We start from the raw sequence: 68473 nt of genomic DNA, 5'->3' as shown, positions 1-68473 counted from the left end.
TTGGTAGAGACAGGGTCTTGCTATATTGCCCAGGCTGGTCTTGAACTCCTGGGTTGAAGCCATCCTCCCATAGTGCTGGGATTATAGGTGTGAGCCACTGTACCTAGCCAGAACTAGAAATTCTTTGCTCCTTTCCTATGAAGCCAGGGAACGTGTTTTTGCTTTTTCTTTTTTCCTTTTTTTTGGGGGGAGGGGGTCAGAGTCTCACTCTGTCACCCAGGCTGGAGTGCAGTGACATGATCTTGGCTCACAGCAACCTCTGCCTCCCAGTTTCAAGTGATTCTCCTGCCTCAGCCTCCCAAGTAGCTGAGATTATAGGCATGTACCACCATGCCTGGCTAATTATTATATTACTATTTTTTGGTATTTTTAGTAGAGATGGGGTTTCATCCTGTTGACCAGGCTGGTCTTGAACTCCTGACCTCAAACGATCCGCCCACCTCGGCTTCCCAAAGTGCTGGGATTATGGGCGTGAGCGACTGTGCCCGGCCAGCACTAGACATTCTTGTCTCCTGTCCTGTAAAACCAGGAAACGTGTCTTTCATCTTTCTGGAGCAGGATTTCTTGACTTTGGCTCTATTGACATTCAGAGTTGGGTATGGGAGGCTGTGCTGTGCATTGTAAGATGTTTAGCAGCGTCTCTGGCCTCTACCCACTAGATGCCAGTAGACTCACCCCTACCCCAATTTGTGACACTGAAACTGTCTCCAGACACGGCCAGATGTCCCTTGCATGGCAAAACCCTGATTTAGATTCAGTGCCTGGCACATAGTAGTTGCTCAATAATTAGTAGTTCTTCAACCTGGATGGCAGCATGTCTAGTTCATTTTATACCCCACCAACTGGCATTCTAGGGGTGCCAAGGGGTAGCCTGGGAGGCCATTTGCCCTCAATCTCTATCACCACCCATCAGAAACATACTATATCTAGGGCTGGGCACGGTGGCTCATGCCTGTAATCCCAGCACTTTGGGAGGCTGAGGTGGATAGATCACCTGAGGTCAGGAGTTTGAGACCAGCCTGACCAACATGGAGAAACCCCATCTCTACTAAAAATACAAAATTAGCTGGGCATGGTGGTGCATGCCTGTAATCCCAGCTACTTGGGAGGCTGAGGCAGGAGAACCATTGAACCCAGCAGGCAGAGGTTGCTGTGACCAGAGATCGCGCCATTGCGCTCTAGCCTGGGCAACAAGAGGAAAACTCCATCTCAAATAAATAAAAAAAGAAACAATCTACATGAAACCTGTGCTGGAGGCTTAGAGTTTGCGGACAGCAAGGTGAATCAAGGGGGGGTCCGTCCTGAAACAAGGGGTGAAGGAAAATGCCACATGCCTCTCAGGGAGACACCCGCGGCCCCATTCCCTGCACCCCCACCGCAGCTGGGTCCTGGAAACTGACCGCCTGCTTTCTCTGAAATCAGGAGGCCGGAGGAGTCCTCCCAGAAGAAGATACTTCCGATGCTGGCTTTGGGATCTTACAAGCACAGCCACATCCCAACAAGCCTTACCTGTCCACACGTCCTGCCCACAGGCACCGAGCTTCCAAGCGTCTTTGCTTCCAAGAATATTTTTCAGTTCCCTGCTCTTCAATATAAACATGCAACAGAGGGTCACTGAATCCATGAGGACAACCTGTAAAATCAAAGTCAGAGACTGAGACCGAGAGGGAAGAGAACTCCAAAAAAACGGAGCCAGGTAGGGAGCCACAAAAGCCTTCAAGAAAATAAGCAAGCCTCAGAAATAAAATACATTGTATTCATATAAGAATAAGAAGATGCTGCGAAAAGGAACACTCAGAGAATAAGAAAAAATTAGAGGCCGGAGGCGGCGGCTCACGCTTATAATCCCAGCACTTTGGGAGGCTGCGGCGGAAGGCTCACTTGAGATCAGGAGTTCGAGACCAGCCTGGCCAACATGGCGAAACTCCATCTCTACTAAAAATACAAAAATCAGCCGAGTGTGGTGGTGCGTGCCTGTAATCCCAGCTACTGAGGAGGCCAAGGCAGGAGAATCGCTTGAACTCTGGAGATGGAGGTTGCAGTAAGCAGAGATTGAGCCACTACACTACAGCCTGGGTGACAGAGCAAGACTCATCTCAGAAACAAGACAGAACGAAAGCAGAAAGGTGACAGCAGAAGTAAAAACTCACTATCTGTATTGCAAGGGAAAGCTGAGAAAATCTCCCAGAAAGACAAACATTTAGAACATATAAGAAAAGATAAGAAAGTGAGAGGATTATCCCACAAGATACAACTCCTAACTCAAAGGAGGTGGAAAGAACAGAGAAAACAGAGGGAAGAAATGATCCAGGATAGTCTACAAAAAAATTCCCTCAGCTGGGCACAGTGGCTCACACCGTAATCCCAACACTTTGGGAAGCTGAGGCCGGATGATCACTTGAGCCTCAGCCTCCTGAGCAGCTGTGACTACAGGTGTGTGGCTCCAAGCCCAGCTCCACGGGTGACTATACAGAAGGGTAATTTTCCAGTGGGCCTAACTTAATCACAGGAAGCCCTAAAAAGTGGAATTTTCTCTGGTTGGTACCTGGAGAGGAAGTCAGAGGCTGGAAGCACAGGAAAGATCCGCTTCACGGTTGCTGCATTGAGCGTGGAAGGATATAACCCCAGCCTGAGGTGGACAGATTGCCTGAGCTCAGGAGCTCAGGAGTTCGAGACCAGCCTCGGCAACATGGTGAAACCCCGTCTCTACTATAACACAAAAAATAGCCCAGGCACAGTGGCTCATACCTGCAATCCCAGCACAGCACTTTGGGAGGCCGAGGTGGGTGGATCACTTGAGGTCAGGAGTTCGAGACCAACCTGTCCACCATGGCGAAACCTCGTCTCTACTCAAATACAAAAAAAAAACCAGCTGGGTGTGCTGGTGTGGGCCTGTAGTCCCAGATACTTGGGAGACTGAGACAGGAGAATCACTTAAACCCAGGAAGCGAAGGTTGCAGTGAGCCGATATTGAGCCATGGCACTCCAGTCTGGGCAGCAGAGCAAGACTGTGTCTCAAAAAAAAAAAAAAAAAAAAAAAATTTAGCCAAGTGTGGTGATATGCGCCTATGGTCCTAGCTCCTTGGGAGGCTGAGGTATGAGAATTGCTTGAACCCAGGAGGCAGAGCTTGCAACGAATGGAGATTGTGCCACTGTACTTCAGCCTGGGAGACAGAGTCTGTTTCTGTCTCCAAAAAGAAAAAAAAAGAAAGCTGAAGGAGCCATGTGTTAAGAAATGTCGTTGGCATCTAGAACAGACTGCAGCCCTCGGCTGACATTGGCAAGGAAACGTGGACCTCAGCCCTACAACAACACAACAATAGGGAACTCAATTTTGCCAAAATCAAGAATGAACTTGGAAGTGGATTTTCCCCCAGAGCTTCCAGTTGGGAGCTTCAACCCCACCTGAGCCCTTGATGGTGGCCCAGTGAGACCCTGAGCAGAGAACTCAATGTTGCACCAAATTTCCGACCTACAAAAACTCTGAGATAATGCATGTGTGTTGTCTGAATCCACTAAATGTCTGGTGATTTGTCATGCCACAATAGGAAACCAATATAGCAGCTTCAAACAATGAATCTTTATTGTCTCTCACAGTTTCTGTGGGTTAGGGATTTGAGAGGGACTCAGTTGGGTGGTGCTGGCTTGGAGTCTTAGTGAGGTTGCAGTCAAGATGTTGGCCAGGGCTGCTAATGTCTATCTGATGGGTTGACTGGGGTTAGGGGACCTGCTTCCACAGAGACTCAATCACACGGCTGTGGGTTGGAGGCCTCAGTTCCTCACCTTGAGGGCCTCTCCATGGGGCTGCTTGAATGTCCTCACAACATGGCAGCTGGCTTCCCTCAGAGCAAGTGAACCAAGCAGGGTAGGACAGAAGCCTCATGTCTTTTATGACCTAACCTTGGGGGTCACATAATTATTATCATTGTCATCCACCTCGATATACTTCCTAGTCAAGTGACCGTGGGACGGTTCCTTCACCTCTTTATTTCCCCATCTGTGAAATAGGGGCTCCCAACAAGGATCAGAATAGGGCTGAACTGAAATAAAAATAGCGGCCAGTCACTGTGACTCACGCCTGTAATCCCAGCAGTTTGGGAGGCCAAGGCAGGTGGATCACTTGAGGTCAGAAGTTCGAGACCAGCCTGGATAACATGGCAAAACCCCTTCTCTATTAAAAATGCAAAAATTAGCCAGGCATGGTGGCAGGCTCCTGTCATCCCAGCTACTTGGAAGGCTGAGGCAGGAGAATTGCTTGAACCTGGGAGGAGGAGGAGGCTGCAGTGAGCTGAGATTGCACCACTGCACTCCAGCCTGGGCGACAGAGTGTGACTGCATCTCAAATAAACAAATAAATAAAAATAAAAATAGTGCCCCTTGAAGGACACACATGCAGCTGTTCCCCACTTTAATACCTAAGTTTGAATCCGCCCCTGGGCTCTTAGGCCCATGCAAGAGGGGCTCAGAGCAGGGGCTCAGGGAGGGTTTGTGGGCCTGATTCAACTCTGACCTCTGAGCTATGACGAACACTGTCCTCCCCAGGGCTGGGCCTGTCACTCAGGGCTCCCTCTTGTCTCCTGCTTCCTCCTCAGAAAGGTCTTTGTGCACTTTCCTTGGTCCTGCTCCAGGCCTCCAGGGCTCTCCCGGCACCAGGTTGCCATCAGACAACACATGAGGCTCTGCAGAGATGCCAACAGGAAGGGCCCTCTGGTATCTGGCCCTGCACCAGGGCTTACCTGGCAGATCCAGGAGCAGAGACCTTAAAGGGACCAAGGCAGGTGCTGTGCAGAGTCCTGGCCCTGCAGCTTAAGGCCTGGAAGGGGCCAGCTCCAGGCCACACACATGACTCCTTCTGCCGTGCAACTGGGAGCTTGTTCCCTTCTTGAGCTCATGCATCGCAGCTGAAAAATGAGAATAACACTGGCGTTTACCCTATAAAGGCATATATTTGCTCATTCATTCAGTGAACATTTACTGAATGCTCATTGTATGGCAGGCATTCTTCCTGGCTCTGGGCTTTTGGCAGTGAATGAAACAGACTGAATCCCCTGTCCTTGAGGAACTTACGATCTAGATAACAAACCTGTTCAACAGTATGTGGGCTGGGCACGGAGGCTCATCCGAATAATCCCAGCACTTTGGGAGGCGGAGGTGGGAGGATCGCTTGAGCCCAGGAGTTTGAGACCAGCCTGGGCAACATAGCACGCCTCTGTTTGTACAAAAAATATAAAAAAAAAAATAAAACATTAGCTGGGCGTGGTGCTGTATGCCTATGGTCCCAGCTACTCTGGAGGCTGATGCAGGAGGATTGCTTGAGCTGCAGGGGCTGAGGCTGCAGTGAGCCAAGATCACACCACTACATTCCAGCCTGGGTGACAGCAAGACCCTGTCTCAAAAACAAAAACAAAAAACCAATATGTCAGAGGGAAATAAAGTAAAGCAGGCCTTGGGGGGCCGGGGGACGGTAGGAGGTGCCAGCTATGCGTTGGTATTTTATTAGGATGGCTAGGGAAGGCCTCTCCAAGAAGTCGGGAGCTGGAACAGGTGAGCAAGTTACCCATTTGGACATAGAGCGTTTCAGGCAGATGGAAGAGCAGGTGCCAAGGGCCTGAGGCAGGAATGTACCCAGCGTGTTCAAAGAAAGGCCAGCGTGGCTGCTGCAGCATGCGTGGGGGGAGGAGTCGGAGGTGAGGATGGAGAGGTGGGAGTGGAATCAGATCACGCAGAGACCGAGGGTCCTGGGAAGGAGCGAGGCTGCGATGCAGAGTGAAATGGGAGTGTCCTGAGCACAGAGGACTCAGTGAGACGGTGCGTGCAAGGCCCTCTGCCGTGTGCCTGGCACAGAGCAGGTGCTCCAAACTGCTGCCTGTTACTATTACTGTGGTTGTTTTTATTATGAAGAGACTAATGAGCACGTTGGAAACCAAGAACACCCGCAGAGATGCGAATTTTCATTGCTGGACAGAGCTTTTTCAACATTTTCAATTTGCTGTCACAAAGTATTAACCATGCAAATGTCTTCATTTTGTGGAAGAGACACTTTAGACTCAGAGAGGTTAGGAGACTTACCTGGTGTGACACAGCGGTAAAGGGTGGAGTCCAGTTCACCAGAGCCCAGGTCTGTCTCCTGAATCCAGGACGGTGGCTGCTGGTTTGGCCGTGGGGGCTGAGAGGCCTTGGTGCCGTGGGCAGGGGGGCGATTCCTATATAAAATGAAGGGCAGAAGCTTGGGGACTGCACTTGGGAGCATCCAACATCATTGGGAGAAAAGCCTGGAGTTCTCAAGCTCTGACTTGGCACAGTCAGGCGGGCAAGGCTCACAAAGACCAAAATAACCAGAGGCATCATTAAGGATGTCTTCGGGGTCAAGTCACAGCAATCCTGATGTAAACCGGCTTATAGAATCTGGAAATGAGCCAGGCGTGTGTGGCTCACACCTGTAATCCCAGCACTTTGGGAGGTTTAGGCAGGAGGATCGTTGAGGCCAGGAGTTCAAGACCGGCCTAGGCAATATAGTGAGACTTTGTCTCTATTTTTTTAAAAAGGATCTGGAAACGGGCCAGGTGTGATGGCTTACATCTATAATCCTAGGGCTTTGGGAGGCCAAACTGGGAGGATGACTTGAGGACAGGAGTTTGAGGCTGCAGTGAGCTATGATCACACCACTGCATTCCTGTTGGCGTGACAGCACAAGAGCTCGTCTCTTAAAAAAAAGAAAGAGAGAATCTGGACATTTACTATCTTGTTCAACAGGAAATCCAAGTTCATTTTCCTTCCATCTTTCAGCTGTTATCCTGATGTTGGTTTTATCTGAGGCTGGTCCTAGGATGGTCAGTGACATTTCAGGCATCACATCAGGAAGAACAGAAACCATCTCTCCCTGGGGCTTCCCTTAGGAGCAAGGAACACTTTCTTCATGTCTCATTGGCCAGAATTGAATTATGTGCCCATTGTTGAAATAGTCACTGACCAGAAACTGGAATTTATTTTATTATTTTTTTTGAGACAGGGTCTCACTCTGTCTCCTAGGCTGGAGTGCAGTGGAGTGATCATAGCTCACTGCAGCCTCAACCTCTGAGACTCAAGCAATCCTCCCACCTCAGCCTCCCAGAGAGCTGGGATACAGGCAAGCAACACCAAACCCAGTTAATTTTTTATTTTTTGTAGAGATAGGGTCTCGCCATGATGTCCAGGCTGGTCTCAAACTCCTGGGCTCAAGCCGTCCTCCTGTCTCAGCCTCCCAGTGTTGGCATTACAGGTATGAGCCACCTTGACTGGCCTGGAACTTAATTGACACAGGATGAGGGCTGGGGAGTTCATCAGAGTAATTGAAAAACCAGCCCTACCGGGCACACTGGCCTACGCCTGTATTCCCAGCACTCTGTGAGGCTGAAGTGAGCAGAACATTTGAGGTCAGAAGTTCGAGACAGCATGGCCAACATGGCAAAACCCCGCCTCTACTAAAAATACAAAAATTAGCCAGGCATGGTGGTAGACACCCATAGTCCCAGCTACCTGGAAGACTGAGGCAGGAAAATAGATTGAACCCGGGAAGTGCAGGTTGCAGTTAGTTGAGATCACAACACTGCCCTCCAGCCTGGGTGACAGAACGAGACTCAGACTCAAAAAAAAAAAAAAAAGGAAAAAAGAAAAGCCAGCCCTAGCTCTTCATCCTTCATGTATCCCTGCCCTTGTCAGTGTGACTTCATCACTTCTCCCATCAAGAAGTTGAGTCTAGGCCAGAGGCGGTGGCTCACGCCTGTAATCCCAGTACTTTGACAGGCCGAAGTGGGCGGATTGCCTAAGCTCAGGAGTTCGAGATCAGCTTGGGCAACATGGTGAAACTCCATCTCCACTAAAATACAAAACCTTAGCTGGGCGTGGCAGCATGTGCCTGGAGTCCCAGCTACTTGGGAGGCTGAGGCAGGAGAATTGCTTGATCCCGGGAGGCGGAGGCTGCAGTGAGCTGAGATCGCACTCCAGCCTGGGCGACAGAGTGAGACTCTGTCTCAAAAAAAAAAAAAAAAAAAAGTTGAGTCGGTATCGGCATTCCTAGAATCAGGCTACTTTAGCCAATAGGATGAAATGAAGTCATGGAGTGACAAAGTGATCTTGTGCCAGATCTCAGCCTAGACCTCAAGATGCCTTGTGCCTTCTTCCACTGGCTCCCTCTGGACTCTGCCAACACTGTGAGAACAAGTCCGAGCCAGCCTGTGGGATGATGAAAGCCACATAGAGCACAGAGGAATCCTTCCCTAGCCCTGCACTCGGTGCCCCAGGGCCTTAGCATGTGCTGACCGTGTCCTCCCGATTGCTCTGGCTCACCCTCCCGTGACTTAGAGACACTATTCTCTCTGGAGACTCAGCTCAGGGAACCCTCTCCCAAGAGCCTTTACAGAACCATCCCCAGCCCCAGCCTGGGTGGAGGGCCTCCTGGGCTTCCTCTAGCCCAGCTTGTGTCGCTCTGCTTTATGACTATTCTTCAGACCAGTTGCCTCATTCACAGATATGGAAACTGAGGCCCAGAGAGGGGAAGTGACTTGCCCACGGTCACCCAGCTGAGGGCCGTGTTGGCCGCTCCCCAGCAGGTTTTGGTCTTTCCTTTCCTCTGCACCTCAGCCCACGAGAGCCTGGATGCGGCGATCCCGGTGGGAGAGGGAACCTGTGCCCCCACCATGTGCCAAGTCTCAAGTCAGGATGAGACTCCTGGAGGGTCCCCTGGAAGCCTCCACTGGCACCACCCCCCTCCCCACATCCCTGCAAGGTGGGGATGGGCAGCATTCCCTCTTCAGATGAGGATGTGAGGCACAGAGCGTAATGGCAGGCCAAGGTCACGTGGTCATGAAGGGCTGGTGGGGACTATCCCAGACCTTTCTACAGCGACATTCGGCCTCCTCCACGGCCTTGGGGCAGAGCCAGGGCCAGCTGCTGTGGAGAGGAGCAGACAGAAACCCAGGGCGGGCAACGGGGAGGTCTCAGTCTGGGGGAGCAGTGGACGGCGGGGAACCACCGAGGCAGGAAGATGCAGAGCAGAAAGTGAAAGGGACCGGAGGCCGAGAATAGCTGCGGGTGACAGCGCCAGGGGACTGCGGACGCTGCCAGAAAGAGAAACCAGGCGGCCCACGGAGGGGCGGGGCACCCACTCCTCCAGGAGGCGGCCCCGGGGCCGGGGAGCATGGGAGGTTCATGGCCAGGTCCCCGCTCACCCGGACAGCCCCTGCCTGGCCTGGCAGCCAGGGTGGATGCCCAAACTGTGGGAATAGAATTGGGGTGAAGGACTGTCTTGGGGCAGAGGGGATTCCATTTCTAACTTTAGGCCGACCTCTACATCACTTGGATCAATGACCATGAGCTTGTAAGATCTGGGACCCGCCCAACTCATCAAACAGTGCAGCGGTGAGGCAGGAGCTGCGCTGTGAAGGCAAGCCTGTTGGTTACCTTCTCCTAGTGGCTGCTGCTGTCTGTCTCTGGTGGTGGTTCCCTGCTGTGGTTACACTGCAGGCTCCAGAGACAGGCGGCTGGGGTTCAATCCGGGCTCTGCCGCTTGCTAGCTGTGTGACGTTGGGCAAAGTCACTTCACTTCCCTGGGCCTCTGTGACTAATATCACTGACTTCAGGGGGGTGTCCTGAGGATTAGCTGAATGAGTATAACCAAAGCACATGGAACAGCTCAGAGAAAGTGCCCGATAAACAGCTATTATTATCCAATGTCTGCATATACTGTACACACACACACACGTGGAAAGTCCCTCCAGGATGTGCACAGGGGCTCTTTTTTTGTTCTCTTCTGTCTCTTCAGGGCCTAGAACAGTGGCGGGCACACAGCAGGCGTTCAATACATGTTTGTGGAATGGAGGGAATGGGGCAAGGAGGAAGGGAGGGGAGGCAGGTGGAAGAGGGAAGAGAGAGTCAGCGATTTCCTGGTGTGAGGCATTGATTCTGGTGCTCTGTATTTAATTCTCTTATCACATTGCCATGAACCGCTTTGGTTAATTGAAAAAAAAAAAAAAAACTTGTCTTCAGGGAGAGGTGATAACAGAGTGGGGAGGTGGCTTGCAAGCTGTGGCGGTCTTTCAGCTCAGGCTGGCCCCAAGACACCCCCACCACAGCCCACTAAGAGCCCCAGAGAACCGCCTCTCCCAGGCCAGGGCCGGGGTGGCAGCTGTGCAGCCTGCGGGCAGCTAGAGAGGTGACAGGAAGCTCAGCAGGACGGGCTGTTCTCAGCCTACCCAGAACCTTGAGGCAAGAGGACAGGCTGTTCAGGACTGAGATCTGCATGTCCCCCGCCCGCCTGCCCAGGGGAAGTGTCACCAGCATCCAGGGCGGGACCTCTGCCCGGCATGAGGATCCTGTTGCTCTTCTGAGCTCTACGAGGAACTTGGCCTGCTGACTTTCCAGGAACGCCTCCTGCAACCAGCGGGCAGAGGGTTCGCAGCCCCGGTATGGGGAGGCTGGGGGCCCAGCCCCGCTCTGCCTGGCACCCTGTGCTGAGCTGCTTTGGATGGGCTCACCTCTCTAAGCGTCAGCTTCCCCACCTGCAAAACAGAGAAAACAGGGTACCACATGGAGGCCTACTGTGAAGATTAGTCCAACTTTTTTTCGTTTTACCATTAATTATTTTTATTTTATTTACTTATTTATTTTTATTTTATTTACTTATTTTTTTGAGACATAGTCTTACTCTGTTGCCAGGCTGGAGTGCAGTGGTGCGATCTTGGCTCACTGCAACCTCCGCCCCCCGGTCCAAGCAATTCCCCTGCCTCAGCCTCCCGAGTAGCTGGGACTGCAGTGTCCCACCACCATGCCTGGCTAATATTTTGAATTTTTAGTAGGTACGGGGTTTCACCATGCTGGCCAGCATGGTCTCGATCTCCTGATCTCGTGAGCCTCCCACCTCGGCCTCCCAACGTGCTAGGATTACAGTTGTAAGCCATTGCACCCGGCCTTTATTTATTTTTTTGAGACGGGGTCTCACTCTTGTTACCCAGGCTGGGGTGCAGTGGCGCCACCTCAGCTCACTGCAACCTCCGCCTCTAGGGTTCAAACGATTCTCCTGCCTCAGCCCCCCGAGTAGCTGGGATTACAGGCATGTGCTATCACTCCCAGCTAATTTTTGTATTTTTAGTAGAGACGGGATTCCACCACGTTGGCCAGGCTGGTCTCAAACTCCTGACCTGAAGCAATTCTCCCTCTCAGCCTTAGGAAGTGCTAGTATTACAGGCATGAACCACCGTGCCTAGCTGTCACCATTTGTTTTAAAGTAATGAACGGGGCTGGGCATGGTGGCTCATGCCTGTAATCCCAGCACTTTGGGAGGTCAAGGGATGGAGACCATCCTGGCCAACATGGTGAAACCCCATCTCTACTAAAAAAAAAACACAAAAACTACCTGGGCATGGTGGTGTATACCTGTAGACCCAGCTACTCAGGAAATTGAGGCAGGAGAATCGCTTGAACCTGGGAGGCAGAGGTTGCAGTGAGCTGAGATCACNGCTGAGATCACACCACTGCACTCCAGCCTGGGCGACAGAGTGAGACTCCATCTCCAAAAAAAAAAAAAAAAGTGTATATCAAGCTGAAACATAATCACTTCCATGCACACATCTGAAATGTCTAGCCTGATCCACGGAGCCACCACCCAGGCTGTGATACAGTGCGTCTCTAGCGCCCTGGATGGGTCCCTCAGACCCTCCCCACCTCCTGGCCAGAGGCAGCCCCTGCTCTGACTTTTGTCACTACCGACGAGTTTGGCCTGTTGTATCAGACGAGTGTAAGCAGACAGTGGGGATGTTTTCTAGCTGACTTCGTTCCCTCAGCGCCACGTCTGTAAGTTTCTCCCAGGTTGCATGTGGTGGGAGTTTGTTCTTCTGCATTGCTGAGTGGTATTCCACTGCATGGCTGTTTCATACTTTATTTTTATTTATTTATTTATTTAAATTGTGATGGAGTCTCACTCTGTCACCCAGGCGGGAGTGCAGTGGCACGATCTCAACTCACTGCAACTTCTACCTCCTGGGTTCAAGTGATTCTCCTGCCTTAGTCCCCCGAGTAGCTGGGACTACAGGTGAGTGCCACTATGCCTGGCTAATTGTTGTATTTTTAGAAGAGATGGGGTTTCCCTATGTTGGCCAGGCTGGTCATGAACTCCTGACCTCAAGTGATCGCCTGTCTCAACTTCCCAAAGTGCTGGGATGACAGGCATGAGCCACTGTGCCTGGCCCCTTTTTCACACTTTATTTCTCCATGACCCTGGTGGTGGACATTGGATTTGTCTCCCCTTGGGGGCTATCCTGAGCCATGCCACATAGACCTCTCTGTGAAGGCCTGTGGTGGGCAGGTACGTTTCTCTAGGTTTTTGCCCAGGACTAGGATTGCTGGGTATAAGGTATATGTATAGTCAGCTTTTGTGGACACTGCCCATTTTTCAGAGGGGCTGAATGACTACCATTCCCCATGGTGGCACCTGAGAGTCGCTGGGCTTCCCCATCCTGAATGGCACTCTGTACGGCCAGCGCTTCTGATTTTCATCCTTCTCTTGAGGGTCATGGCCACTTCTTTAGATGAAGTAAATATAATAATGAGAGAAAACTGCAAGGGAAATAGCAAGAGTGGATAACAATAGGTAGCTAATGCCTTCTACCAGCCCATGCCATGAGCCAAGTACTCACAACCTCACAATAATCCTAGGAAGTCCAGTGATTATCCCCATTTTACTGATGTGGAAACCAAGGCACAGGCAGGGTGTGGTGGCTCACATCTATAATCCCAGCACTTTGCATTCCAGATGGCCCCAGCTCCTGGTCTCTGGTAACACGGATTCCTTTGGTTTTCCACTTAGCACTCTGGGTGGTATTGGCTTCCTGCTGATGCTCATCTTTGGTAGTCTCATCATTTATGTATCTATTTCCCTCTGTTTGAAATACCTGATGTGGTTTCTGTTTTCCTGAGTGGACCCTGATAGACATACAGCAAGGAAGGGATTTGAACTCAGATCATGTGACTCTGAGACTCAAGTGTAACCATTCGGTGACACTGTCTCTTATTTGAGCCTTCCCTTGAAATTGCCTAAAGCTCCAGATACTGCCCCATGTACATGTGTCTCTCACCTTCCTTTTGTCTAATAGAGCTGAGTTGCAATACCGCCCATCACCAGCAGGGAGAAACCCATTCGGCCACAAGTGCTCTGGCGGAATTTCATGTTTAGAAAGTTTCCTCCGAAATTTTTCCTCAGTTGGATCAGAAAGCAAAAATAAATTTAAATGTGAAAGAAAGTTATCCTCCTACTAAAGGGAATAATAGCTTCATTTGTTTGTTAACCAGCCAGGTAGTTAACTATAAGACCTTTTGGCCAGTTGAGATTCTCAATGAACAGAATTCTCGGCAATAGTGAAGAGTTTACACATTCCTCCCTGCCTACACAACATTGGCAGGAAGAACAGATGCACAATTTCCCAGCAATTTTTGCCAAAAATAGCTTCCAGAGTCCCCAGGCATGGAAATTCTGATCTAACCCAGTGTGTTCTTTGGGTCTAGAAATTTCTTATGGCTGATCCTGCAAGTTCAACACAATGAGTTGCTTCCCTCTATTAGCAGGAGGAGGCGGGTGGATCTGGAGCCAGAAAGACCCAAGTTAGCATCCAGGTCTTTCAGTCACCTCCTGTGAGGCCTTGGGCAAGTTTCTGAACTTCTCTGGGTTCTGGTCTTCTTTTCTGCAACATAGGGTTGACAATACTTGCCCTGAGAGATTCTTGGGAGAATTAAATGAGCTAAAGTATGTAAGTGCTTGCAGTACATTAAAAAAAAAACACCCATAGCCTTTATTCTATTTTTTATGGATTATTTCTGTTCCATGAAGACTAAGGCTTCAGCTGGAGAAGGGGTTACTCAAAACATTTGGAGACTAGTCGCACACATGGTACGTTTGTTGGCATGACTTGAAGGCCGGGTGTCACCATCACTGGGAACAGTGACTGATATGCTGACATATGGCCTCTTCAGATGTCTTGGGCTTCCTTCCAGCATGGCAACTTCAAGGGAGTTAGAATTCTTATGTTGCAGGTCAGGGCTCCAAGAGCAAGTCTTCCAGCAAACAAGATGGAACTGTGTAGCCTTTTATGACCAAGTCTCAGACATTGCACGGCATCACTTCTGTAATACTCTCTTGGTTGAATTCATCAAAGCTCACTCAGTTTCAAGGGGAGGAGATATAGACTCCACTTCTTCTTTTTTTTCCTTCCTTCCTTCCTTCCTTCTCTTTCCTTCCTTTTCCCTTCCCTTCCTTTCTCATTCCTTCCTTCTTCTCTTTCCTTCCTTCCCTTCCTTTCTCCTTCCTCCCTCCCTCCCTTCCCTCCTTCCCTCCCTCCCTCCTTCCTTCTTTCCTTTCCTTCTTCCTTCCCTCCTTCACTTCTTCCTTCCCTTCTTCCTTCCTTCCTTCCTCCTTCCCTCTCTCTCTTTCTTTTCCTCTCTCCTCCCTCTCTTTTGCTCTCTCAACCTCCACCTTCCAGGTTCAAGCAATTCTCCTGCCTCTGCCTCCCCAGTAGCTGGGATTATAGGCAGGTGCTTCCACACCTGGCTAATTTTGTATTTTTAGTAGAGACGGAGTTTCTCCATGTTGGTCAGGCTGAGGTCGGCTGATCCCGACCTCAGGTGATCTGCCTGCTTCAGCCTCCCGAAGTGCTGCGATTACAAACGTGAGCCACTGTGCCTGGCTGACCCCACGTCTTAATCCAAGAAGTGGCAAAAACTTTACAGCTGTGTTTTCAAAGTGCCACCCCTTTTGACTTAGCCAGTCCACCCCTGCGTATCACCCCATCAGATATGGGAAATAATGCCTCTGCAAAGATGGTCACTGCAGCCCTGATGGTGACAGGAGATGATCAGGAATAACCAAAAGGTCCATCAATAGCGGGCTGCGTAAATACATCACGATGCTCCCACACAGTGTAATACTATGCAGTTAAAAAAATAGGCTGGGTGCAGTGGCTCACGCCCAGAATCCCAATATTTTTTGGAAGGCCAAAGCAGGAGGATCACTTGGGTTTAGGAGTTAGAGACCAGCCTGGACAATATAGTGGAGCCCTGTCTCTACAAAACATTTTTTTAAATAATTGGCCAGGCATGGTGGTATGCACCTGTAGTCTCAGCTACTCAGGAGACTGAGGTGGCAGGACTGCTTGAGCCTGGGAGGTTGAGGCTGCAGCGAGCTGTGACTGTGCCACTGCACTCCAGCCTGGGTGACAGAGTGAGACCCTATCTCAAATAAATAAATGAATAAGGTTATTCTGTGTCTATTGATATAGAACCATTCTGAATACTATTGTGCAGTGAAGAAAAGCAAGGTGCAGGACACTGTGTGTGCTAGGTAGCCTCCAGATGACCCATAATAATTCTCACTTCCTGGGACCTAATGTGGTCCCCTCCCACATTAACTAAGGCTGACCTGTGAAATTAGGAGGATATGGTGGAAACACATCTTCCTTCCAAGGCTAGATCATAAATGATATTGTGGCTTCCACTCTGTTCTGTCTTGGACCACTTGCCCGACAGAAGCCAGCTGCCATGTTGTGAGGACACTCAAGCAGCCCTATCGAGACATCTATGAGGTGAGGAGCTGAGGCCTCCTGCCAAAAGCCACATAATGAGCCATCCAGAAAGTAGAGCCTCCAGCCCCAGTTGAGCCTTCGGATGACAGCAGCCTTGGCCAACTGCTTGACCGGAGCCTCATGAGACACTGAGCCAGAATCACCCAGCTGAGTTGCTCCCAAATTCCTGCCCCTCAGAAACTGTGAGATGAAAAAACGTTATTCATATTTCAAGCTGCCAAATTTTGGGCTAGCTTGCTATGCAGCAATAGCAATAGATAACTAATACAGTATGTACATGGAGTCATCCATTCTCACATTGCTATGAAAACATACCAGAGACTGGGTAATTTATAAAGAAAAGAGGTTTCATTGGCTCACAGTTCTGCAGACTGCATAGGGAGCATGGTGCTGGCCTCTGCTCGGCTTCTGGAGAGGGTTCAGGAAACTTCCAATCATGGTGGAAGGCAAAGTGGGGGCAGGCATGTCACATGGTGGTAGCAGGAGCAAAAGAGAGAGGGGGGAAGGTGCTATATACTTGTAAATGACCACATCTCATGAGAACTCACTCACTACCACAGGGATAGTACCAAGAGGGATGGTGCTAAGCCATTCATGAGAAATCCACTCACACGTCCCACCAGGCCCACCTCCAGCATCAGGGGTTACAATTCAACATGAGATTTGGGTGGGGACACAGATCCAAATCATATCAGTATAGTAGCCTAAGATTTGAGTAAATGCATTAAGTATATTCTGGAAGGAGGCCAGGTGCGGTGGCTCACACCTGTAATCACAGCACTTTGGGAGGTGGAGGTGGACAGATCACCTGAGGTCTGAGGTCAGGAGTTCGAGACCAGCCTGTCCAACATGGTGAAACCCCATCTCTACTAAAAATGCAAAATTAGCTGGGCATGGTAGTGGGTGTCTGTAATCCCAGCTTCTGGGGGGGCTGAGGCAGGAGAATTGCTTAAGCCCGAGAGATGAAGGTTGCGATGAGCCAAGATCACACCACTGCACTCCAGCCTACGCAACAAGAGTGAAACTTCATCTCAAAAAAAAAAAAAAAAAAAAAAAAAAAGGCCGGGCGCAGTGGCTCACTCCTGTAATCCCAGCACTTTGGGAGGCCGAGGCAGGCAGGTCATGAGGCTAAGAGATCAAGACCATCTTGGCCAACATGGTGAAACTCCCGTCTCTACTAAAAATACAAAAATCAGCTGGGTGTGGTGGTGTGTGCCTGTGGTCCCAGCTACTCGGGAGGCTGAGACAGAAGAACGGCTTGAACCTGGGAGGCAGAGGTTGCAGTGAGCCAAGATAATGCCATTGCACTCCAGCCTGGGTGATAAGAGCAAAACTCTGTCTCAAAAAAAATTAAAAAAAAAGAAGTACTCCTGGAAGGAAGTAGAAGAAACTGGTATCAGAAAGGGAACCGGGGTGGCTGGGGGATGACAGGGCTGGTGAGGAGAGGGAGAGAGAGAGAAAGAGAGAGAGAGAGAGAGACACCAGCCTCGTATCTTTTTTGCATTTTGAACCAATCATCTTTTTTTAAAAATACACTAAATGTCAAATCGATAAATAAAAACAAAGTGGTGTTTTTAGGCAATCCCCAGTAAGCAGCAGCTGTGACTATTCACGTCACAGATATTTCCCAAGCTGCCAGAAGCTTCCCATGTGTATGTGTGAACAGAGCTGCAAACTTCATGGGTTCCTGAAGAATAAGGGGGGCCAGGGCTGAGAGGTGCACAGAAGCCTCACCGTGTACTAGCTTTGCACAGGGGGTGGGCAACTTAGCCTCTTTGAGCTTCCATTTTCTTAACTGAAAAATAGGGATCATGGGTACAGTCACATGGGCCAGGCATGAGGTAAACCCTTAACAGATTTGACTGTTATTACAGTATTTTTTTTTTTTTTGAGATAGAGTCTCCCTCATCTGAAGAGCAGTGGCACAATCCTAGCTCAGTGCTGCCTCAAACTCCTGCAATCCTCCTGCCTCACCCTCCCAAGTAGCTGCAAGCACGCCACCATGCTTGGCTAATTTTTAATTTTTTTGTAGAGACAGAGTCTCACTATGATGCCCAGGCTGGTCTCGAACTCCTGGCCTCAAGTGATCCTCCCACTTTGACCTCCCAAAGTACTGGGATTACAGATGTGAGCCACTGCACCGGCCAGATTTGGTTGTTTTTATTAATAAGGGCCAAAGATCCTGTCTTGGGCAAGGAGAAAGGAGGAACACACTGAGCCCGTTGTCACCACTGTGCAGGTGGTCTGGGTAGGTGGCCCGTGTGGGAGCAAAGCTTCCCAGGGTAGAAGCTGGGCAAGGGGTTATGAAGTAGAGCAGCTTCCCAGGATAGAAGCGAGGGGTTATGAAGGCACCAAAGACAGCAAAGGAGACTCCACCTTCCACACAGCACACCACCCCTCATCCCTCCCCATGCACAAAGGTGGCAGGCAGCCCTGACTGCAGGGATGCCCACGCCTGCACCTCTTCCCCTACCCCCTTGGCCTGATGGGCAAGTGCAGAGCAGGAGGCAGAGCCCACTGCAGAAGGAAGAGGCGAACCCCCTCCCAGGGCCCTGGGTGTGTGCTGGGTGCCACTCAGCCCTGCGTTCCAGCCACCTCCCCGCAGGACCCACGGTAGGACAGGGCAGAACAGAGACCCACCCACCATGAGGCAGTCCCTAGAGAAGTGGGAAGGTCAAGGGGTGCAGGAAGAACTGGGGGTCCCTGAGGTCAGGGGCTGCCTTGGGTGCTTGGCTCTCTCCTCTTGCTATGCCAGGAAGGGCGCTTGGGTGACAGGCACCCACACGCCTCCAGATTACTCTACAGGTGCCAGGGCATGGCAGCTGGGTGGGCCCAGGGAATTCCCACAGGGCAAACCTGGGCATCAGCATGGTAGGGCAGAAGGGGTGTCAGGAAGCCGGGCAGTGGCTCCGTGTCCCTGCATGACCTCGGCAAGTCACTTCTCCCGCTGTGCCTGGATCTCCCAAGCTGTCAGGTGAGGCATGGCCACTGGGCCTGAGGGCTTTACGGGCTGCCTGGGAGCAGGACAGAGATGAGAGGATGGGTTGTCAAGCCTGCCTGACTCTGAGGATGACCGGATACGGTGCCCCTTTGGGGCAAGTCCCTGGGGAGGCACCTCCGGCCTGGCCAGGGATGTGGAGGTGCTCTGCTCATGACTCACCCTTTCTGGGACTGGCATTGTCCCCTGGGAGGCACTTGCCAGGAAGGCCTTGACCTGGCCCCTTCTGCCTTATGCAGATGTCTCAGCCTTAGCTGCAGCCGGCCCAGGCCAGGGAAATGTTGGCTGCCTCCGTCCCACGGCAGGGAGGGGGATGGCGTGGAGATGCTGAGCGCCTTTCCTCTGGATGGTGAACATATCTGTACTCAGCTTGGTCACTGCGCCGGTGATTTCTGGCAACACATAACCAATATAACAACTTGTCCTCAAGGAAACAGCACCCTGACGCCCTCCCTCGTCCCGAGTCAGGGATCCCTGTCCGGTGCATCCTGTCTCGGGATCGGCCGCTCTTGCACAAGCCAAAAAACCTTGTGTAAACACTCTTTCCCTCAGCCCCCAAACCTGGTCACCATCCTTAGTGTGGGTTCCCTAGAAGCTGACCCTAAACAGGGGTTCGGTGACCATGACCTGGTGCTAGGTCACCCCTTAGGGGTCCTGATCAGGGGCAAAAAACTGGAATTTTATGCCCGTTGCATGTGATTGGTTAAGGGAGTACTCACTTCTGCCCTCTGGGCAGTACACAAATTCCTGGGAGCTTCTGCTTCTCCAGGGGCTGCAGGCAAAGCTGGTTCCAGCAGCAACAGATGGTACCTGGCCAGGAAATGTTGGTACCTGCTACTGGCAGGGAAAGTTCCCTGCAAGGAGGGGTAAAGGGATAGGGGCTGGGGAGGAATGTGGGGTGGACGCTGCAGTGTCTGTGACCACAGCCAAATGCTCTCCGTTTGACCTCTATTTCTGGAAAACGTTTGCTTCTCTTCCTTCCCACAGCAGCCCTTATCTGTTACCAGGACACCCAGGCGCCCCTAGCTAAACTCCCTGCAGCTCCACTAACTACTGCCCACCCCGAAGCAGAGGGGACTTTTTTTTTTGAGATGGAGTCTCGCTCTTGTTGCCCAGGCTGGAGTGCAGTGGCACGATCTCAGCTCACTGCAACATCCGCCTCCCGGGTGCAAGCGGTTCTCCTGCCTCAGCCTCCCGAGTAGCTGGGACTACAGGCGAGAGCCACCATACCTGGCTAGATTTTGTATTTTTAGTAGAGACGGGGTTTCACCATGTTGGCCAGGATGGTCTTGATCTTTTGACCTCGTGAACTGCCCACCTTAGTCTCCCAAAGTGCTGGGATGACAGGCGTGAGCCACCGTGCCCGGCCCAGAGGGGACTTTCTAAATGCCTATCTGAGCCAATTTTCTAGATCGTGCTGATTTTCTAAATGCCAATCTAGCCACCTAACCCCCTGCCCTTGGGTGGGTTCCCCCAGCCCTCAGAGGTCCCAGACTCAGCTGCCCCCAGGTGCAGAAAGTTGCCATGAATGAATGAACACAGGGTGGCCGCTGCAAGCCACAGCCCTCCCCAGATACCTGTTTGATGGAGACAGCAGTTGAGAAATGCGCCTCACCTATGAGAAGATGACTTCGTAAGTGTGATGATCGAATGGTGGAGGAGGGGGGTGGAGGAGTGTGAGGGGCCTGGACCCTGGCTGACAGCAAGCCGGGTGTGCTGGGGGCAGAACAGTGTGACTCATGCCAGAGGAGATCAGGAGATAGCCTCTGGTACGGGCAGAGCCGGGATCACTGAGGAGGGGCCAGGACACCAGGTGGGAGGCTTCGGCCATGGACGGTCCAGGCGGGAGATGAGGCGGTGCGGACCTGGGTGGCGGCCTCAGGGAGGAGGGATGAACAGACTCAGGACATGGTGAGGGCCTTGCTGAAGGGTCCAGTGTGGAGCCGGGAACGACTGTGGCTACATGGCAGTGGGCTCGAAGGCTGGAGGCTCAGAGAGGGGACCACCTACTCCCGAGTGCACCTCACTGCCACTTCCAGGAGCCCTCAGGGCACCGGGGCAGACTGTCCTACAGAGTCCTAGGGCCCCCTGGGGAGGGAAGAAAGGGCACCCGGGATCCCGTCCTGTCTGTGAGGATGGATCGGCCCCACACAAGCTCTGGGGTGCAGGGGGAGGGAGGACAAAGAGGAAAAGAACCCAGACAGCACCGCGCAATCCAAGAAAGGGCTGGATGTGGTGGCTCCCGCCTGTAATCCCAACAGTTTGGGAGGCTGAGGCGGGAGGATCACTTGAAGCCAGGAGTTCAAGACCAGCCTGGGCGACATAGTGAGACCCCCCATCTCTACAAAGAGTTAAAAAAAATTTTTTTAAATAGAAAACCTCCAGGCCGAGCGTGGTGGCTCATGCCTATAGTTCCAGCACTTTGGGAGGCTGAGGTGGGGGGATCACGAGGTCAGAATTTTGAGACCAGCCTGGTCAATACGGTGAAACACCACCTCTACTCAAAATATAAAATTAGCTAGGCATGGTGGCCGGCACCTGGAGTCCCAGCTATTGGCGAGCCTGAGGCAGGAGAATTGCTTGAGCCCGACAGGCAGAGGTTGCAGTAAGTCGAGATCGTGCCACTGCACTCCAACCTGGGCAACAGAGTAAGACTCTGTCCCAAAAGAAAAGAAAAGCTCCAAAAAGGGGTTGAATCCCTAACACATCCCCCAGGCTGTACACCCAGGTGCTGGTGCTGGGTTTGCTCGCCCACATGCAAGGGGGTGTGAGGGGGGCTGGAGCCCATTATCACAGGCAGAGGACTCAGAGGCTTGGACAGGGAGAGGCTCTGCCCCAGGCCACCCAGCTAGAGGGAGAGGGTGTCATCCCCAGTGCAGCCATGACAACCCCATCCCTGCTTCCTCTTGAAGCCATTCAGAGGCCGCCTGCCCCTACCACCAGCCCCCTGACTTTCTGCCTTCAGCAAGCCCTGGCCAGAGTTATGACTTGCCTGGGTCTTTCCCTGTCCTGGCCTTGCAGGGTTTCGTTCTGATTCTCAAAATAACATGGTCTCCTCTGTTGCTAAACTGTCTTCCCAGAGGATGCTGGGTTCCCAGCAGGGCTGTTATAGGCAGCGGGGGAGGAAGGAATACACGGCAGATGTCCCAAAAAGCTGCTCACCATTTTCTAGGCTCTCTGCTGAAGGTCGTGTGTGTTCTCCATTTTATTTATTTATTTATTTTGAAACGGAGTCTCTGTTGCCCAGGCTGGAGTGCAATGGCACGATCTTGGCTCACTGCAACCTCTGCCTCCTGGTTCAAGAGATTCTCCTGCCTCAGCCTCCTGAGTATCTGGGATTACAGGTGCCCACCACCACGCCTGGCTAATTTGTGTATTTTTAGTAGAGACAGGGTTTCACCATATTGGCCAGGCTGGTCTTGAACTCTCGACCTCAAGTGATCCACCCACCTCGGTCTCCCAAAATGCTGGGATTACAGGGGTGAGCCACCATGCTCAGCCTCCTTTATTTTTTGAGATTAGTCTTGCTCTGTTGCCCAGCCTGGAATGCAGTGGTGATCTCGGCTCACTGCAACCTATGTCTCCTGGGCTCAAGCAATCCTCTTGCCTCAGCCTGAGTAGCTGGCATTGCAGGCGTGTGCCACCACATTTGGCTAGTTTTTGTATTTTTAGTAGAGACAGAGGTTCACCATGTTGGCCAGGCTGGCTCAAACTCCTGACCTCAGGTGATCTGCCCACCTCAGCCTCCCAAATTGCTGGGATTATAGGTGTGAGCCGCTGCTCCCAGCCTGTTTTCCATTCCTGAATCACATCTGCAAGTCTGTGTCAGCTTAGCTGGGAAGCACCACCACAAAGCCGGCCCTGGTGTGGAAACCCTCAGAACGAATTGGTGCAAAGGGTGAAGCAAGTGACATGTCCAGGCAGCCGTGAAATTCCAACCCCAATTGTTTTTTTTAAGAGACAGGATCTCACCCTGTTGCCCAGGCTAGAGCACAGAAGCACAGTCCTGGCTCACTGCAGCCAGGACTGATGGGCTCCACCTGCCTCAGCCTCCTGAGTAGCTGGGACTACAGGTGTGTGTGCCACCACACCCAGCTAACTTTTTAGTTTTTGTAGAGACAGGGTCTTGTTATGTTACCCAGGCTGGTATTAAACTCCTGGCTAAAGCAAGCCCTCCACCTCAGCATCCTGAAATACTGCGGTTACAGGCATGAGCCACCATGCCTGGCTCAACCCCACTTTCTCATGATCACCTAAGGCTTCAGTGGCTCCCCAGGGCTAGTGACACCCAACCGCAGCTCTGCCCTTGCTCACTGCTGCTGCTCGATCTTCTTTCTAGCTGGGGCCATCGCAGCAGTCTCTTGCGTGGTCGCCTGCTCTTCCAGTCTTGCCCTATCTGGTCCAGCTTTTCCCCCTAGCAGCAGACTGAGCTGCTGGAACCCAAATCTGCCCACCTCCCGCCTCCACTTAGAGTATGTCACTGGGTCCCACTGCCCACAGGCTGGCATCCAAGTTTGCTCTCCACCTGGCATTCAGGATTGGCTGCCTTGGATCTGCCCCTCTGCTGGTACTTCCCCCGACCCAACTCCACACTCCGATGGCTCTGACCCAGAGGTTCATTCCCAGCTCTCCCTGTCGTGTCCTTGAAGTCTGACCTTGACCCTGGGCAGCTGTTTCCCATGCCCCGAGTGCACCTGCTGTCCTTCCCATTAACACCAGCTCCTCCTTCAAGGTTGATCCCAGTGGTTGTCCCCAAGAGGATCCTTCGAGATTCCTAGTGACAAACAATAAAATCCAACTGTGGCTCACTGAAGCAGAAGAAGATGTATATAAACAGATATTGGGGTATACAAGACTCCCAGGAAGGCAGGAGGATCCCATGGAAAAGGGGACTTCACCTCCCTTCCTACCACAGAGCCAGCCTGGTGAAGTCCTCCTTCTTCACAGCCACCAGGAAACCCATGTGGCCCAGGCCCTTCCAGAAAGAGTCCTGGACAGGACAAGCCTCCAACTCAAACTCCAGAGCAGGTGCCTGATTGGCAGAGCCCAGTCACACGCCATGCCCTAGCTGCAAGGGAGGCAGGGAAAGTAGGTGTGGACTACTTGGGCTCCTCCCATGGAAGGCAGGCTCTGCTTGCCCACTGCCTCATGCGGGAGGAGTTTCCTGAGGGGCGGGGGTTCAGAGAGTGGGGGCTCATAGACTCAGGCTCTGTGCCTCCCCACGCCCCAGCATTCGCTATCTCGAGGGAGACACAATTGAATATCTGGTTACTCGGTCCTTGACAGAGGCCTCTGTAGCACTCCATGTCCATAGGTTCAATGTCCTGTGTGTGTCTTCTGCCCATGGGCATTTCCACATCTCTGCCTCCTTCTCTATGCAAGCTTCCCTGATGAGCTTCTCATCCAGTGGGGGAGACAGGCACTAAAAGGATGAGGACAGCCCAGTGTGGTACATGCTGTGATGGGCACATGCCGGGAGCTGAGAGGAGGCACCTGGTTCAGGTGCCTGGGGGCATCTGGGAAGGCTTCCTGGAGGAGGCACTGCTGACTGTTGGAGGATAAACAGGAGTTATAGAAGCAAAGGTGTTAGGCTGGGGTGCAGTGGCTCACACCTGTAATCCTAGAACTGTGGGAGGCCAAGGCAGGTGGATCCCCTGAGGTCAAGAATTTGAGACCAACCTGGCCAACATGACAAGACTCCATCTCTACTAAAAATACAAAAAGTAGTCAGGCATGGTGGCATGCAACTGGAATCCCAGTTACTCAGGAGGCTGAGGCAGGAGAAATGCTTGAACCCGGAGGCAGAGTCTGCAGTGAGCCGAGATTGTGCCATTGCGCTCCAGCCCGGATGACAGAGAGAGACTGTCTCAGAAAAAAAGAAAAAAGAGAAAGAAAAGGAAGGAAGGAAGGAAGGAGCGAGGGAGGGAGAGAAGGAAACGGAAAAGGAAAGGAGGAAAGAGAGGGAGGGAGAGAAAAAGAAAACGAAAGAAAGAAAGAAAGAGCGAGAAAGACAGAGGGAGGGAGGGAGGAAGGAAGGAGAGAAAGAAAGGGAGGGGAAGGATGGAAAGAAAAGAAGGAAAGGAGGGAGGGAGGGAAAGAAAGAAAGAAAAAGAAAAGGAAAAGAAAAGAAAGAAAAGAGAAGAGAAGAAAGGAAGGAAGAAAGAAAGGTGTTGGAGACATCACCCCAGGCTGAGGCAACAGCTTTGTGAAGCCACAGAGGTGCAAGGGGGAATTCCGAGGAGTTCTGGCATCACCTGGGTAGCGCCAGGAGATGCTGGTCCTACAGGGTGAGGCAGAGTTGTCAAGAGATGAGACCACTCAGGTTAGAAGGTGCCCAATTACTGCTGGCTTATGGGGTCTAGCTTTGAGCGAGGGCTGGGTGCCAGAGCAGGGGAGGGGCATGGTCAGATGTGAGCTGAGAACGACCCCTCTGAGAGCCTAACCTGGGGACCTGCCAGGGGTGTGGCAAGAGTCCTGGCCAGGCAGGCTCAAGCTGGGACCTTGGGCTGCTGAGGCGTGGGGACCATGAGAGGGACTCGGAAGACTCAGCAGGCTTTTGGTGGCAAGCAGAAGTTTGCCACTGCCGCTGGGGCATGTCTGGGCGAGGTAGAGAGACATGGGCAAGTCCCTGGCGCAGCCTAGGGTCCTCAGTTTCCTTATGAGTAAATAGAAGGATATGTGATCTCCAGGCTAGGGGCTAAGAGCCAGTCAGCCCACCCACTTCCTGCTCCTGTCTGTCCCACTCCCACGATGTACCAGGAGCTGGGGATGCAGTAACACGAAGTGGAAGCCACAGCCTGGCTCTCACCGGCAGTGGGTCCAGGAGTGGGCACGCAGTGATGACCCAATGCTGGGCTGAAGAGGATTTTCCCAACACGCAGGAGAGATTTGCCAGGAAAGAAAGGGATCTTAGACATTGACGACCGCCTTCCCGTGACAGCCCCGCTGGGGCCAGGTTTCTTGGGACAATCAATGCCATCATTCTGGGAAGCCCGCCCCAGGAGAGGCCCTGATTTCCCCCCATTTGCATAGCCACAGAAACAGGAAACAGGACTCATGTTGCCTCATCAGCGCGGGCTGGGCCAGGTCAGGCCAGCTCAGGGCTCAGCTTGGATGTCCCAGCCTGGGCTCCCCCTAGACAGCGGACAGAGAAGCACCATCTGGGCGCTCCATCCAGTGGGAGCCAGACAGGTGGCCTGAGAGCTCCAAGGCTGTCCCCAGTTCCACCTGGATGTCTGACATGGAGGCTCCAGGCAGCCCAGCTGCACCCCCCAGGGAGGAAGGGGGCCATCAACAGTGACACCTGGGTGCTCTACCAGGGTCAAAGTGCGCCGTGTTACTGCCAAGCTATCCTCGTTCCCAGAAGTGACGGGTCGAACTTCCTCCTGCAAGGAGTGTGCCTGTCTGCTACCTGGCCCCCCCACCTCCTCTCCCACTTTCCCCCAGCTCCCTTCCGGGAAGCAGGGCTTTAAGCAGGAAGAGTGTTTCTCAGATGCTATCCACTGAGTGTTGGGTGTGACCAAGGCTCCACGTGCTCAGCTGAGCCCAGAAACCGGAAGTTTGGGGTGCAGAGAGGGGGCAACCCTGGGTTTGGCCTCATCAGAGCCAGGTGCCCCTGGAGCCCTGGACCTCTCGGGCCTCAATTCTCCCACATCTGTCACGGGGGTACTTGTGCCTACCTCTCAGCGTTGACAGAAGCAGACACTAAGAGCGAAGGTGCCACAGCAGTGCTGGTGACTGCGATTCCAGAGCTCACATCTGCCTTAGTTGCAGTGCTCCAGCCGCTCTGGGGCAGCTACTGAAAGAGAAGCCAGATTTTAACGTTATATGAAGAGGCAGCGTGGTGGAGCATTAGCCCCATCCAAGACACCGTGTGAACACAGCTGGACCTGGGTTCGGATCTTGACTGTGCCACTTGCTGGCCATATGACCCAGGGTGAGCTCCTCAGCTTCGTGGGAGATCAGTTTCTGCATCTGTGGAATGGGAATGAAAAGTGGTACCCACCCCTTAGGGCTACAGCGAAGAGTCAATGAGACACCACATAAGAGGGACCCGCTAAGAGGGAGGATGCGGATGAGGGGCCATGAGCCCGCCAAGAGGATGTAAAGCTCAACCCTGTAGTGGCTCCCGTGGGAAAGGCGGGGGTTACAGAAATGAGTCCCTGTGGCTGTGTTAAATCAATCCCTCAGAGGCAGTGAGGAGGCAGGAGGCACTCAATGCTAGACTAGGGATCCAGAGAAAGGCTGAGGAAGGCCCATGCCTGGCCAGGGACATCTGAGGAGGCTTCCTGGAGGAGGGGATGTCCGAGCTGGTGGCAAGGACGGAGAGGTTTGGCCACCAAGGTGAAAGGGCCGCAAGCCAGGAGAGTAGCCAGTGGAGGCACAGGCAGGGTGATCGGCGTTTCTCCACGGGCGTGGGAAGGACAAGCCACACCCTTGACGGATCAGCCACTGCCTCCCCACAGACCGCGGACACCACCTCTCAGAGCCCTGAGCTCCAGTCATGGACACAGCCATTCTCTCACCCACTCCAGGTCTTCAGACTCCCAGCAACCAGGATGCCCCCTTTCCCGGCATCACAGATGAGGCAGGACAGTGGTGGCACAGACCTGGTGGCACAAACCCCGTCCTTCTCCGTGGGCCCCTCCGCTTCCTCCTCAGCGTCATCGCTGCCAGCACTGCAATTGCTAACTTTTCTCGTCATTTTTCTATGCAAATTTTCAGTGAACAAAAATGGGGTTATTGCTTCCAAACTCTTAGAACTTGCCTTATCCTCTAAAGATACACGTGTCACGGGCATCTTCCCAGGGAAGCAATACTCCAAATCACCATTTTATTTTGAGATGGAGTCTTGTTCTGTCCCCCAGCCTGGAGTGCAGTGGTGGTGAGCTCCTAGCTCACTTCAACCTCTGCCTCCAGGGTTTAAGCGATCCTCCTGCCTCAGCCTCCTGAGTAGCTGGGATTACAGGCACATGCCACCATGCCAGGCCAATTTTTGTGTGTTTAGTAGAGAAAGGGTTTTACCATGTTGGCCAGGCTGGTCTCGAACTCCTGACCTCAGATAATCCGCCTGCCTTGGCCTCCCAAAGTGCTGGAATTACAGATGTGAGCCACCACACCTGGCATCCAAATCACCATTTGAATGGCTGGAGAATGGGCTGCCCCATGGAATTGATGGACTGTAATGAATTTAACCAAGTCTGCAATCTCAGCAACCATTTCTTCAGGAGGGTGAGATGAGTGTAGCCAACAGTACAAGGGTTCAGAGTCCTTTGGTTTTGATTCTGACTCCACCTTTTTGTGTTTAAAGAGATGGGGTCTCACTATGTTGCCCAGGCTGATCTTGAACTCCTGGGCTCAACTGATCCTCCTGCCTTGGCCTCTGGAGTAGGTGACTCTGCTTCTTAGAGCTGTGTGACTCTGGACAAGTTACTCAACCTCTCTGTTTTTTCTTGGTTTCCTGAAAGACCAGAAACACAGACGCCCCTGCTGATGCCTAGTCATGAGACTCCCTGGAGATCTTGTGTGTATGGTGCTTACTTACGCGCAGCGCCCTGCAGACAGACAGGAGGTACCAGTTGGACGGGGTAAGGGGTATTGTTGCTGTTTGCTGTTATCTGGGCCAGGTGCTGATTTCACTGTCTGGAGAGTGAAGGGCTCCTGCCAAGTGGCATAAACGTTCAGAGTGACCATGAGGGTTCAGCGAGACTTTGGTGCCTCCTACCCTCCCTGTCCACTTCCAGGGAAAGCATCTGAGTCCCTTGCAGGGGGCCAGTCTCCAAATTCTGAGAATCATCTGGGGCTGGTTGACCTCACTGGGTGTCACAGGAGTCTAGAAAGACATTCTAGAAAGACACCCTCTGGGGAGAAACTCCCATACTGATGTCTCCCCGAAATGCCAGCATCACCCACCCCCTTCCTCTGGGTTCAACATTGTCCCCTCCCTGGGTTCCCCTTTGGATTTTAAATGAATGCCCCAGAGTGGCTCTGCAGAACAGCCTCAATGACGGCCACCACCAGAGACAGGGAGTTCCTGGATGGATGGACAGATGGATGCAGCCCCAACCCCCCGCTCCCCCTGGGCCCCAGCCAGAGGGCAAGAAAGCCCCTACTCAGCCTCCAACTGCTCAAAATCCCCCAAGCCAAATTCCCCCAGCCTGGGGATCGCCAGGAGGCAGCCCTGAGTCCCCAGCGTTGGCCCTGTTTGCCCCATCGCCTTCCCCCTGGGGGGGCAGGTGCAGCCTAGCTCTGCTCTAGTGTTCCCTGTGCACCGCTGTTCCCAGGCCAGGAGCCTCCCTTGGCCCCAAGCCCGGCACCCCAAGGCTCTCCCAGGCTCAGGCAGCAGCGCCCCGGCTCTCCTCTCCAGGCTGCTCAGCCTCTCTGAGCTGTGATTTTCTGCAAAATGGGACTATTCGATTGAACTACACATGAGATTGCCATTTTTGCAGGGCAAGATCAGGAAGGCAATTGGCAATTTCCTGTGGTTTCAGCCGACAGCTGCCTCCACTAGGGAGCTGAGGACTAAACGAAGAAATGAATGAGCAACCCTGGGCACAGAATCTGGCCCAACACACTTCATTGCCATTCCTATTATTTATTGTGGTGGATGGGGCTACCCTCACCCCACTTGAAGGATTACCAAGCCCTGCCACCTGGGCAAGGCTCCCTCTGAGGTGGGGAAGGTGCCAGGGGACCCTCCCCAAGTCCTGCCCACAGCCCCCAACTCACCAGGCTGGACACTCCTTGCTGAGTCTTTTAAGTCTCATTTCCCCCAAAAAGCCCTGAATCACCATCTGCCCGGCTGGGGGAGGAACTGGGAGCTGCATGCTGGCCTGCAGGAAGATGACTCAGGGGAATCCTTCGAGGCCCTTGGTGCGATGTGGGGGGAGTGATTAAGAGGGTGTCACAGGTGTGCGCCATGTGCCCGTCACCTGACCTGTGACCTTTTTCTGAGCTGGAGCTGCTGGAAACTGACTCAGGATGGACCTCTCCTGTCCTCCCTCCCCTCCCCAGGGCCAAGCTCCCTCTCTCTGGTGCTGGGAGGCAGGCCCTGAGCATTTCATTCATTGATTCATTTGTCCACTCATCATATCAGATGGATCATTCCTGACTCATCCATGGGTCCAGCCCTTCATTCATTAGTAATAAACTCCACGGCTATTCTCCCAGCCTGTCCTCCGGGGCAGCTGCCCTGTCACGTGTGTTTTCTCATTCAGTCCTCTCAGTGCCCAGGAGGAAGAGCTATATTATTACCCCCATTATACAGAGAGGAAAACTGAGGCACGGGAAAACAAAGCAACACCCTGTGGAGTCTGGATTCAAATCCAGGTCTGTCGCTGTCTTTAGAAAAGTCACTCTCACCTAGAACTATGCCTCCCCTTCGGTGTTCCTGCAGCCACGTGGCCAAGTGAAAGTTACCCAGGCCAGCCTCACCCCAGGACCTATGAGGGCAGGGACCTCAGCTCGCCACCTGGGGCCAGCACAGACTTCCTCATCTTGGCCCTGGGACAGTGTGGTGTCTCTTTAGGCTATGTAATAGCCCCCAGACCTGAGTTCCATCCTCTGTGGAAAGCCAAGCCTCCCCCCATGAGATCTCAGAGAATTTCCAGGAACTACATCCTCACAGCCTCAGGCTCCCGAATGCATAGAACTGGACCGGTTCTCTGACAGTTCTACCTCTGCACATGGGCTCTCTCTGTTCCTCAATCTCGAGGACCCCAGCAGAAATGTCAGCTCTTCTCTGCATCCCTCAAAACAAAACTCATGCTCCCATGAAGCATTTGTGAGAAGCAGTGGTGACTGAGGATCTGAAGGTGTGGACAGGGAGGGGGTTTTGCAGCTGCGGAGCCTCGATTTCCTATTGACATCAGATCTGTAAGTCGCTCCTGCACAGAGCACCCCGACGGACCTGCTGCACCTGCCACCCTGTCTGTGGGTTCTCCCGCATGGTGGATTTTTCTGGTGGTTTCTAAGCTTTATTGTGAGCTCATCTTCAGCAGGGAGATTTGCAGCTTGTGCCTGTGCACGCTCAGGCTCCCACACGCCTCAGGATGAGACGTTTCCCAACAAGGATGCGTTGAGTGTTTTGGGGAATACTCCAGGGATTTCACCAGCTGGGGACCTGTGTTCACAATGAATTCCTGGCATGAGATTCTAGCAGCCCAGAGTAGAATCAACTCAGATCTCAGTATCCCCTGCCCCGCCCCACCCCACACGCCCAGGCTTAGACTTTCAATTTTTGGACTTCCTGCTATCCAGTCTTCGGCTGTTCCTATCCGTCCATGGGGGCTGGAGGCAGTCCCTCAGGGCCCGGCCTTCACATGGGGTTTCTGTTTCTGCTCCCATGAAAGTCACGAGCAGGTATCAAGTCCAATCTGAGTTCCTCTCCCCTCCCCCACCTCCCTTCTACCTTCAGTTCCATTTTTATTATTGACCCCTGAGTTTGCTTTTTTTCTTCTGAGCTTTTTACTTTATTTCTGAGACAGAGTCTTGCTCTGTCACCTAGGCTGGAGTGCAGTGGCACGATCCCAGCTCACTGCAACCTCCATCTTCTAGGCTCAAGGGATTCTCATGCTTCAGTCTTCCTAGTAGCTGGGATTACAGATGTGCACCACTGTGCCCGGCTAATTTTTTGTGTTTTTAGTAGAGATGGGGTTTTGCCAGGTTGGCCAGGCTGGTTTTGAACTCCTGACTGCAGGTGATCCGCCTGCCTCAGCATCCCAAAGTGTTGGGATTACAGGCATGAGCCACTGTGCCTGGCCTCTTTTGAGCTTTCTAAAAACATGTACAATTACTCTTTTTTTTTTTTTTTAGAGACAGGGTCTTGCTCTGTTGTCCAGGCTGAAGTGCAATGGGACAATCAGAGCTCACTGCAGCCTCAACCTCCCAGGCTCAAGTGATCCTCCTGCTTCAGCCTCCTGAGTAGCTGGGACTACAGGTGTGTGCCACCTTGTCTGGCTAATTTTTTCTTTTTTTTTAGAGAGATGGGGTCTCGCTGTGTTGCCCAGGCTGGTCTTGAACTCCTAGTCTCAAGCCATCCTCCCAACTTGGTCTTCCAAAGTGCTGGAATTTACCGGCAGGAGGCATCAGATCCAGTGGGGGCTTATCAATATATATTTTTAAATCAGTTTCACTGACGCTGTATTAGCTAGCTCCCTGAAAAAGCTCCCCAAACCTTCCCACTGCCCTCAGGATAAAACCGTGGCTCCCTGGAGCCCCGGAGGCCGCACACGTGACTTCATTTAATTTGCACAATGCCAGGAAGGAAGTGTTACTACGTCTGAGGTGTGGATGAGGACACTGAGGCATGGAGAAGGTGGTGGTGTCAGGAGGGGCGGAGGAGCCCTGTCTGACGCAGGGTTGTGGGGGAAGGAAATCTCAGAACCCAGGCCTCTTGCTCAGTCCACCTCTCTGGGTGGGTGCCAGTCCCCGGGCTGCCTGCTGCAGCAGAGGGGATCGGGACACACAGGAGCCACTGCCTGAGGCTGCCTGACCACTCCCTCCCTTCCCCAGAAGTAGACACGTGGCAGGACCCACCCGGCCACCGGCACCTGTGCCTGGCGAGTCAATACTGGGTGTGGCCCTTCCTTCTAGGAATGAGCTCCCCAGAGGTTTCCTTCACGGAAGTGAGCAAGGTCTACTTGTCACAGTCTGCTCCCGGGCCAAAGGGCTCCACGCCTGGTCTCAGCCTGCCTAAGCCCACTCAGGACCCTGTCGTGGAGCTCCTCTGTATCCCCGGGCTGTGTGGGCATGCAGGTTTTGCCAGTGAGGATGGAGGGTCAGTGACTGACAGCCTGAGCTCTGAGGTCAGAGGGACTGAGTCCTGGGCATCTCTGGGAGCTCGGGCAGTTTGCTTTCTCTCTGGCTCTCGGTCTCACCATCTGTACGATGGATCCAATGATAGCACCCACTTCATGGGGCACAGTGGGAGAGACAGAACCTGCAGGAAGAGCACTTGGGCCCTCTCCTCTCCTTTTTCCTTTCCCTTTCTCCTTCCCTTCCTTTCCCTCCCTTTCCCTCCCCTCCCCTTTCCTTCCCTACCTTCCTTTCCTCCCTTCCTCCTTTCCTTCCTTTTTTAAAAAAGACAGGGTCTTGCTCTGTTGCCCAGGCTGGAGTGCAGTAGCACGATCACAGCTCACTGCAGCCTCTAACTCCTGGGCTTAAGCAATCCTCCCAGCTCAGCCTGCTCAGTAGCTGACAACAGGCATACGCCACCCAGACTCGCGAATTTTTGTACTTTTTGTGGAGATGGGGTTTTGCCCAGGCTGGTCTCAAACTCCTGGGCTCAAGGGATCTGCCTGCCTCTGCACATTCTTATGCTAAGCTGCCTGGGTCTTGGCTTACTCCTCTGTGAAGTGGGGGAACAGCAGAGCCTGCTCCTAGGGTTGGAGGGCTGAAGGGGCTGATGGGTGGGAAATGCGTGGCCCAGGGCCCCCTGGCGTGGGGCTGTGCTGGGCAGCTTCATCTTCATTTCTCTTCTCTTCTGACGCCCATTCCTGCTGATGGCCGGGACCCTGCTCTTGTTACTTACAGGTCTCTTGTGCTTTCACGTAGTCTCCTTCTGGGTTCATGCTTTTGAATCAGGACTCCTGTTTTCAGTTTCTCCCCACTCCATCCCTTTCCCTAGGGGTGGTGTCTTAATGGGAGAGAGGCCTTCTGAGCCTCTGGTTGGCTCTGGGGCTCTGCCTGGCCTTGGGTGTCCTGGAGGGGAATCTGCCCAGCTGTGGCTAATCCCACTGCAGCATTCATTCTGGGCAGCATGGTTCTAGGATCAGGGGACTTCTGAAGTGTGGGAGACATTGCTAGACCCCCCAAGATGTTCTGTCCTCCTGGTCATGTACCCCCTTGCAGGTCAGTGGGGTCCTGGGCCTTGCTTTGCGGAGTGAAAGGTGAGCAGAAGCATCTCGTGTCCTCCTGGGTGTCACTTCAGAGCTGGCGGCCCCTCCAGGCTCCTTTCACTGCAGGAAGCCCTGAAGCCTCTCGTGTTGAGGCGGCAGCATCGTAAGAGCGTGGGGCCTCCACTGGCCTGGGAACCTGAGTGACTATGAGGAGCAGGGTCCCTGCCACCCCACGTGGGGCATGTGGTGGGTCCAGAACCACAGCCTGGCTATGCTGAGCCACTGTGAGTTGATGCTTGACACTGCTGGACAACCTAAGCCGCCCTAACCAGGACACACACGCCCAGGCCTCTCGCTGGATCTGGGATTCTCAGGACCTGGGTGCAGGGGGACTCTGGCCTTTTCTGCATGCCTCTCACAGGCCGTGGGTATTGGGTGGGCACAGTCTCAGGCCCACTCTCAGTCTGTGTGTCCATGGGTCGCCCCCAGTCCCAGCAAGAAGCAGGTCACAGGCTCCTCTGATTTCCACTGCACAACCCCCCGTCCCCTGCGGGCTCTCTCAGCCCACACAACCAGGGCCCAGCCAGGCAGATCACCTGAGGTCAGGAATTTGAGACCAGCGTGGCCAACAGGACAAAACCCTGTCTCTACTAAAAATACAAAAATTAGCCAGGCATGGTGGTGGGCATCTGTAGTCCCAGCTACTTGGGAGGCTAAGGCAGGAGGATCTCTTGAACCCAGAGGTGGAGGCTGCAGTGAGCCAAGATCACACCACTGCACTCCAGCCTGGGTGACAGAGGTAGACTCCATCTCAAAAAAAANCCATCTCTACCAAAAAAAAAAAAAACCACTTAGCCAGGTGTGGTGGTACATCCCTGCAGTCCCAGCTACTCAAGAGGCTGAGGTGGGAGGTTCACCTGAGCCCAGGAGGTCAAGGCTGCAGTGAGCTATGATTGTGCCACTGCACTCCAGCCTGTTTGAAAGAAAGAAAGAAAAAAAAATCCAGAACCCGCAGTAGCTCTGGGCCACGTTCCTACGTGAGCAGACAGTAGAGCTGAGGTGCAGCCTTTGAATCTCTGCACTCCGAGTGATCGCGGGCCTTGCTCATGTGACTGGCATGGCCACACAGAGACCTGAGTTTGTGATCCTTTAAGCAACCCAGACCCCCAGTGACAGAGGGTCCGTGCCCACCAGAGGACCTCACCTCTTTGGGGACCCAAGGAATCCTGGAGCTGCAATAAACTGCACCGCAGGAAGGAGCAGTGCCCACCTCTGCCCAGGAGGCAGTTCTGCCCCTCTGCTTCCCTATGTGTGGGGCTGACAAGGGAGTCTTGGGTCATCCAAAATGCCTCGGAGGCTATCTGGGCACCTGTCTAACTACTTTCGGAATAACTGAAATGTTTCAAGTTCCATGGAAAGTGGCATGCCTGGAATGCAGGCAGTCCACCTCAGGGGACCTGGCCAACTTCTAACTACAGAGGGTCACCTCCCAAACGAGACAAAATAAACGCAGATCTCCAGGAGGCAAGGTTACTCAAATACCCCTTTGTTTGACCTTTACTCTTAGAAGATTTAATGCCATACCAAATCTCAAACACTGAACACCTAACGTCTATGTTCAAAAACTCAGTAACCACAAAATAAATGAAGCTAAAAAGAAAATCATCCAAATTAAAGGGACCACCTTTAAAACCATCCATTTTCCACCTGGAGGGCTGAATTCCCAGGGAAATCACACGTGGTCCTGTCTCATATCTTTTCTGCTCATCTCTGCAGCGATGCTATAGGTTTATGAGTCTGCTTTGGTTTCAAAGAGTTCATTAAACTCAAATGTGAATAACGCAATAAATATTTTCCAGGTGAACAAGACATGCGAGGGCTTGATCTAGCAAATGAGCACGTCCAAACTGCCTGTTTTCTTTAAAGACATTTTTAACTGGAGGCCGGCCAACCAAGTAGAATGTAAAGGACTCACTTTTTGGGAAGCCAAGTACTCCATGCCTCTGGCCAGCTGGTAGGTGCACGATACCAAGTCCTTGAAGGTCATCTGCTCCTCAGGAACACGGTTAATGTCATAGGAGTACTCCATCCCGGGTGGCCTCCGGGCTCGGAGGTATTCTCGGAGGTTGCCTTTAGAGGCATACTCAACTATGACATAGAGAGGTCCTGTTGAGAAGAAGAGAAGCTCCCTGAAGAGAGAATCCAGGGTCTGCCCCCCACCTTGGGCAATTCAGCAAAAAATCTTTAGTTATTACATGCCAATGCTTTTGGTGGTGGTGGTGGTGGTTTTAAGTTTAACATATAGAGGCCAGGCACAGTGGCTCACTTATGTAATCCCAGCACTTGGGGAGGCCGAGGCAGGCAGATCACCTGAGGCCAGGAGTTCAAGACCATCCTGGTCAACATGGTGAAACCTCGTCTCTACTAAAAATACAAAAATTAGCTGGGCACAGTGGCACATGCCTGTAGTCCCAGATACTCGAGAGGCTGAGGTGGGAGAATCGCTTGAACCCAAGAGGTGGAAGCTGAAGTGAGCCAAGATCACACCACTGCACTCCAGCCTGGGTGACAGAGCAAGACTCTGTCTCAAAAAAAAAAAAAAAGAAAAAAAGAAAAAATGATCCGCAAGTCTGATCTCCTTTCTGGACTCAGAGTTCCTCCAGGATTATCCCACTTACCAGCTGTGTTACCTTGGGCAAGTTAACAAGCCTCTCTGTGCCTCGTTGTCTTCATCTGGAAAAACATCATATTGTTAGGTGAATTCAATACATTAATATACATAAGGCACTTAGTAGAGCAGTGCCTTTTACTTGTATTGTTTATCTACTGCCACATAACAAGTTACCCCCAAAATTCAACAGCTTAAAATTAATAAATATTCATAATTTTGTACCGTTTCTGAGGGTCGGAAGTCAGGGTGTGGTTTTTCTAGCAGGTTCTGGCTCAGGGTCTCCCATGGGGCTGCAGTAAGGATACAGGCTGGGGCTGGAGGCTCTGCTTCTGAGATGGCTCACTCACCTGGCTGTTGGCTGCAGGCATCAGCTCCTTGTCACGTGGCTCTTCCCACAGGGCTTCTTGAGTGCCCTCATGACATGACAGCTGACTTCCCCCGGGGAAAGTGACCTGAGAGAGAGCAAGGAGGAGGCTGCAGTGCCTTTCGTATCCTAATCTTGGGTGTTACACATCATTGCTTCCACATCTGTTCGTTGGAAGTGGGTGCCGTCAACACACAGTGGAAGGACAGTTAGCCTCTGTCTCTTGAAGGCAGGGGTGTCAAAGAATTTGTGGACATATTTTAAAACCACCACGTTGGCCTGGTGCGGTAGCTCACGCCTATAATCCCAGCACTTTGGGAGGTGGAGGTGGGAGGATTGCTTGAGCTGAGGAGTCCAAGACCAGCCTGGGCAACATAGCGAGATCTCTTCTCTACTTAAAATTTAAAAAAAAATTTGCCAGGTGTGGTGGTGCATGCCTGTAGTCCTAGCTACTCAGGAGGTTAAGGTGGGAGGCTCTCTGGAGCCCAGGAGGTCAAGGCTGCAGACAGCCATGATCGTGCCCCGGCACTCCAGCCTGGGTGACAGAGTGGGATCCTGTCTCAAAATAAAAATAAAAGTAAAACTGCCAAGCTGATGAATCTGCATGGGTGGTTGTTGATCACTGCCAATCCTCTTGCTCCTTCCAAGGGGCTTGCATACAGTAAGTGCATAATGAATGCTTATTGAAAGTATGAGTGGGCTAGGCACAGTGGCTCATGTCTGTAATCCCAACACTTTGGGGGGCTGAGGTGGGCGGATCACTTGAGGTCACGAATTCGAGACCAGCATGGGCAACATGGTGAAACTCTGTCTCTACTAAAAATACAAAAATTAGCCAGGCATTGTGGTGCACGCTTGTAATCCCAGTTACTCAGGAGGCTGAGGCAAGAGAATTGCTTAAACTTAGGAGGTGGAGCCTGCAGTGAGCCGAGATCGTGCCACTGCACTCCAGTCTGGGTGACAAGAGCAAGACTCAGTCCCAAAAAAGAAAAAAAAAAGAAAAAGAATGAGCACATGAATGGATGTGTGAGTGAAAACATGAGCTAGAAGAGGAAGGAAAGGAGGCAGAAGAGAGGGGATGGTGTGAGGTGAAGGAGGGGCCGCGGGTTGTGCCCTCTGTGTTTGAGGCTCCAGGTCTTCTCCCTCCCTTGACCTGGGGTTTACCTACTCATCATCCTCTCCCAATCTGACCCCCAGGCTCCTGACCCTCTGAGCCTCTACCCTCCACCTGCCCCCTTTTGCTTGCTTTGGCACGAGACAGCCCTCATTTTTGCTGTGGTTTCTGTGCCTCACGGTTCTAACACGGCTGCCTCAGTTCCATACATCACATCCTCAAGAGAATAGATCCTGAAGGCGGCAAAGATCTTCCTCTTCCAGGATCTTTACTTTGTCAGGGGGATTATCTTTCAGGAAGCTCTCCTCTCTCCAACCAAAATTCCCCTACTCCTTATACCTCATTGGGTAAAAGAAGATGACATGCCCACCCCTCAGACCAATCACTGGAAGGAAAAGAGGATGACGATGATTTCTCCCCTGGTCCCAGGCTCAGTACCTGGTGCAAAGAATGGGGCTCTGCAGACAGAGACATGCATGTGGCTGCTGGGCAGGCACCAAGGGTGACTGCTCCCAAAAGACATGAACAAAGGGCTCCAGGGGGCAGAGCTGAGGAGCTCCCAACAACCCACAGAAGCTAAGACCTGCTTCCCCAAGGAGCTGATGCTTGAGCAGGGCTTTGAAGGATGCCTGAGTACACCAGGCTCAAGAAATCGCCTGCAAAGGCTCTGAAGCACAAAATAGCAAATGTCAAGGCAATGATGGGTGTTTGGAGGCTAAGATAGTTGAAAAGCAAATGAACAGTCCAGCAGTTATACTGCCAGGCTGAGGGGCTCAGGTCTAACTCATAGGCCACCCTTCTTCCAATTCAAGTCTTTAAAGTACCACTTTTTGTGGTTTAACCACGGCTGAGCACCATTATTTAACAATTTATTTAAAACCCAACACTTTTAAAAGCTAATTTCAACTTAAAAGGACATCCCACAATACTCTACAAGCAAAACACCAGTCCAGCTGGCCACAAATAACAGGTAACTAAATAAATGCGGTGAAAATAAACAAGGCTGGGTGCGGTGACTCACATCTACAATCCCAGCACTTTGGGAGGCCAAGGTGGGAGGATCGCTTGAGGCCAGGAGTTTGAGACCAGCCTAGGCACTGTGGTGAGACACTATCTGTACAAAAGTACAAAAATTAACTAGATGTGATGGCCTGCAACTCTAGTCCCAGCTACTTAGGAGGCTGAGGTGGGAGAATCCCTTGAGGCTGGGAGGCAGAAGTTACATGAGCTAAGATCATACGACTATGCACTCCAGCCTTGGTGACAGAGTGAGACTCCATCTCCAAAAAGAAGAAGAGGAAGAAGGAAGGGAGGAGGAGGAGGAGGAAGAATAAGGGGGAGGCAAAGAAGGAAAAGATGATGAGGAGGGAGAGGAGGAGGATATGGAGGAGGGAAAGATGGTCATGATGATAATGACTGATGAAGATGAAGAGAAAGAAGAGGAAGAGGATGAAGAGGAGAAGAGAGGAAGAGGAGAAAGAAGAAGAGAAAAGTGAAGATGATGAAGATGGGCCAGGCACCATGGTTCACGCCTGTAATCCCAGCACTTTGGGAGGCTAAGACAGGCAGATCACTTGAGGTCAGGAGTTAGAGACCAGCCTGGCCAACATGGTGAACCCGTCTCTACTAAAAATACAAAAAAATTAGCCGAGAGTGGTGGTACTTGCCTGTAATCCCAGCTACTCGGGAGGCTGAGGCAGGAGGATCGCTTGATGCTGGGAGGTGGACATTGCAGTGGGCTGAGATTATGCCACTATACCCAAGCCTAGCTGACAGAACAAGACTCCATCTGAAAAAAAAAAAAAAAAGATGAAGATGATAGATGGTACCAGGGAAGACAAAATGATGATGGTGATTTATGTTTGTGGAATAACAAAGGGAAGGGGAGCATAAGCTCCACTTTCGGAAAGCATTTCTCACAATCATCTTCTCACAGCTGAAAAGCAGGAGAGGTGGCTCTGTGAGTAGCCACTGAGCCTGGAGTGTTCTAGGTAGGTGGCTGGACCCTGTGGTGGGGCTGCTTATGGGGCTGCCTGTCCAGAGACTGCAGCTCTCTAAGGACAGTGGTAGCTTCTGCAGCCCCCTGCCCAGCCCGGGACAATCCTGCCCAGAGGCTAATGGGGCTGGAAGGCACCTCCCAATAGCCACTCCCTGAAGCCAGAGACAAGGGTAACTGGTTTATTCATCAATCTTGTGGCATGTGAAGGAGAAAAGGGTCACTGTACGTGTGCCTGCTAGGGGCCAGTCACTCTCAACCCCTTTCAGTGAAACTGGTGTGCAGGCTTTGCACATATGCAAGCCTGGAAGAAGGTGTCTGAACTTCCATTTGGCAGGAGGGAAAACTGAAGTTCAGAGATGTCAAGTCACTTGCTCTTGGTCACATAGAAAGTTGGTTGTAGAGTCAGGAGTTAAAACCATGTTCGTCTGTCCCCAGGGTCTCTGTGTACATGTGTGTACATATATGGGTACACACGTGCATTGCACACATGTATATGTGTACGTGTGTGTGTGTGTGTGTACATATGTCTTGATTCCCTCCCCTGTGAGATAACAGGCTGGATTTTTGGCAGCCACCTCCTAGATGACATCCCGGCCTCCACCCTCACCCTGCCCTAGGGTATCCTCCAAGCAGAGGTCTGAGTGGTCCTGTTAAAACCACAGAGGTCGTGCCACAGTCCTCTTCTCCCAGTCCTCCAGGGCTCCCCACTTTTCTCAGAGGAGAGGCTAAGGTACCCTCAGTGGCCTCCCCAATCTTCCCCATTATTGCTGTGATACCTGTACCCTCAGTCTCCCTAGCTCCTCTCCAGCCACACCAGCCCCTCCAGGGTGCTCCAGGGCCTTTGCACTGGTCGTTCCCTCTGCCTGGGGTGCTGTCACCCAAGACATTCATGAGGCTCTCTCACTCACCTCCTTCAATCTCTGCTCAAAGTCTTTTCTCAGGACAACCTTCCCAGACCTTCTGGTTTAAAATGGCAGCTCCTTTCTTCCCCTCACTGGCCTCCTGATCCCGCTTCCTTGGTTGTATTTTTGTAGAATTTACCTATTTTTAATTTTCTTTGTTGCCTGTCTCCACTGCTGAGAGGTCCCCCCGTCCCTTGTCCGAGTCATTCACTGCTACCTCCCCAGTGATCTGCACAGTGGTGGTACACGGTAGGTGCCCAGTCAAGGTGTTTTGTTTTGTTATGTTTTTTGTTTTGTTTTGACAAAGTGTCACTCTAACGCCCAGGCTGGAATGCAGCTGCACAATCTCAGCTCACTGCAACCTCCGCCTCCCGGGTTCAGATCATTCTCATGCCTCAGCCACCTGAGTAGCTGGGACTACACATGTGCGCCACCACACTCAGCTAATTTTTGTATTTTTAGTAGAGATGGGGTTTTGACATGTTAGTCAAGCTAGTCTCAAACTCTTGGGCTCAAGTGACCCTCCCCCCTCAGCCTCCCAAAAGTGCTGGGATTACAGGCATGAGCCACTGCGTCCAGCCAAGTTTTGCTGAATAAATGTTCAAGTCCTGGGGGAAGCCAAGCCTTCCCTCCCAACCCATTGAAGTCTCCTGGGGAGAAGCCCCAGAGTGGGGCTTTCTAGTCCCCACCTCTTGTGACAGATGCCAACAAGGCCCAGGCAGATGGTGTGCTGTGCCAATGGATTTTGGCAGCGGTTGCCCTGAAAGGGCTGTTCCTGCTCGGGCAGATTGGCAGGAAAAGCCCCAAGTCAATAAGTGTGGGAGATAAGCGGGTTCGAGAGAAGACTCTGAGGCTGGGCGGGCTCCAAGCAGTTCCTGCGAATCTGCAGGGCGAGCCAAGGGTGGCGGTGGGATACATGCCTTGCCCTGGCACCTGGAACTGGCACGAGGCCCACTCTGGCCCTGGTCATGTGTGGGGTGGAGGCTTCTTCTGTCCTTCGCTGCCCTGTCTCTGCTCTCTGAGAGGCAAAGGATGCCAGATCCAGGGCATTGGACCAGGCTTGTGGACTCCTGCCCAAGGCACTGCCAACTTTGGATTTTAGGGCCCAAGTCCCAGGCTCTGTTGCTTCTGAGCCAGGCGGGCCTGGTTCAAGGGTTTGTCATCAGTCAAATGGGGACAATAATAGTACCAGTGTGGCAAGGTTATAGGGAGGATAAACTTAGATTAGGCATAGAAATCGCATAGCTAAGCCTGGCATGGAGGAGATTTTGTTGCTATTTTAGCTGCAGCAGCACTGCCTCATAGCTGTGTGATCCAGGATCAGTTGCTCAGCCTCCCTGGTCGGGTCTCAGTTGCTGTTCTATAAAAGAGCATGACACCGACCTCCTAGGTTGCTAGAAGCCTTCCCAGCATCTACAAGAGATACAAAATATGTGGGCTGATTGGGGCTGGGAAGCTGGGTGAGTGGGGGCCTCACCTGGCTCAGAGAAGACTTCAGCCTCGGAACATCAGACCTGTAGCTGGGATGGACTAGGGACAAGTGGAGGGAGTGGGCCTCTGGCTGTGGAAATGTCGAGGATGGAGAGGGGACATCCAAGGAGGCTTCTCAGAGGAGGTGAACTCTGAGCTGGGTTATAAATCAGGAAACATTTAAAATGGACAACATCTGGTAGTGGGGAGGAGTCTTAAGATGGTTGACCTTTCTAGGATCTGGTAATTCCCATGCTCAGAACCTCTTCTGGGGAGGTAACATAAAATGTGGACAGATCAAGAGGGTGCTGGGTAGCTAGGCACAGCGATATATGCCCTGCAGCAAAACTTGCTACACACTTTAGAAATGGAGTTTCCATGGCCAGGCACAGTGACTCACACCTGTAATCTCAGGAGTTTGGGAGGCTGAGGTGGGCAGATTGCTTGGGCCCAGGAATTTGAGGCCAATCTGGGCAACATGGTGAAACCCTATCTCTACTAAAAATATAAAAATTAACCGGGTGTGGTGGTGCACGCCTGTAATCTCATCTACTCAGGAGGCTGAGGCAGGAGAATTGCTTCAACCAGGGAGGCAGAGGTTGCGGTGAGCCGAGATGGCGCCACTATACTCCAGCCTGGGCAACAGCGTGAGACTCTGACTCAAAAAAAAAAAAAACTCAAACCAAAAAAAAGGGGTTTCCAGGATCATAGAGAATTGATGAGCCATATCACGTCACGCTGGGTCAAAAGCACGACATGAAATGACACGCACTTCGTTATTTCAGTTGCTAAACTGCATAGAAAAAAGACTAGAAGGAAATCTGCCAGGGTGTCCACAGGGGTCGGCCTTTAATGGTGAGATTATGGGAAATATTATTTTTTCTAGACTTTGCCAAATCGCCTCCCCAGAGCTGTGCAGTCCTTCTGACAACCAGTGTCAGCAACACAACAAAAGAGAAAAATGAAACCCGGCAAAGGAAGAGGTGACAGCAGCTCGGGCGGACACCGCGCACAGGAATGGTTCATCTGGACACTTGTTAAGCCGCCAGCCTCACCAGTCACAAAGAGCCGTCTTTTACCTGCCCTCTCCCATGCAGCCAGTCCAACCAAACCTGTCGATTTTACCTGCTAAACATGTCGCAGGTCGCCCACTTCAGCTGTGACCCGTCCCCACTGCCATGGGCTCCTCCTGACCACTCCTCACTTACAGCTCCAGACATCATCTTGCTGGCCATGCCATTTCTTTGCCTAAAACACTTCAGTGCCCCCTAAAGTGCTGGGATTACAGGTGTGAGCCACTGCACCCAGCCATTCTATCTGGCTGCTTTACCATCTTCCGTCCTGCCACACCCAGCCTGGCCCTGGAGCTAGATGCAGAGTGGAGCCACAGAACCAACATGGAGATTGAATGAACAAGTGGGGTGGTTCCTACCCTCCCCTGGGTGTGCCCATGGGGAGAGGGAACCCAGGGAGTGACCTATTTTCCAGATAAGGAAAAGGAGAAGCTAGTTTCTGTGTCCTGTATGCATATGCCACAGCTGGGAAGTCACAGTCTGCCTGTCTGTTGTTAGATCCTCTCCTTTGTGAGGGCAGTGGCTGTGTTCAGGTCACATCTGTGTCCCCAGGATGCAGCCCAGGCAGGCACATGGGTGGAAATGGAATGAGAGAGATAGGAGGCCCTGGGTCTCGGCCCATAGGGCAACAACTTGGATATTTTAGCTGCCTTCTTGGGGAAGGGGCTTGTGGGTAGCAGTGGGGAGTGCTCAGGAGGGTGGCCTCAGTCTTCTCAGAGGGGCTGGGCTAATGAAATTCTGAGCTCCTTGTACCTGACTCAGGGGTGGGAAAGGGCTGCTGGAAGTGAAGGGGCCAGAGTAAGGAGAAAATACTGTATAAACCACCAACCCCCAGGCCCCGGTGTTGGGGGAGCTGAAGGGGTGGGGAGCCCACACCTGCCCAAAGACTGCTCAGTACTTCTATGCAGGTGGACACAGGCCCAAGATCCTCAGATCTGATTTTTAAAGAGAAGCCAGGAATCCAGATATTTGTTCTAGATCCCCCACATTTGAAATCTCGGCTCAGTATATTTTTAAAAAGCCTTTGGCCAGATGCGGTGGCTCATGCCTGCAATCCCAGCACTTGGGAAGCCGAGGTGGGTCGATCACAAGATCAGGAGTTTGAGATCAGTCTGGCCAACATAATGAAACCCTGTCTGTACTAAAAATATAAAAAATTAGCCGGGTTTGGTGGTGTGCACCTGTAACCCTACCTACTTGGGAGGCCGAGGCAGGAGAATTTCAAGAACCCAGGAGGGGGAGGTTGCAGTGAGCTGAGATGGTGCCATTGCACTCCAGCTAGGGTGACAGTGTGAGACTCTATCTCAAAATAAAATAAAATAAAATAAAATAAAATAAAATAAAATAAATAAAAGCCCTTTGATGGGCTGGGTGCAGTAACTCATGCCTGTAATCCCAGCGCTTTGGGAGGCCGAGGCGGGTGGATCACCGGAGGTCTGGAGTTTGAAACCAGCTGACCAACATGGTGAAACCCCATCTCTACTAAAAATACAAAAAACTACCCAGGTATGGTGGCACATGCCTGTGACCCCAGCTACTTGGGAGGCTGAGGTAGGAGAATCACCTGAACCCAGTAGGCAGAGGTTGCAGTGAGCCGAGATCGCGCCATTGCACTCCAGCCTAAGCGATAAAGCAAGACAACACCTCAAAAAAAAAAAAAAAATCTTTGATGTCCAAACAGAACACATGGGGGTGTGGTGCACTGGGCCCAGGGGCTGCCCATTTGTAACCTCTGGTTTGAGGGGTGTGGCTGCTGTGTTTGGGGCCTGGTAACACCTCCCTGCATCCACTCCAGGTCCCTACGCCCCCACCAGTGTCTGAGCCCACAAGGCTGTGGAGTCTCCAATTCTCTGTGCAAAGGAGGAGCTCACTCAGGAGCTGCCTTGGCTTCAGGAGGGGCAGCTGGGAGGAAGCAGGACGTCCATGCCCTGGGACAGTCCTCAGCCAACAGGGCATGAGAGCTGGGGGATAAAAGCCCAGCCTTCTGTCCCTCCAGGACCAGTTCCAGGGCTCATCCTACGCAGCTCTGCAGAGGGGCTCCAGAGAGGCTGAGCAGCAAGCACCCCCGGCAGTGTCTGGCGGTGACGAGCCCAGCTGAGCCCTGTCTACTGGCTTCCTGCCCTTCTCTCCCGGCTCCCACTCCAGCTTCCCAGGGCCATCGCCCGAATAAACCAGTGGCACTGTGACCTCCTTTCAGGCCTCTGCCATCAGGGGCTCCCAAACCAAACAAAAACCATGAGATTTTGCTGATGGCAAAGAAGCAAAAATCCTTTGAGATGTGACAAACGCCAGCAAAGAAATAGGTGGCAGCTGCTGATGGAGGAAAGCAGGGGCCTGACGTCAGAATAGCCCCTGGAAGGTAACATTGATTCTGTGGACAGAGGATAAGGATAGAGGATGGGTGCAGGTGCAGGGTGGGGGAGGGGTTGGAGGGAAGAAAGGCACGTGCTAAGGTCCTGGGAGGGAAATGAGGTGAGGGGTCTTCCAGGACAGGGCGGAGGGCTTGTGTGCTACGGCAAGTGGTGAGGCGTGGCCAGGGTGGGCTGCAGAGGTGGGTGGGGCTGGCTTCTTATATTGGGTGCTGTATCAGTCAGGATTCTTCAGAGAAACAGAACCAACAGGAGACACAGACAGGTAGGTAGGTAGGTATAGATATACAGGTTCGCCGGCTGGGCATGGTGGTTCATGCCTGTAAGTCAAGCACTTTGGGAGCCTGAGGCAGGACGATCGCTTGAGGCCAGGAGTTCAAGATCAGCCTGGGCAACAGAGTGAGACAAAAAATAAGAAATTACCAAGTGTGCTGGAGCACGCCTGCAGTCCCAGCTACTCGGGAGGCTGAGGCGGTAGGATCGCTTGAGTCTGGGAGTTCGAGGCTGCAGTGAGCTCTGCTGGCCACACTGCACTCCAGTCTGGGTGACAGAGTGAGACCCTGTGAAATAAAAAATGAGATTTACAGATGCCCCTCAATTTATAATGAGGCTACATTCCAACTAATCCATCCTAAGTTGAAAACAACTTTAATACCTTGATAAACCTGTCATAAAGTTAAAAAACCTTCAGTTGAACCCTTATAACTTGGGGACCATCTGTATTATGGGAATTGGCTCATGCCATTATGGGGGCTAGGGAGTCCCAGAATCTGCCGTCTGCAAGCTGGGAAGCCCAGGAAAGCCGGTGGTGTCGTTCTAGTCCCAGCGGAAGGCCTGAGAGCCAGGGCCACTGATATGCAAGGGCAGAAGTTGGATGTCTCGAATCAAGCAGAAGGCAAGTTTGCCGTTCTTCCTCCTTGTTTTATTCCGGCCCTCAATAGATTGGACGGCGGCCAACCACAGTGGTAAGGGCGAGCTTCTTCACTCACTCTACTGATTCAAATGCCACACTCTGTGGCTCTTTTTTTTTTATCTTTGAGATAGGGTCTCACTCTGCTTTCCACCCAGGCTGGAGTGCAGCAGCCAGTCTCGGCTCACTGCAGACCTCTGCATCCTGGGTTCAAGCTATTCTTGTGCCTCAGTCTCCCAAGTAACTGGGACTACAGGCACCCACCACCACACCCAGCTAATTTCTGTATTTTCAATAGAGTCAGTGTTTCAACATATTGGCCAGGCTGGTCTCGAACTCTTGACCTCAAGTGATCACCTGCCTCAGCCTCCCAAAGTGCTGGGATTACAGGTGTGAGCCATTATACTCTGCCTCAAATTCTACTGTCTTGCAGAAACACCCTCCCAGTCACACCTGGAAATCATGTCATGCCCACTATCTGGGCACTCCTTAGCCCAGTCAGGCCAACAGATAAACTGAACCATCACGGCTGTCCTGAGGATTAGCCGGGGACCGTAAAAAATTCCAGGGCTCAGCTGGACCCCATAGGTGCTGGCTCTGTGTACCTGAGGGGGCCTGGGCCACAGGTAGTTTTTGAAGCCCCTCTGTCTTTCTGGCTGGGCTGTGGGTAAGACCCCCTGTCTGAAATTGCATGCACCAGGCTACGTGCCAAGTGCTTGGTTTACCTGCCCTCACTTCATCTACACAAGCAAGAACCCCGTCAGGAAGGTTCCCATTTTACAGATGAGGAAACTGAGCCTCATATGGTTTCACCATGTACTCAAGGTCACAGGAATGGGGAGTGTTGGTGCAGAGATTTGAATCTCGGAAGAAGTTCCGAAGCCTGGATTGTTACCTACTCCACCTTGCATGAGGTCTTGCTGGTCACTGAGATACCAGCAGTAGCTTAGTCTCAGCTCAGATACCTGTGGAGGGTTGGGGGACACAGAATTTCTGATGGTGGCAGAGGAAAGTCCTCAAACACTCCTGCCCTTGTCAATCTGGCCCTAGAAAAATTCTCCAGAAGATCTTTGGCTGGCCCTGGTAAGGTCACAAAGGCATCAGAGAGAGCACACATAGGGAGAGGTTGAAGGTTAGGGCCATGGGCATGGAGAAATGAATGGAATTCAGGCTTTAGGAAATCTGGGACTGTATCCCAGAATGACCCCATCCATCTATCACTCTATCACTCCATCTATCCATCCATCCATCCATCCATCCATCCATCCATCATGCATGCACAGAGAGCCCACTGGCCTGAGTCTGCACCCAGCCCCCAGAGGACAGGTAAAAATTAGACACAGTCATTGCCTGTGGGTGAGTCTACCGGAGAAGGAGAACTGAAAAACTAATTGCAAGGCTCTGCGCTGTGGCTCACACCTGTCATCTTGGTGCTTTGGGAGGCTGAGGTGGGAGGACTGCTTGAGTCTAGGATTTTGACATCAGCCTGTGCAAATGAGGAGACCTTGTCTCTACAAAAAAATTAATAAATTAACTGGGAGTGGTGGCATGTGCCTGTGGTCCCAGCTACCCCGGGAGGCTGACGCAGGAGGATTGTTTGAGTCTAGGAGGTTGAGGCTGCAGTAAACTATGATTGCATCACTGCTCTCTAGCCTGGGTGACAGAGCATGACCTGTCTCCAAAAAAAAGAATTCCACAGTTCACAACACACCGTGACCTGTGATGTGTGTGTGTCACAGCGGCATCTCTGATCTGGGATAACATTTAGGGGCACAAGGACTCAGACTTAAATACCCTAGTTCCTAAGTGAGGTGGTTCTTTTCTTCTGTCACCCTTTTTTTTTTTTGAGACAGGGTCTCACTCTGCGGTCCAGGCTGGAGTGTAATGGCATGATCTCAGCTCACTGCAACCTCTGCCTCCTGGGTGCCAGCAATTCTCCTGCCTAAGCCTCCCGAGTAGCTTGGACCACAGGTGCCTGCCAACACACCTGGTTAACTTTTGCATTTTTAGTAGAGATGGGATTGTACCACGTTGGCCAGGCTGGTCTTGAACCCCTGACCTCAAATGATCTGCCCACCTCAACTTCCCAAAATGCTGGGATTACAGGCATGAGCCACCTCGCCCAGCCTGTCAGCTCTTCTGATCCTATCACTGAGAAAATCTTGGCTAGGTGGCAACAGGCCTCCTTATTAACAGGGAGTGGGCAAGTCTGGGTCTGGAGCCTGTGGCAGGTGCTAGGACCTGGCTAAAATTTAGTGATACGGATTTGCTTCTACTGCATGTTTTTATGTTCTCTTGAATTTCTGGCAAGGGCAATGGGTTGAATGGTGACCCCTCTAAAAAGATGTCCCTGTCCTAAACCTGGTCCCTGTGAATGTGACCTTCTTTAGAAACAGGGTCTCTGCAGAGGAAATGAAGGCTCTTGAGATACGATCACCATTGATCAGGGTGGGCCCTAAATACTGCTGTCCTTACAAGAGAAAAGAGAGGGGGATTTGACACAGACATGGGGAAGAAAGTGCTGTGGGGACAGAGGAAGGGACTGGAGTGACTCACTCATGGGATGAGGAACACCAAGCGCCACTGCACTACAACCTGGTGCCTGGCGACAGAGCAAGACTCTGTCTCAAAAAAAAAAAAAAAAAAAAAGCAAGGAAGCGACAGTGGAGGTGACAGGCAGACATGTGTTCAAGGGGTACCTGCTGCCCTCCGGAAGTCAGACTGAGCCAGGCAGTGTCATGGCCGCAGGGGCAGGCAGAGCAGGCTAGGCCCCAGCACAGGGGCATGGCCTGGAAGCCCAGGTGGCTGGTCTCTAAGTGGGGTGGGTAGACCCAGGGCTAGAGCAGGGCCAGGAGCTCTGGGGCCTGTAGAAGGCAGGGGAGCTTCACGCTGCCCATCGGCAGCCTTGAGTGAATTGCCAGGAAGCCCCTTCTGCGCCCAGCCCCATGAGTGATTATTCAGAAGCAACTTTCCTTTGGAGAACAGCACTTTAGACGTTAAGGGTTTTTTCCCACTGCCATGAAGTGGCACAGAGCAGCAGGACAGGAGGGGAAGGGGGTTTCCAGCAGCTGGCTGGCCAGCAGTCGGTCTTCCCCTAGAGGTCACCTGCAGGCAGGACGCTGCCACCTGCCCTCGCTGGCCCCTCCCTCTGGCTGGAGTCAGGACGTTCTGGGCCTGGTGGGCATATCCACTGGACCCTGCCAGGCCTCGAGTCATGGCTACCGAGGGGAGGGGAAAACAGACAGCAGCCGGTCACACAGGTCACTTTCAACCGCAGCGCAGGGGACACAGACATGCTCTGGGGACACCAGAGACTTGGCCCTGGCCTCTCATCCAGCCCCAGGCAACCCCTGGGTTTGAATATGGGCTGGGAATGCAAGGAGGGAGGAGCTTTCACCCATCAGGTCTCCGACACGTAAATGCCCAGGTGCCCATGAGGCCTGAGACCGGGTGAGACTGGGGCATGGGAGGGCAGCACCTTCCTCCTTCTCTTGGCAGAGCCGCAACCCTTGGGATGCGGTGGGGGGAGGGGTTCCATGTTCATTCTTTCCCTACTCGGTTTTGCTCTCAAGACCCAGAAGTTCCCGGTCATTTCTGGGTACGGTTTATGCCGGATCGTCCGACTTTGAGAACCTGTGATCCCGTTTCCAGGGATTTCTGGGTTTCACGCAGGTGCATGTCGGAGTTTCCGAGTCACGCCCGGCCCAGCACTTCACCTGCCTCTGTCCTCGGTGGGGCGTCTTCCTGCTTCCCTCGGCCCGGCCTGGCAACAATGTGGCTGCTCGCTACGCTTGTCCTGCGAGGGAGGGCTTGGCTGTCCCACTCCACAGATGCAGAGCCTGAGGCTTGGATGGACAGCCACCTACCCAACAGGGAAGAGATGCAGAATGTGGACCACATCCGGCAGGGGTGGGGAGGGGACACTCCTGATGGGGTCGACTGCCCCTGAGCAGTTATTCTCAGTTCTCCAGTTAGTATGAGCCTCGAGCCCTGACAACCTGTTAGGAACCTGGGGATGGGAGGGAATCTAGCTTCAGGAGGAAGGAGAGGGAGGGGCTCCAGCCACCACACCCCCGGCAAGCAGCTGTGCCTGGATGAGGGGTCACCGGCTGGGAACCTTTCCCTATGTCAGGCCACTGCCTCCTGCCACAGCCCCCAGGAGCAGCACACTACATTCTTGGTAACTTTGTTTCTTTTATTGCCAAGTTTGAATTTACAAAGAAGTTCCAGTTTTAATTTCCACCCCTGTGTTCAGTACCCACGAAACATGAGTCACGCTGGCGAAAGCAGGTACTTCCCTAGAGCCGTCCCGAGGTTCAGAGGCATCGAGGTTTTCCAACCATCGCTCCTCACTGGGACAAAAATTATTTACATATTTTGAGCTCCAGGAAACGTAAGGAATTCGTACAGTGTATGCCCAATGTCAAGATGACTACATTAAATGTTTCAGATTTACTTTGTCCAGACAAGAAGATCAAAATCAGTTTACCCCATGCCTTTTTTAAAAAACTGGGCATCTCAGAGGCCTTAGAGGAATCTAGCACGCATCTGGCAGGGCTGCGTTTCTTGACCTGCTCTTTGGGTTGCTTGTGAACTCACGTGTCTGAGTGGTGGGAGGCTGCTGAGGCTCTGGGAGAAGAACCAGGCTGGGAAGGTAGCTGCTCATGGGGGCCCCTCCTCCCAACTCCATGCCACAGCGGAGGCTGGCCCTTCCTGCCTGGGGGAGTGCCTGAGCTGGCCTCATCTGACCTGCTGGGACAGGCATTTCCAATGTCCAGAAAGGGACGAGCACATCTCCACAGCAACTTTCAAAGCCAAGGTTTGGGAGTTCCTGGAGCCAGCCGTGCTCCCTGACTTGGCAAACGTAGCTGGATGGTGCATGGGGGAAGGGTGGACCAGGGCCTGATGGGTCTGTCGGGGCTGACCTCAGACATCTGAGGCTATGACCTGAGTGTCAGAAGCCCCAGCTCCCGCTGTGGGCCCTCCCAGACTCTTGGCTCTTCCCCTGGCTGCCGGGTGCCAGGGATCCAGCATGTCCTGTCTGGACTGGCCTGTCTGGGAGCGCCCCGGCGATTACGTTTGCAGGAAGCTCCTGAAGACACAGCTGTGTCCACTGCCACTGAGACCTGCGTGAGGTGGGCAAAACGGCTGGTGGGCTCCAGTGGGCTCCCAGACCTCCTACATAAGCAAAGCTTCTGGGAGCCCTGGTTATCGGAAACCCCCACCCCACAGACCTGGAGGTCTCCCCCAGAGGCAAGTCATCAGCTACAGCTGAAAGAGGCCCGGAGAGTGACCCTTTGAGCCCTCACAGGGGACTGTCCTGTCCTTGGCCAGGGATGCAGGGTAGAAGCCCTGTCCCAAGCAGTGTCTTACTCTCCCCTGGTCCTCCTGGGCATGCTGTCCGGCCCTGGCCAAGACCTCTCCCCTCCGGTACTCAGTGGTCACCAGCTGACGGCAGGCTGGTGGCCCACCGATGTGGCGTGGAGTGAGGTGCAGGCTGTTCCTTCTGGTCACGCCTTGGGTGGGGCAGCCACTTGCCTTCTCTAGTTTCTCCTGCCCCAAAGACGGAGTCATTTCAAAACCAGAAGTGTGCGTCTAGGGGGCTGGCCAACTCCAGCCAGGGCCAACCCGATCCTCCCCACCCCTCTTGCTCTTACAAAAATCAAGTAACAGACAGGCAGCCTGCAGGGCATGGGGTGCCCCGTCTCCTGATACTGTGGTCCTTCTCCCCATGATGGTCTTCCCCTGTCCTGGTCTGTCTTCCTTCTCTTTGCAGGACTCTGCAGATGGCCATGGTGGTCGCGGCTTGTCTTTCCTTGAGGTTTCTGCCCAGGGGCCCTTTCTTAGTGATGTCTTTTCTCTACTGAAGCAAAGGTCCTTGTGCCTGCAGCCGTGAAAGCTGGGTGGACACAGCTACCCGGAGGGCTTCTGATGACTGAGACCTGTCCCCATGGGTGCCACTCCCCCTCCTCAGCAGGACTGTGTTTCCTTCAGGAGGTTGAAAACTGCCCTTGGCAGGCCTTGCTAGGACAGCTGGCTTGGCCGAGGACAGGGACTGTGTTCCTCTAAAAGGCAGGTGGCAAGATCTCAGTGCGTCTCCCGAGGCTACGCCACGGCCAGGCTCCGGCAGACATCTAACATTCCTGCGTATGGCACATCTGCAGGTCTGGAGGAAAGCCGTGGAAGGTCTCATCCGTGATCAGAGAGGTGAGGGGCTGCTGGCCTTGAAAGATCTGGGGAGGGTGAACTGCGGCCCGGGCTGTGAGTGCTGTGTCGTGCTCCCAAGCTGGCTGAGTAGAAAGGAACATCTTGCGTGCTGGGTCTGATGCATCCAGGTCCTTGCCTGCGTACACCCAGCCACAATTGGGGAGGAAACCATGGGGTCTTAATTTTCAGACCAGGAGGAGTAGCAGAGAGGGAGAGTGACAGACTCAGAGCTCTGGGGACACCATGCCCTTGCAGTTGGGGTGGGAACTGGCTCTGGGCCATCTCTCGGCGCACATGGGCAGACGCAATTTGAGTGGCAGGTGATGCTGAGGGCGGCTTCTTTTGATTTTCATCATTGCCACAGGGTCCGGAGTCCTCACGGTCCCAAGCGGTCCTTTCTTAGAGGTGGCAACACTGAAGAAGATGCTGGAAGCCGTCTCTGTTTGGTTTTGGTGAAGAGAAATGAGGAAGCATCCTGAGTGGGGAGCTGGCTACATTCTCCCCTTTCCTGGAGAAATCTTTCCACAATGGGAGGCCTCTTGGCTGCTATGGCAGAAAAGCTCTCAGCCCTCTCAGCTCTGTGTGTACCTGAGAATATGTGTATCTCCCTTGTTTTTGTTTAAAAAATAATCTAAACATTCCAGGAAGGTACTTTATCATTCCACAGGCTTGCAGAGTTAGTGAATAACAAAGAAATAAGAATCACTTAAATAAATGGAAAAAGCCACACTAAGAACTTTAAAACAAAACATCGGGAAAGGTCCAGTGTAAATGATAATGAAATCTTCACTGTATTCTTACACTTTTAACAGGACATCAAATCTTACTGTTGATGTTTTTGGACTTTTTTTTTTTAAATAGAAGTTTTAAAAATAAACGTTCACCTGCTGCCAAAAGCGGAAATAAATATCCAAAGGAGAAGTTTATCTAAGTCTGCTTTGCCACAAATTTCTACCTACAGTGACTTGGTCCAGTTCTTCTGCGCACACTGGGGCTGGTGACACAGAAGCCACGTGGAGGAAGGAAGAGGGGCCGGTGGCTCCTGCCACCTGGGGCTCAGAGACACGGAGCCCAGGCAGCTCCCTGAGGTGGCCGGTGCAGTCATCTCCATTCGTCGGGATGTCTCCACGGGTCCCAGCCTGCACGTGAAGAGACACAAAGTGAAAAAGAAATGGAAGGGCAACATGGCCTTCTTCCCATTCAAGGGAGTGCAGGGATAGGTGGCTGAGACAGCTGCTGGGGGCTGCAGAGAACTGTGGGTGCTTCCAGTGTGTCTCGCCAGTCAGCGGCACTGGGGGTCCCTACCAGCGGGGCCACACAAAGGGAGGCCCTGGTGCTGACTCAGTCCTCGGTGGGGCCCACAGGCTCGGCACATGCAGCCTCTTCGCCCAGGGGGTCCGTGCAGGTGGCAGCCGGTGTAGGCAGCGGGGAAATGCCGGTGAGGCTGCGGAGGCTGTGGGGGTCGACGGGGGGGACGAGGGTCAGAGACTCGACGCTCAGCGTGTCGGCCGCGTCCTCGCAGAGCAGGGAGATGGTGGGCTGCTGGGCAGGGACGAGGCTGGGGGACAGGCTGGCTGTCTCCACGGCTGCGCTCCTGGCCACGTTCTTGCTGGGCCTGGAGTCTACTTCTGTTTCGCTGGCGATCACCAACTGATCAGGAAGGTGAGGTTGAGGCAGTTCTGGAGTCGTGGGGGCATCTGGATCGGGGGAGAAAAACCGAAAACACACTGAGCTCTTGAGACACCCCTCATGCTGTGCCCTCTGCTCCTGTCCTGAACTGTGGCCCTGGAGAGCTGGGTGGGAGGTGGCTGGCTGGCGTGAGGGCTCAGCATGGCTCCTCCCACTCCTTCTGGGGACAGAGAACCTGTGAAACCCAGTCTGACCTAGGCCTGGGGTGCGACAGGGCCCACGGTTATCCTGACTTGTGATATGAGGGGAAAATTCAGGGCCTATGCAAAATCAGCACGTGGATCAAAAAACAGTTCCCAGGTGCAGGGACGGGGCTGACAGGCTTTATGTGCGGGCAAATCTCAGACCTGTCTGATAAGAAATACTTGTTTAGAAAATAAATGCGCTTGGGTGTGCTTGTATCGTCAGGCCATGTCCAGAGCATACATTTGATGGCATTTACCCAAGAGGGAACCCACTGCAATATTGGAAAAAAAAAAAAAAAAAAAGGAAATTCTGTAGAACTTTTCAGTTTGCAAAACCAAAACAAAACCTTGGCCTGTCTTCTCCTCCTCCTCCTCAAAGTGCTGAGCTAGCACCCAAAAAGGGGCTGCTGTGGTTACTCAGGCCATTACTGTCCCAAGCTTCCTGAAGGGGGCCACTGAGAAACCACACCAGGACGAAGGCAGTTATTCTTGCAGCAGCAATTTTTTTTCTCGGTGCTTTTTTTTTTTTTTTGAGGAAGAGTCTCACTCTGTTACCCAGGCTGGAGTGCAGTGGCATGATCTTGGCTCACTGCAACCTCCACCTCCCGGGGTCAAGTGATTCTCATACCTCAGCCCCCAGGGTCAAGTGATTCTCATGCCTCAGCCTCCGAGTAGCTGGGATTATAGGCGCATGCCACCATACCCGGCTAATTTTTGTATTTTTAGTAGAGACGGAGATTTGCAATATTGGCCAGGCTGGTCTCAAACTCCCGACCTCAAGAGAGTCGCCCACCTCGGCCTCCCAAAGTGCTGGGATTACAGGCGTGAGCCACTGGGCCCGGCCCTTGGTGCTTTTCAAAATCCTACAGACACATGCTGGCTCATTTGCCTTCCAGTGATGAGTCTGCCTGGACAGAAACACCAGATACAGCTGAAATTCACTGTGGAAAACACCTTCCAGCACTTCAGATGGCAGGTGTTTAAAAACACTGAGAGGAAGACAGTGGGCATCCCGCTTGGAGAGCAAATTCTCATTTGCACAGAGCTGGGGGTCACCGGCCATGGCAAGAGGTGCCGCCCACGCTCTATGGAGCTAAGAGTCTGACAGCACCCTGGGGCTTGGGAAGGATGGTAGACTTTTTTTTTTTTGTTGTTCAATGTGATTTCAGTTTAGTTTTTAATTTTCTCTTTTAAGTCAGGCCAAAATAAAACAGAACAGCAAACGGAACATAAAGCAAAAGAATGGAAAAACGAACGAAATAAAAGCAGGCAGTCTGTAGAAAGCGAAGGGGAGGAAGAGAGCCCCCATCATGGAGCGACAGCACAAGAGACAGACTGGATCTGAAAGCCACACCAGCATTTCTTCCCACAAGACTCTGGGCAAGATGAACTCTAAAAGGTCCCAATTCATCTCATTTCTTTTGTTTTTTTCAGACAGGGTCTCACTCTGTCACCCAGACTGGAGTGTAGTGGCATGATCATAGCTCACTGCAGGCTCAACCTGCTGGGCTCAAGTGATCCTCTTGCCTCAGCCTCCTGAGTAGCTGGGACTACAGGCCTGTACCACCACACCTGGCTAATTTTTAAATTTTTTTGTAGAGGGAGGGTCTCATTATGTTGCCCAGGCTGATATGGAACTCCTGGGCATAAGCAATCCTTCTGCCTTGGCCTCTCAAAGTGCTGGGTTGTGCACAGGTGTGAGCCACCTTGCCCAGCCCAATTAATGTATTTCTAAGACCTTTTTAAAAAAGAGAGAAGATTCAGAGGAAACACTGCAGGAGGCTTTGGGTCTGCCCTCACTCTGGGAGGGTGGCAATGGGGATCAGTAAGCACTAGTGGAAAAAGTGATTTGAGGTGTGATCTAAGCCCAGAAATGCTGAGTAAACTACGTGTGAATTCTGGTTTCTTTGAATTTCAACTAATTTGCTCCACTCAGTAAGGATGCCTCGTGCTGCTGGGCTGGTTTCAGCTGAGGCGTGTGCCCTGACCTAGCACGATCTGCCTGCTGTTTCTTAGAACCTGTGGTTCTCTGAGCAGGGCTTACCTGCTCTGGTGGCCTCTGCCCTTGCTTCAAATGGGCATGAGCGGATCTATGACGAACTCTCACACATGTGGATCCACACATAAGTTTCACTGCTGAGGAGGCGGTTTAGAAATGACTAATTCCGCAAATGGCACTGCCCTACCATCTGGAGACAGGGTGGCCAAGTGTTTCCCTCGTGTTGTCTTAACATTTCTATCAAGTGTTTTCCCTCTTTGCTCAAGTGTGCATTTGCATGCAGATATTCAAAAAAGCTGGCAAACTTCTTTCCCTGCTCCTTAATGGGGTATTTGGTGATTAGAATAATCAGGAATGTGGAAACATTGCAGGCAAATATATCAAAAAGAGCAAACCAACTAACAATAGCATGTGCACAGAGCTGATTTCTTCTTCAGGAAAAAGACCAACAATTTTTATTAAAGGGGTTGGTTTTTCCCCTAAAAGTAACCTCTTTTTAATTGGAAAAAAAGAACCTCTTCTTACCAATCACCTACGACATGGCCTTGTTGTTTAACTAAGAAGTGCTTCCTGAACTTGATCTACAAATGTATCCAACCAAGGGAGGTGAAAAAGGAGAACTCTGCCAGGTTTTCACCGAGGGGAATATTCCCAAGTGAGAACGTGTTTTTTTCTGGTCAAGTGTTGAGCTGCAGAAGTGACTGGTGAAGCCTTGCTTTGTGCCTGCTGGTGTTTTTGGACTACAGAGCCACACGCTGAGGCCAGGCCCAGGAAATGAGGGGTTTGGAGAAAAGTCTGACTTCCTGGCCACGGCTGAGGAGGCAGAGCCGAGGGGGGAATGGGATGTTCAGGAAGGCCACATTTCCACGAGCAGTGGACAGACTTCCCAGGGCCGTGGCCTGTGAGAATGCCAAGGCAGCAGGTCTCCCATGTGCTTAGCCGGCACCTGAGAAGCTCATCTGCAGGTCTGGGGCGGGGCCTCAATACATCCTGGTCAAGCAAATGGTGATTTCCAGCAAAGGGCTGGGAAAGGTGGGGCTGAGTGTTGTGAGGAAGAAAAGGTTGGTACTTGTAGAACAAGCGGAGAGCAAAGCTCACAGAGAATAAGCTTTCAACACAAAAGAAGGCAGAAGGTTCCCAGCGAACAAGTGCATCAGAAGCCAGAGAAGCGTCACGGCAGGGAGGAAGCAGAGGGGGCCCAAAAGCGAGCCAGGCTGCTGGGTGGTGGCCCACGGACAAGCCTCACCGCTATGTGGGCGCTACTCAGAAAGGGAGATGGTGGGGTGACATCCATCTGTGCATCTATGAGGGAAATGGCTCTTGGCCTCTGGCCGGAATGAGACTGAATTTGTCACTGATCTTTGAGCAAGGCCAGGGGGAGAAAGGAAAAGAAAAAAGAAACAAGGAGACTTCTTGGTTGCGTTTTACAAATTCTCACTTCGCCAGCCAACTGCCGCCCAACCCTCGTGGCCTAAACTGGGGGGACCCCTGGGGGATTTGGCGGGAGCATCTGCTTCTGACCCGGCCGAGTCTGATGCTGGTGCACACTTCATAGGGAAGGGCAGCGTTTCGAGGCTGCACACGCCTGGCTCAGAAGGACCGCCATGAAGGTCAAGGGCAGGGGATCTGGTCTTCAGATGAGGTGAGGCCAGAAAGGGAGCAGGGAGAGCCACCTTTGGGGGAAACTGAGGAAGTGCCGCCTTGGCAAATGGCTCTGTGCTCAGACCCAGCTTGGCCCACCTTGCCAGCACGGACCCTGCCGACTGTGGAAACGCAGCGTGGCGAGTGGACGTCGCGGCCCGAGCGGCTCACAGGGGAGACCTGCCTGAATTGACTGTGCGTGAGGTGCCGTGGCAGCCGCCGTTCGGAGCACTAAACCCAGTGGCCGCCATGACTGTCGGCCTCCGACAGGCTGAACACTCGCCGGCGTCCTTTCCTGCCACTCCTGACTAGAGGGAAAACACAGCGACAGATCATAGAAAGCCTTTTACAATGGACGGCAGAGGCAACACGGAGAGAGGGGACACAGAGCAGTAGCGGACGCTGAGCACTGATGAGGGGCGAGGGTCGTGGCCACCAGTGCGTGGGGCACTGGCCCTCCATGCAGAGAAGACACCCCCTATGCCACCCCCAGGATGAGGCAGGGTCAGGATCGCTCAGAACCAAACTGTTCACTCGTGCGGCTGAATCGGGGTAGGGACAGAGAGGTGGGGTCCTGTTAGAAAGGAAAGATGGGTTCATCCACATCTGGTCTTGGTCGGAAGCCATGGGGAAGGAAGAACAGAATCACCTGTCAGTTTTAGACGTGGCCCAGGAGTTAGGACACGAAAACCCTGCATCCCCAGGACAGCGTGAGGAGGGCAGGGTGTGTGGCTGGAGAACTGGCATCCAACCAGCTAAGTGCATCAAGCAGATTTCTGACCCCATGCGCGGAGGTTCCTGGTGTCACACGCTGACGCCAACAGCACAGCACTGGGTCCTGGGAAAGTTCAGATTCTCGAGGCATTCCACGAGCCTCTCCCTCAGCCACCTCCCTGGGCAGCAACTTGGTGACCCATGCCTTTGAAAACCAAGACTGAACCACAGCAGGAAAGCTGAGACCAGTCGCCAGGTGGTCCAGCAGTGCTTCTAATTGGCTGAAACAAAAAACGTCAGGAGCATCTCACTGCGAAGGGAGGAACCACACTCTCAGAGATGAAGACAGGTGAGCGCACAGCTTGAAAGTGACATCATAGAGCACTACACTGTGAAGGTCCTTAGATGCCACTGGACTACACACTGAAAAACGGTGAAAATGGTAAAGTTTGTTAGGCATATGTTACCACAATAAAAAAGGATGATGCCACAGAGAAAACAGGAGAAAAAGGAATACTTCTTACTTGGGGTTTCTGTCCTTAAAACTCCAGTGACACAGTAGTTACCAAGGTCAGTGGCATGCGAGTGGGTTTTGGGCCATCTGACTCTCAGTTGGCGCAAAGGGAGGTGTGTTGGGGTGAACGGGGCTCATTCGGACCAGGCACAGGGGTGAGTCCGGATGGGAGGGAAGGTGGGGAGGCTTTGTGCACTGGGGCGCCGACGGCAGCCAGACCATCTTTCTTTCTATGAAACCCCAGGGGACAATCAGGAGGCCATAGCTCATAACCCAATGTGGTTTTGTTTGTTTTGAGACAGAGTCTCACTCTGTTGCCGAGGTTGGAGTGCAGCGGTGCGATCTCGGCTCACTGCAACCTTGGCTTTGTGGGTTCATGCCTCAGCCTCCTGAGTAGCTGGGATCACAGGTGCCTGCCACCCTCCCTTCAATCTGGAGCCAGCACTGAAACAGCCACTCCAGGGCACCCATGGCTCTGCCTCTGGTATGCGAAGGAGGCTCAGAAGCAGGTGTTACATGCAGAAGGAACCAGAGAGCCAGCAACCCCTCAGGGCTGTCCCCTGTCCCCTTTCCCTTTCTGGATGAGAGGCCCTTGCCTGTGCTGGTACTGAAGCTACTGCTAAGCCACAGGCTGTGGCCGTGACGAGCTTGGGTGGGGACTTCCTCAAAGGTGCCCTCCCCCTGCCCATGGCCTGTCTGCATTTGGGAAGACAGAATGTACAGGCAGACCCCAGGGAGATGGGCAAAAGGAATCCACTGGTCTCCAGGAGATTGTGGTTTTGGGCCCTGGTGGACTCACGTGACACCCAAAGGACCAGGGCCTAGCCAACCCCTTGCCCCCGAGCTGTCAACTCCAGCAATGCTACCTCTGGGAGCCTCCTGCAGCTGTTCTGCATCGGCCGTCGGGGCCTGTTGCACCTTTCCTTTGTCACTGTTTGTAACTATATATCTGTCTGGGTGGCTACCTGACGGGCCTCAGCCACCCCACCTGCCTGCAAGATCACAGTTTTTGCCACACTGCATCCTGAATGCTGCGCATAACAGGGACTTATCCTAATCATCCTCATCCTGCTTGCTTAGAAAAAGATACTTCAGGGGGACAGGGACTGGGGTGCCCAAACCCAGGAAAGACAAGATCCAGGGAGATGAGCCACTAAGAGAATGGAAGGCCACGTGTGGGCTGGGTGGGCAGAAAGACCTCTTAGATCAGGTCTCAAGTCCACAAAACCAAGAGGACAGTGTAAGCCTAACCCTGGGAGCCAGCCTGAAGTCCCCGTGGGAAGCTGAGCACGTGTATTTGGGATAAACGGGGTGTTTTCAAACCTAGGCAGGAAGCCTAAGGTCCTCTGAGCTGGACACAGGGTAGAGGCAGAAAACCCAATTTAGCATTAGCCGGTTTGACTGCCTCATGTGGGATGAACCCACGTGGGCCCACTGGGGTCCATTTTGCTGCTGATATGAGGAAAGCACCGGGCCTTCCTCCCACAGGGGTGCACACCACCCAGCCTTCTGCTGGCTGGGGCCGCACATGTTACCAGGCCTTCATGAGTAGGGCCGTGACTTTTCATGTGGGCCCTAGAGCAGCCATGAACGTTGGAAGGAGGAATGCACTTTGTGGGCTGCCTCCAACCAGGATCCAGACTGGGGCCCGGGTCTCTGGGACACCTTGGAGGTGCCTGAGACAGTCTTGGGAACTGCATTGGCTATTCTGCTAGCTGTTTCAGAAGGTGGAACGTGGGCTTTAGGGTTGCCAAGGCTAGGCTTCAGATCTTGGCTCCTCTGCTGGCTAGCTGCATCCTCTGGGCCAAGTTGCACCGCCTTTCTGGGCCCCTGTGTTTTCTACTGTAGAGTGTGAGGTGGAGTGTGGCAGGATTTGACAAGGGGACATCTATGAAGTGCTTACAAGCATGGTGTATGGCACAGGTGGGCGCAACTTCAGGAGGAGTGTCTACTGGGACGCCACACAGCAGGTGCACAGAGAGGGCCCTGTGGTGGCTACAGCAGGAGCCCATGTGCCTGGGCCACAACTGTCAAAATAGCGCAGAGAGCACTCCCAGCTTTTAACACCCTTGAACAATTCAAGTGTTCAAAACCACATGCCAGAGCCATGGAAAACTGGGTTTGTCTCATCACCTGGGAGATGGCATGTCTCATGCAATTTCCCAGCCAAGCCCCTGGACATGCAAAGTGTGCTTTCAACGGCAAAGGCGGGCCAGGCATGATGGTCGTGCCTGTAATCCCAGCACTCTGGGAGGCTGAGACGGGCAGATCACTTGGGGTCAGGAGTTCGAGACCAGCCTGGCCAACATGGTGAAACCCCATCTCTACTAAAAATACAAAAATTAGCTGGGCCTGGTGGTACACACATGTAATCCCAGCTACTTGGAAGCCTGGGCAACAGAGCAAGACTCTGTCTCAAAACAAACAAACAAAAAAACCAAAAAACAAATCAACGGCAACAAAGCCACTGGGGTTTGCTAGTTCTGACTTCCGAGGGTCTGGCAGTTGCTCTCTACAAGGCGGAGCTTCCTGGACTCTGGAAGGCTTCAGAATCACAGGGACAGGAATGCTTCTGACTTAGCACTGTGCCCTCAAAAACCACTCTGCGGACAAGCTGCCCCTTGGGGGTGCTGCAGCTGTCTTCTGCTGTCCAGGCTGAAGGCAGTGGGCAATTAGGATGAATGGGCTTGGAGGAGAGGCCCTAGCTCACCCTGCCGCCGGGCTGGCCCTCCAAGGATGTCATCTCTTGTGAATGAGGGCCAGGCCCCCAGCTGGCGAAAAGTTGGGTGAGAGAGCCGCACAGGGCTATCTTCCCTCATCAAAAGCTTGAATGCTGGGCCATACTCTGAGTAGATGTCGAATCAGGCAACTGGCAGAAAGGCTCCCATCCCAACAGAACTGTCTCCCTTCTCCTGTTCTTGGCTTTCTCTCCTGCGTGGCTTGGTGGAATAGCAGGCAGATGTTGTAGCCATCTGGTTAGATCCACCGCTACAGGGAACATGGGAAGCCCATATGCTTCGTTTTGGGTGGACTGGGAGGGAGACTGCACGCTGGCCTGGAAGTCTGGCCTCAAGGCAGGGAGGAGCTTGTGGGCTCTGATGCACTCTCCTGCCAGGGATCAATACCTGCATCCCGAGGCATTGGTAAGAGTAAAGCCCAGGCTGCCCGCCGGGCCAGGCCCTTCAACAAGAGGTGAGTTATCTCAGTGTCTGCAGAGCTGGACAGGCAGGCTGGGCCTCAGGCTTTTACTGTCAAGCTACATAAAGAATGGGGATCTACACACTTGTCTCCGCAGGCCTGCTGTGGACGCACCAAATGGGAGCAGACACCTCGGAGGTCCTGACTCTCACTTAGCAAATGGAACTGCCTGGCCACCTGACAACCAGGCTAACAGCCACTGGATTTCTGAGATAAGAAGACACAGTACTGGCACCATGCAGGGGATGGTGGGGGTAGGGACAAAGGAGCTGGGGGAGGCCCAGAGAAAAGACTAGCACACGCCACAGACACCAGCCTCTGGAAAAGTGCAGAGCTGACACCTCAGGGGTCACGTTCACGTGGGCATCCATATACAGAGGCCCATTTTTGATAGTGTGGGTCTTTGCTGGTTTTAGCTTTAGGCAAAGAGGTGTATGCCTCTTTGTTCACTTAGCTGTTGGCTGTGCGTCCTTAAAAATGACAGAAAGGTGACTACAGCTACACGGGAAAGGGAGCTGTCATCCCCAGTGCAATGGTGAATATATGTGCTGGGGTGTCCATGCAGACAGAGAAGCGTGCACGCACAGGCAGGAGGTGGATGTGCACACAGGCACATGAACACACAACCTTGCATGCCTGTCTCTGAGCAAGCATGAGACGGGGATCAAGAGGGCTACTGAGGGTGCACCTTGGCTCCTGGAAGAGACTTTGCTGGAATTTCCCAGCTACGAGCCTGGCAACAGCAGTGGCATCTGCTTAAATGTGTAGCCAACCTTAAATTGGGCTTAGAAATAGCTCAGAAGGGGTGGTCATGTCCTGGAGCAGGTGCCGAGTGGAAGAGGGACTCAGTGAGGTGGCTGTGGGGTGACCTTCCTGCCTGGGCCTCGTAAAGTCAAGAGGAAATGGAAGCAACACTGTGTGTGTATGGGATGGACACAGGCGGGATGAGGTGCTCTGAGCCAGAGATATGAACTGGAAATGCAAAACGTGGAAGTGCCTGAGAGCGAGGTGTAGGTGCCCGGGGAGACCTTGGCTCCTGGTGCTGAAAGGATGGGGACCAAGGGCCCTCGACCTCCCTGGTTCTGCAGTGGCCTGCGTCCTGTCATGATGCATCATCTATAAATTAATGAAAGTCGGGCCAGGTGCCCCTGAAATATGATGAGTGAGGGCTCTGGAGGGGACCTTGCAGGAACAGTGAAGGACACTGAGGGTCCCCAATCAGGAGTGCAGGCAGTTGGCATAATCCCCTAGACCCATGGCAGGGGGATGCTGCCGGGGCATGAAGCATCTTGCTGGCTTAAGGCCATGGATGCCCCTCCCTGCTCCTCTGGCTACAATGTGGGGCCATGTCGTTCCAGAGGCCTGGTGTCTGTACTCCCCACAACCTGCGCAGGGAAGAGCTCACGGCAGCGGAGAATGAGGAGCAGGGGCATGTCCCATTCTAGGCTGACTCCAGGGGCTCTCATTCACTCCTGGATTCCCTCTGTGCCATGTCTGAAGTGGAGTAAGTTGAAGGATGGCAAGATATGACTTTATCACATCCTACCAAAGTCTCCAACGGGTGGCAAAGTGCATGCCTCCTCAGACAACTGGACTGCACTACATTTAAGGACAAAACTCGTATGTTATAGAGGCAAAAAAAAATTCGCAGGAACACGATTCTTTTCCCAGACTGCAAACAATCACCTCGGGAAACCTAAGACTGTGGAGGTGATGATGGGGTTGGTTTAGGTGTGGCCCACCTGCTGCCCATCCGCTCTGCAGTCAGTCGTGGCCTCGGTGGGGACCGGCCTGAAAAAGGAGCAATTCTTCCCCATCTGGGAGTTGACCCAGCTCGGGAGGGAACATCACGTTAAGACACCTCTAGAGGCTGCAGGTGTACATCACCTGAGCGGCAGCATCCTTCAGTGACCAGGAGGACCTGGAGGTCAGGGGTTTTGGTAATGGCAAGGGATCACAGGGTTCCCCAAATGCCCCCCCATCACAGAATCACGTGGCCAATACCTGCGGGGCTCTGAGCTGTGGAGGGGGTGGAGGACGAGCTGGTGCCTCCCGAGTCGCAGTGGCTGGTGCTCCCACTGCCGCTGGGGCTCCCGCTGGCGGAGGGTGGCGACCTCGAGGACAGGGATGGGGAGCTGTGCTGGTTTATGCACTGGGCCACGGCGAAGCCTGCAAGACAAGGTACCAGGTGACTAAATGGAAGCAAAGAGCAGGCCCGGGGACCTCAATGTCACGCTTCCGCTGAGCAACCCAACCCCAGTCCCTTGCTCTGTTTGCTGGAACAGGCTGACCTCGCTGGCCGTGGGTCTGACCCGGCCACATTTGGAAGGTATTTAAGGAAAAGAGTATAACCAGCCACAGAGCTGAGAGTGGGGCCGTGAGTCGTCAATCCAAGTGTCTGATGCTGGCTCGGCAGCTCGCCAGCTGTGTCCTTCAAGAGGGACATGCAGCCTCTCGTGGCAAATTCACCCAGGAATGCTACATGCCCTCATGGTAGAGTCTCGTGGTCTCTGCTGATGGTGCCCAAGGAAGGGCACCTGACTCACGCCCTGAAGTCACGTCCGGGCAGGAGGGGAGTGCCCTGGACCTTCTTTACAGAGAATCTGCTCTGCCCTTGAGGCTCTAGGAGAGCCAGGTTCAGGAACAACGAAAGCTCTGGTGAAGAGCTAGTGATGACGGTCTTAAATGGTCCTCAGCAACTCTGGGACCTGGAGGTGGGGTCTGCTGCACCTTTCTGCGGTAAACCGACACAGTGGGGATGGACAAGCCCCTCATCTTGGAGATACTCAGACCTGGGCGCAACCCTGCTTCCTGCAAGGACGCACCAGACACATGGATAGCTATCGTGTTTCTCCTGAGTCTCTAACAGCTACATCCAGGAGGTACACTACCTGCTCTGATGACCCCACTGTTGTGGGGATAAAATGAGGTAACTTTTGTCAAGCCCCAGCAGAGGGTGTGGCACATGGTGAGAGCTCAGTACACCTGTTTGTTCTTTATGTTTTTCTGGGATAGGGTTTCTCTCTGTTGCCCGGCCTGGAGTGCAGTGGTGTGACCTCAGCTCGCCACAGCCTTGAGCTCCCAGGCTCAAGTGATCTTCCTGCCTCAGCCTCCTGTGTTAGCTGGGACTACAGGCATGTGCCACCATGCCCAGCTAATTTTTTTTTTTGTAGAGATGGAGGGTCCCACTATATTGCCCAGGGTGGTCTTGAACTCCTGGACTCAAGCGATCCTCCTGCCTTGGCCTCCCAAAGTTCTGGGATTACAGGTGTGAGCCACCACATCTGGCCTGACGTGTTCTTTATGATAAGTCAAAATCCCTTTTATCCGGCCCAGGGGCCCCTCTTCTGGTGGACATGTGGTTTTCTGCAGGCCATGACTTCAGTCCCTAAGAGCTGGGCAGGACCCATGGTGATGGTGTTTGGTAGTACAGAAGCAGCCGCAAATTGGGGTGGAGATATGGTGGGGGGGTGAGTCCTTCCAGCTGAGAGAGGGAATCTCAACCCTCTTGGTCATTCCCCCAGGCCTTGCCACTCCTCAAGTGAATGCATTCACTACAGCCAGCCCGGGACCTCATTCATATCACCTGCCCTGCTTGAACCTCACATGGTCCAGCTCTCCACTGACACTACTTCCAGAAGGCCCTTCAGGCTCTGACCTCACCTTTCTTGAAACTCAGAAAGGCAGCAGGGTGTTAGCAGGGTTGGCGTCCTGCAGCCTGCTGCCTGTTTGATAAGTAAAGTTTCACTGGAACAAGCCACGGTCCTTTGTTTACACAGACCCTGGCTGCTTTCTCGATCAGAGTTGAGCAGTTGCCATAGCGACCACATGGCCTGCAAAGACTAAAAGGTTTTTTTAGAAGGCCACTCTCAGTGGCTCATGCCTGTAATCCCAGCATTTTGGGAGGCCGAGGCGGATGATTCATGAGGTCGGGAGTTCAAGACCAGCCTGGCCAACATGGTAAAACTCCATCTCTACTAAAAAAAAAAAAAAAAAAAAAAAAATTAGCTGGGTATAGTAGCAGGTACCTGTAATCCCTAGCTATTTGGGAGGTTAAGGCAGGAGAATCATTTGAACCTGGGAGGTGGAGGTTGCAGTGAGCCAAGATCATGCCATTGCACTCCAGCCCAGGGAACACAGGGAACAGAGTGAGACTCTTTCTCAAAATAAATATATAAATAAAGTAAAAAAAAAAAAAAAAAAAAATTTTTTTTTTTTTTTTTTTGGCCAGGTTACCTGTTACCTGGCTCTGGACAGAAGCAGTGTGCCCATCTGGTGCAGGGGATGAAGCCCAGGCTCTGGTACCAGGGGTTAGCCCTCCTCTGCTCACTTACCAGCTGTGGGGCCATGGGCATGTCCCTGATTCCCTCAGCCTGCTTCCTTTCACCTATGGATGGGACCTGTGGCTCTGTCTCTCCGGCTTAGGGCTTAGCAGGACTCTTCTCCTGGCCACCAAGGAGAGGATATTTGTACTCAGGTTAACGTGAAGCCGTTTTTGTCTAAAGATCAGCTCCTTAAAAGGTAGGGGCCCTATTTATACCACGAGTTGGGTTTTGGGGATGATGTAACAAGCATCGACCATAATGGCAAGTGTGTGGGGCCTGCTGGGAGCAGGGTTAGTCACCGAGCGAGGTGGCCATCCTGAGCACCAGCTCCTCTTGTATGGAGGGTATTTCTTGTCCACACCTATGGCAGAGATCTGCTTGCGGAGAGAAAGGCAGGATGGATGTAGCTGGAGTTCTCAGGAAGAGGTACAACGTGATATATTGTGTGTGTGTCAGGCGCCGGCTCAGACGACCTATGGCAAACATCCGGCAAATCCAAACACCGGGCAGGAGCATTCCTTGGGGACACTCAGCCACAGCCTCACAGAACCAGTTTTATAGCTGTTCACTTCTTAATCACTTAGAGCGGTAAACCCCCCAGTTTACAAGCTGTTTACTTTCCTTGAAAATGAATTACCCCTTAACAAATCAAAATGTCAAGATGGCTTTTCCCGAGGTGCCTATTTATCAGGGCTAAGAACAGAGGGCCAGCCAGTGTCATAACAGAGTGGGGATTACACCTTGTACGCTCCCGATAACAACCCTGGCTGGAATGGATCAACGACACGGCTGTTGCCAAGGTGGTCACATGCCCCTTCTAAGAAGACATGTGTTTTCTCTTGCTCTCTTTAAAGCCCTGGTTTGTTATCAAAAGTCATCTGCAGTGGGACGTGTGGGGTAGCAGATGAGAAGCCGGCACTGCAGTCAGGATGCTTCACTTCTTTCATTTTGGGAATGGGCTGGGATCAAGTCATAGATTGGCAGTAAAATCTGCATGTACTGAGCTGAACATAAAAACAAAAATCACCAGCCTCTGATCCCACCCATTTGCAGGGTCTAGCTGAGCAGAGGTAACTGAACACATCTCTTCCTCACCTGCTGCTACTAAAAATCCCACCTCCCGCCTTTCCACTCTCTCTCCCTTTCCCAGTGGCAATGAGACCAGAAAGGAAAAGATAAAAACCAGTGAGTTTTTTTCTTTTTTTTTTTTTTTTTTTTTTTTTGCCATTTGTATGTCTTCTTTTTAGAAATGTCTGTTCAGACTATTTGCCCATTTTAAAATATATTTTTTTTGCTGGATGCCCGAGGCCCCCCACCTGCAGTTTCAAGGGGCTTTTCCCCAAATCTAGGTGGCGGCACATCAGAGAATCAGGAGGGTGCTGGTGAGAATTTAGGATGAACACCCATGGCCGGAGCACTGTGTCCTCTGGTTCCTGCTTCATCTCAGCCAGGCAGTCCTTGATGAACTAGCTTTGGCGGAGTTGCCAGAGGCTTTTGGTGCATGAATCAAACACACACGGGCTGCCAGGTACATGCAAACACACAGACGAGCCAAAGATTGTGGGACAGGGATGCAGGCAAACAGGCCTCCCTGAGATCCTCTCTAGATAACACTCTTGACGCTCCCTGGGTGTGTTTCAAGAACATCCTGCAAAATGTATATATGAGTCTGTACGGCCTTTCACACCATCT

The 68473-nt window shown here is 52.6% G+C and overlaps 1 protein-coding gene and 2 long non-coding RNA genes across 8 annotated transcripts in view; all 3 read right to left on the bottom strand.

Moving 5' to 3' along the window:
* Positions 1-18464: 18464 nt before the first annotated feature.
* LOC108312218 lies at positions 18465-19438 on the bottom strand. Its single transcript, XR_001828547.2, has 3 exons — positions 19320-19438; positions 18763-18977; positions 18465-18616 (listed from the first exon to the last, which is right to left on the bottom strand). It is a non-coding gene; the product is annotated as an uncharacterized LOC108312218 (long non-coding RNA).
* A 3629-nt stretch (positions 19439-23067) lies between these two features.
* On the bottom strand, positions 23068-36557 carry LOC108312170. The gene is made up of 3 exons (XR_005202065.1): positions 36456-36557; positions 26280-26395; positions 23068-24022 (listed from the first exon to the last, which is right to left on the bottom strand). It is a non-coding gene; the product is annotated as an uncharacterized LOC108312170 (long non-coding RNA).
* Positions 36558-50486: 13929 nt separating this feature from the next.
* The window catches only part of CLEC16A (C-type lectin domain containing 16A), a 226635-nt gene continuing 208648 nt past the window's right edge, over positions 50487-68473 (bottom strand). For 3 of the 6 annotated variants that reach the window (XM_017539971.1, XM_037742516.1, XM_017539969.2), the window contains 2 exons: positions 64461-64625; positions 50487-54213 (listed from right to left, as the gene is read on the bottom strand). In XM_017539971.1, coding sequence (XP_017395460.1) covers positions 53858-54213; positions 64461-64625 — 521 coding nt within the window. In that variant the 3' untranslated portion in view covers positions 50487-53857. Of the gene's footprint in view, positions 54214-58214; positions 58339-64460; positions 64626-68473 lie in introns of all 6 variants that reach the window. The other 3 variants (XM_017539972.1, XM_017539970.2, XM_037742517.1) reach the window with 3 other exon arrangements.

The sequence above is a fragment of the Cebus imitator genome, unplaced genomic scaffold (genome assembly GCF_001604975.1).
Source record: "Cebus imitator isolate Cc_AM_T3 unplaced genomic scaffold, Cebus_imitator-1.0 Scaffold122, whole genome shotgun sequence".
Lineage (NCBI taxonomy): Eukaryota > Metazoa > Chordata > Mammalia > Primates > Cebidae > Cebus > Cebus imitator.
This window is presented reverse-complemented; position numbering and strand designations above follow the sequence as displayed.